The sequence below is a fragment of the Zophobas morio genome, unplaced genomic scaffold, assembly GCF_036711695.1.
Source record: "Zophobas morio isolate AGI-343-1 ecotype UQ-CSIRO unplaced genomic scaffold, CSIRO_AGI_Zmor_V1 ptg000263l, whole genome shotgun sequence".
NCBI classification, from domain to species: Eukaryota; Metazoa; Arthropoda; class Insecta; order Coleoptera; family Tenebrionidae; genus Zophobas; species Zophobas morio.
Window position 1 is genome coordinate 29,133 of NW_026972367.1, and position 67,129 is coordinate 96,261.

The 67,129-nt window shown below is 34.7% G+C and overlaps 1 long non-coding RNA gene across 1 annotated transcript; it reads left to right on the top strand.

Annotated features, from left to right (window-relative positions):
• The first annotated feature begins 39,925 nt into the window (after window positions 1–39,925).
• Window positions 39,926–40,749, top strand: LOC135119435 (uncharacterized). Its single transcript, XR_010278219.1, has 3 exons — window positions 39,926–39,990; window positions 40,496–40,655; window positions 40,705–40,749. It is a non-coding gene; the product is annotated as an uncharacterized LOC135119435 (long non-coding RNA).
• The last annotated feature ends 26,380 nt before the right edge of the window (window positions 40,750–67,129 follow it).

The following is a 67,129-nucleotide window of genomic DNA, read 5'->3' on the forward strand; positions in this document are numbered from 1 at the left end:
AATGCATAAAATTGACCTAAACGTCTCCTTTTCCTATTCTGAGTCGATTCTGCATGCTTTAAGTGTGTTTGGTGGCTCAGAACCATCAAAAAACTTTGAAATATAGTTCAAATTCAATAAAAATCGACAAAAATACAGTTTCTAGCTAAAATTTGATGGTTTCTTTGCACTTTCCGACCCTGTTGGGTATCTGATTGGCTTAAAAGTACAAGAAAACACTTCAAAAGTGACGTTTCTGAAGAATTTTAACAATTTTCTTGTATCTACGAACGCCAGAATGCATAAAATTGACCTAAACGTCTCCTTTTCCTATTCTGAGTCGATTCTGCATGCTTTAAGTGTGTTTGGTGGCTCAGAACCATCAAAAAACGTTGAAATATAGTTCAAATTCAATAAAAATCGACAAAAATACAGTTTCTAGCTAAAATTTGATGGTTTCTTTGCAGTTTCCGAGCCCGTAGGGTATCTGATTGGCTTAAAAGTACAAGAAAACACTTCAAAAGTGACGTTTCTGAAGAATTTTAACAGTTTTCTTGTATCTACGAACGCCAGAATGCATAAAATTGACCTAAACGTCTCCTTTTCCTATTCTGAGTCGATTCTGCATGCTTTAAGTGTGTTTGGTGGCTCAGAACCATCAAAAAACGTTGAAATATAGTTCAAATTCAATAAAAATCGACAAAAATACAGTTTCTAGCTAAAATTTGATGGTTTCGTTGCACTTTCCGAGCCCGTAGGTTATCTGATTGGCTTAAAAGTACAAGAAAACACTTCAAAAGTGACGTTTCTGAAGAATTTTAACAGTTTTCTTGTATCTACGAACGCCAGAATGCATAAAATTGACCTAAACGTCTCCTTTTCCTATTCTGAGTCGATTCTGCATGCTTTAAGTGTGTTTGGTGGCTCAGAACAATCAAAAAACGTTGAAATATAGTTCAAATTCAATAAAAATCGACAAAAATACAGTTTCTAGCTAAAATTTGATGGTTTCGTTGCACTTTCCGAGCCCGTAGGGTATCTGATTGGCTTAAAAGTACAAGAAAACACTTCAAAAGTGACGTTTCTGAAGAATTTTAACAGTTTTCTTGTATCTACGAACGCCAGAATGCATAAAATTGACCTAAACGTCTCCTTTTCCTATTCTGAGTCGATTCTGCATGCTTTAAGTGTGTTTGGTGGCTCAGAACCATCAAAAAACGTTGAAATATAGTTCAAATTCAATAAAAATCGACAAAAATACAGTTTCTAGCTAAAATTTGATGGTTTCGTTGCACTTTCCGAGCCCGTAGGGTATCTGATTGGCTTAAAAGTACAAGAAAACACTTCAAAAGTGACGTTTCTGAAGAATTTTAACAGTTTTCTTGTATCTACGAACGCCAGAATGCATAAAATTGACCTAAACGTCTCCTTTTCCTATTCTGAGTCGATTCTGCATGCTTTAAGTGTGTTTGGTGGCTCAGAACCATCAAAAAACGTTGAAATATAGTTCAAATTCAATAAAAATCGACAAAAATACAGTTTCTAGCTAAAATTTGATGGTTTCGTTGCACTTTCCGAGCCCGTAGGGTATCTGATTGGCCTAAATGTACAAGAAAACACTTCAAAAGTGACGTTTCTGAAGAATTTTAACAGTTTTCTTGTATCTACGAACGCCAGAATGCATAAAATTGACCTAAACGTCTCCTTTTCCTATTCTGAGTCGATTCTGCATGCTTTAAGTGTGTTTGGTGGCTCAGAACCATCAAAAAACGTTGAAATATAGTTCAAATTCAATAAAAATCGACAAAAATACAGTTTCTAGCTAAAATTTGATGGTTTCGTTGCACTTTCCGAGCCCGTAGGGTATCTGATTGGCTTAAAAGTACAAGAAAACACTTCAAAAGTGACGTTTCTGAAGAATTTTAACAGTTTTCTTGTATCTACGAACGCCAGAATGCATAAAATTGACCTAAACGTCTCCTTATCCTATTCTGAGTCGATTCTGCATGCTTTAAGTGTGTTTGGTGGCTCAGAACCATCAAAAAACGTTGAAATATAGTTCAAATTCAATAAAAATCGACAAAAATACAGTTTCTAGCTAAAATTTGATGGTTTCGTTGCACTTTCCGAGCCCGTAGGGTATCTGATTGGCTTAAAAGTACAAGAAAACACTTCAAAAGTGACGTTTCTCAAGAATTTTAACAGTTTTCTTGTATCTACGAACGCCAGAATGCATAAAATTGACCTAAACGTCTCCTTTTCCTATTCTGAGTCGATTCTGCATGCTTTAAGTGTGTTTGGTGGCTCAGAACCATCAAAAAACGTTGAAATATAGTTCAAATTCAATAAAAATCGACAAAAATACAGTTTCTAGCTAAAATTTGATGGTTTCGTTGCACTTTCCGAGCCCGTAGGGTATCTGATTGGCTTAAAAGTACAAGAAAACACTTCAAAAGAGACGTTTCTGAAGAATTTTAACAGTTTTCTTGTATCTACGAACGCCAGAATGCATAAAATTGACCTAAACGTCTCCTTTTCCTATTCTGAGTCGATTCTGCATGCTTTAAGTGTGTTTGGTGGCTCAGAACCATCAAAAAACGTTGAAATATAGTTCAAATTCAATAAAAATCGACAAAAATACAGTTTCTAGCTAAAATTTGATGGTTTCGTTGCACTTTCCGAGCCCGTAGTGTATCTGATTGGCTTAAAAGTACAAGAAAACACTTCAAAAGTGACGTTTCTGAAGAATTTTAACAGTTTTCTTGTATCTACGAACGCCAGAATGCATAAAATTGACCTAAACGTCTCCTTTTCCTATTCTGAGTCGATTCTGCATGCTTTAAGTGTGTTTGGTGGCTCAGAACCATCAAAAAACGTTGAAATATAGTTCAAATTCAATAAAAATCGACAAAAATACAGTTTCTAGCTAAAATTTGATGGTTTCGTTGCACTTTCCGAGCCCGTAGGGTATTTGATTGGCTTAAAAGTACAAGAAAACACTTCAAAAGTGACGTTTCTGAAGAATTTTAACAGTTTTCTTGTATCTACGAACGCCAGAATGCATAAAATTGACCTAAACGTCTCCTTTTCCTATTCTGAGTCGATTCTGCATGCTTTAAGTGTGTTTGGTGGCTCAGAACCATCAAAAAACGTTGAAATATAGTTCAAATTCAATAAAAATCGACAAAAATACAGTTTCTAGCTAAAATTTGATGGTTTCGTTGCACTTTCCGAGCCCGTTGGGTATCTGATTGGCTTAAAAGTACAAGAAAACACTTCAAAAGTGACGTTTCTGAAGAATTTTAACAGTTTTCTTGTATCTACGAACGCCAGAATGCATAAAATTGACCTAAACGTCTCCTTTTCCTATTCTGAGTCGATTCTGCATGCTTTAAGTGTGTTTGGTGGCTCAGAACCATCAAAAAACTTTGAAATATAGTTCAAATTCAATAAAAATCGACAAAAATACAGTTTCTAGCTAAAATTTGATGGTTTCGTTGCACTTTCCGAGCCCGTAGGGTATCTGATTTGCTTAAAAGTACAAGAAAACACTTCAAAAGTGACGTTTCTGAAGAATTTTAACAGTTTTCTTGTATCTACGAACGCCAGAATGCATAAAATTGACCTAAACGTCTCCTTTTCCTATTCTGAGTCGATTCTGCATGCTTTAAGTGTGTTTGGTGGCTCAGAACCATCAAAAAACTTTGAAATATTGTTCAAATTCAATAAAAATCGACAAAAATACAGTTTCTAGCTAAAATTTGATGGTTTCGTTGCACTTTCCGAGCCCGTAGGGTATCTGATTGGCTTAAAAGTACAAGAAAACACTTCAAAAGTGACGTTTCTGAAGAATTTTAACAGTTTTCTTGTATCTACGAACGCCAGAATGCATAAAATTGACCTAAACGTCTCCTTTTCCTATTCTGAGTCGATTCTGCATGCTTTAAGTGTGTTTGGTGGCTCAGAACCATCAAAAAACGTTGAAATATAGTTCAAATTCAATAAAAATCGACAAAAATACAGTTTCTAGCTAAAATTTGATGGTTTCGTTGCACTTTCCGAGCCCGTAGGGTATCTGATTGGCTTAAAAGTACAAGAAAACACTTCAAAAGTGACGTTTCTGAAGAATTTTAACAGTTTTCTTGTATCTACGAACGCCAGAATGCATAAAATTGACCTAAACGTCTCCTTTTCCTATTCTGAGTCGATTCTGCATGCTTTAAGTGTGTTTGGTGGCTCAGAACCATCAAAAAACGTTGAAATATAGTTCAAATTCAATAAAAATCGACAAAAATACAGTTTCTAGCTAAAATTTGATGGTTTCGTTGCACTTTCCGAGCCCGTTGGGTATCTGATTGGCTTAAAAGTACTAGAAAACACTTCAAAAGTGACGTTTCTGAAGAATTTTAACAGTTTTCTTGTATCTACGAACGCCAGAATGCATAAAATTGACCTAAACGTCTCCTTTTCCTATTCTGAGTCGATTCTGCATGCTTTAAGTGTGTTTGGTGGCTCAGAACCATCAAAAAACGTTGAAATATAGTTCAAATTCAATAAAAATCGACAAAAATACAGTTTCTAGCTAAAATTTGATGGTTTCGTTGCACTTTCCGAGCCCGTAGGGTATCTGATTGGCTTAAAAGTACAAGAAAACACTTCAAAAGTGACGTTTCTGAAGAATTTTAACAATTTTCTTGTATCTACGAACGCCAGAATGCATAAAATTGACCTGAACGTCTCCTTTTCCTATTCTGAGTCGATTCTGCATGCTTTAAGTGTGTTTGGTGGCTCAGAACCATCAAAAAACGTTGAAATATAGTTCAAATTCAATAAAAATCGACAAAAATACAGTTTCTAGCTAAAATTTGATGGTTTCGTTGCACTTTCCGAGCCCATAGGGTATCTGATTGGCTTAAAAGTACAAGAAAACACTTCAAAAGTGACGTTTCTGAAGAATTTTAACAGTTTTCTTGTATCTACGAACGCCAGAATGCATAAAATTGACCTAAACGTCTCCTTTTCCTATTCTGAGTCGATTCTGCATGCTTTAAGTGTGTTTGGTGGCTCAGAACCATCAAAAAACGTTGAAATATAGTTCAAATTCAATAAAAATCGACAAAAATACAGTTTCTAGCTAAAATTTGATGGTTTCGTTGCACTTTCCGAGCCCGCAGGGTATCTGATTGGCTTAAAAGTACAAGAAAACACTTCAAAAGTGACGTTTCTGAAGAATTTTAACAGTTTTCTTGTATCTACGAACGCCAGAATGCATAAAATTGACCTAAACGTCTCCTTTTCCTATTCTGAGTCGATTCTGCATGCTTTAAGTGTGTTTGGTGGCTCAGAACCATCAAAAAACGTTGAAATATAGTACAAATTCAATAAAAATCGACAAAAATACAGTTTCTAGCTAAAATTTGATGGTTTCGTTGCACTTTCCGAGCCCGTAGGGTATCTGATTGGCTTAAAAGTACAAGAAAACACTTCAAAAGTGACGTTTCTGAAGAATTTTAACAGTTTTCTTGTATCTACGAACGCCAGAATGCATAAAATTGACCTAAACGTCTCCTTTTCCTATTCTGAGTCGATTCTGCATGCTTTAAGTGTGTTTGGTGGCTCAGAACCATCAAAAAACGTTGAAATATTGTTCAAATTCAATAAAAATCGACAAAAATACAGTTTCTAGCTAAAATTTGATGGTTTCGTTGCACTTTCCGAGCCCGTAGGGTATCTGATTGGCTTAAAAGTACAAGAAAACACTTCAAAAGTGACGTTTCTGAAGAATTTTAACAGTTTTCTTGTATCTACGAACGCCAGAATGCATAAAATTGACCTAAACGTCTCCTTTTCCTATTCTGAGTCGATTCTGCATGCTTTAAGTGTGTTTGGTGGCTCAGAACCTTCAAAAAACGTTGAAATATAGTTCAAATTCAATAAAAATCGACAAAAATACAGTTTCTAGCTAAAATTTGATGGTTTCGTTGCACTTTCCGAGCCCGTAGGGTATCTGATTGGCTTAAAAGTACAAGAAAACACTTCAAAAGTGACGTTTCTGAAGAATTTTAACAGTTTTCTTGTATCTACGAACGCCAGAATGCATAAAATTGACCTAAACGTCTCCTTTTCCTATTCTGAGTCGATTCTGCATGCTTTAAGTGTGTTTGGTGGCTCAGAACCATCAAAAAACGTTGAAATATAGTTCAAATTCAATAAAAATCGACAAAAATACAGTTTCTAGCTAAAATTTGATGGTTTCGTTGCACTTTCCGAGCCCGTAGGGTATCTGATTGGCTTAAAAGTACAAGAAAACACTTCAAAAGTGACGTTTCTGAAGAATTTTAACAGTTTTCTTGTATCTACGAACGCCAGAATGCATAAAATTGACCTAAACGTCTCCTTTTCCTATTCTGAGTCGATTCTGCATGCTTTAAGTGTGTTTGGTGGCTCAGAACCATCAAAAAACGTTGAAATATAGTTCAAATTCAATAAAAATCGACAAAAATACAGTTTCTAGCTAAAATTTGATGGTTTCGTTGCACTTTCCGAGCCCGTAGGGTATCTGATTGGCTTAAAAGTACAAGAAAACACTTCAAAAGTGACGTTTCTGAAGAATTTTAACAGTTTTCTTGTATCTACGAACGCCAGAATGCATAAAATTGACCTAAACGTCTCCTTTTCCTATTCTGAGTCGATTCTGCATGCTTTAAGTGTGTTTGGTGGCTCAGAACCATCAAAAAACGTTGAAATATAGTTCAAATTCAATAAAAATCGACAAAAATACAGTTTCTAGCTAAAATTTGATGGTTTCGTTGCACTTTCCGAGCCCGTAGGGTATCTGATTGGCTTAAAAGTACAAGAAAACACTTCAAAAGTGACGTTTCTGAAGAATTTTAACAGTTTTCTTGTATCTACGAACGCCAGAATGCATAAAATTGACCTAAACGTCTCCTTTTCCTATTCTGAGTCGATTCTGCATGCTTTAAGTGTGTTTGGTGGCTCAGAACCATCAAAAAACGTTGAAATATAGTTCAAATTCAATAAAAATCGACAAAAATACAGTTTCTAGCTAAAATTTGATGGTTTCGTTGCACTTTCCGAGCCCGTAGGGTATCTGATTGGCTTAAAAGTACAAGAAAACACTTCAAAAGTGACGTTTCTGAAGAATTTTAACAGTTTTCTTGTATCTGCGAACGCCAGAATGCATAAAATTGACCTAAACGTCTCCTTTTCCTATTCTGAGTCGATTCTGCATGCTTTAAGTGTGTTTGGTGGCTCAGAACCATCAAAAAACGTTGAAATATAGTTCAAATTCAATAAAAATCGACAAAAATACAGTTTCTAGCTAAAATTTGATGGTTTCGTTGCACTTTAAGAGCCCGTAGGGTATCTGATTGGCTTAAAAGTACAAGAAAACACTTCAAAAGTGACGTTTCTGAAGAATTTTAACAGTTTTCTTGTATCTACGAACGCCAGAATGCATAAAATTGACCTAAACGTCTCCTTTTCCTATTCTGAGTCGATTCTGCATGCTTTAAGTGTGTTTGGTGGCTCAGAACCATCAAAAAACGTTGAAATATAGTTCAAATTCAATAAAAATCGACAAAAATACAGTTTCTAGCTAAAATTTGATGGTTTCGTTGCACTTTCCGAGCCCGTAGGGTATCTGATTGGCTTAAAAGTACAAGAAAACACTTCAAAAGTGACGTTTCTGAAGAATTTTAACAATTTTCTTGTATCTACGAACGCCAGAATGCATAAAATTGACCTAAACGTCTCCTTTTCCTATTCTGAGTCGATTCTGCATGCTTTAAGTGTGTTTGGTGGCTCAGAACCATCAAAAAACGTTGAAATATAGTTCAAATTCAATAAAAATCGACAAAAATACAGTTTCTAGCTAAAATTTGATGGTTTCGTTGCACTTTCCGAGCCCGTAGGGTATCTGATTGGCTTAAAAGTACAAGAAAACACTTCAAAAGTGACGTTTCTGAAGAATTTTAACAGTTTTCTTGTATCTACGAACGCCAGAATGCATAAAATTGACCTAAACGTCTCCTTTTCCTATTCTGAGTCGATTCTGCATGCTTTGAGTGTGTTTGGTGGCTCATAACCATCAAAAAACGTTGAAATATAGTTCAAATTCAATAAAAATCGACAAAAATACAGTTTCTAGCTAAAATTTGATGGTTTCGTTGCACTTTCCGAGCCCGTAGGGTATCTGATTGGCTTAAAAGTACAAGAAAACACTTCAAAAGTGACGTTTCTGAAGAATTTTAACAGTTTTCTTGTATCTACGAACGCCAGAATGCATAAAATTGACCTAAACGTCTCCTTTTCCTATTCTGAGTCGATTCGGCATGCTTTAAGTGTGTTTGGTGGCTCAGAACCATCAAAAAACGTTGAAATATAGTTCAAATTCAATAAAAATCGACAAAAATACAGTTTCTAGCTAAAATTTGATGGTTTCGTTGCACTTTCCGAGCCCGTTGGGTATCTGATTGGCTTAAAAGTACAAGAAAACACTTCAAAAGTGACGTTTCGGAAGAATTTTAACAGTTTTCTTGTATCTACGAACGCCAGAATGCATAAAATTGACCTAAACGTCTCCTTTTCCTATTCTGAGTCGATTCTGCATGCTTTAAGTGTGTTTGGTGGCTCAGAACCATCAAAAAACGTTGAAATATAGTTCAAATTCTATAAAAATCGACAAAAATACAGTTTCTAGCTAAAATTTGATGGTTTCGTTGCACTTTCCGAGCCCGTAGGGTATCTGATTGGCTTAAAAGTACAAGAAAACACTTCAAAAGTGACGTTTCTGAAGAATTTTAACAGTTTTCTTGTATCTACGAACGCCAGAATGCATAAAATTGACCTAAACGTCTCCTTTTCCTATTCTGAGTCGATTCTGCATGCTTTAAGTGTGTTTGGTGGCTCAGAACCATCAAAAAACGTTGAAATATAGTTCAAATTCAATAAAAATCGACAAAAATACAGTTTCTAGCTAAAATTTGATGGTTTCGTTGCACTTTCCGAGCCCGTAGGGTTTCTGATTGGCTTAAAAGTACAAGAAAACACTTCAAAAGTGACGTTTCTGAAGAATTTTAACAGTTTTCTTGTATCTACGAACGCCAGAATGCATAAAATTGACCTAAACGTCTCCTTTTCCTATTCTGAGTCGATTCTGCATGCTTTAAGTGTGTTTGGTGGCTCAGAACCATCAAAAAACGTTGAAATATAGTTCAAATTCAATAAAAATCGACAAAAATACAGTTTCTAGCTAAAATTTGATGGTTTCGTTGCACTTTCCGAGCCCGTAGGGTATCTGATTGGCTTAAAAGTACAAGAAAACACTTCAAAAGTGACGCTTCTGAAGAATTTTAACAGTTTTCTTGTATCTACGAACGCCAGAATGCATAAAATTGACCTAAACGTCTCCTTTTCCTATTCTGAGTCGATTCTGCATGCTTTAGGTGTGTTTGGTGGCTCAGAACCATCAAAAAACGTTGAAATATAGTTCAAATTCAATAAAAATCGACAAAAATACAGTTTCTAGCTAAAATTTGATGGTTTCGTTGCACTTTCCGAGCCCGTTGGGTATCTGATTGGCTTAAAAGTACAAGAAAACACTTCAAAAGTGACGTTTCTGAAGAATTTTAACAGTTTTCTTGTATCTACGAACGCCAGAATGCATAAAATTGACCTAAACGTCTCCTTTTCCTATTCTGAGTCGATTCTGCATGCTTTAAGTATGTTTGGTGGCTCAGAACCATCAAAAAACGTTGAAATATAGTTCAAATTCAATAAAAATCGACAAAAATACAGTTTCTAGCTAAAATTTGATGGTTTCGTTGCACTTTCCGAGCCCGTAGGGTATCTGATTGGCTTAAAAGTACAAGAAAACACTTCAAAAGTGACGTTTCTGAAGAATTTTAACAGTTTTCTTGTGTCTACGAACGCCAGAATGCATAAAATTGACCTAAACGTCTCCTTTTCCTATTCTGAGTCGATTCTGCATGCTTTAAGTGTGTTTGGTGGCTCAGAACCATCAAAAAACGTTGAAATATAGTTCAAATTCAATAAAAATCGACAAAAATACAGTTTCTAGCTAAAATTTGATGGTTTCGTTGCACTTTCCGAGCCCGTAGGGTATCTGATTGGCTTAAAAGTACAAGAAAACACTTCAAAAGTGACGTTTCTGAAGAATTTTAACAGTTTTCTTGTGTCTACGAACGCCAGAATGCATAAAATTGACCTAAACGTCTCCTTTTCCTATTCTGAGTCGATTCTGCATGCTTTAAGTGTGTTTGGTGGCTCAGAACCATCAAAAAACGTTGAAATATAGTTCAAATTCAATAAAAATCGACAAAAATACAGTTTCTAGCTAAAATTTGATGGTTTCGTTGCACTTTCCGAGCCCGTAGGGTATCTGATTGGCTTAAAAGTACAAGAAAACACTTCAAAAGTGACGTTTCTGAAGAATTTTAACAGTTTTCTTGTATCTACGAACGCCAGAATGCATAAAATTGACCTAAACGTCTCCTTTTCCTATTCTGAGTCGATTCTGCATGCTTTAAGTGTGTTTGGTGGCTCAGAACCATCAAAAAACGTTGAAATATAGTTCAAATTCAATAAAAATCGACAAAAATACAGTTTCTAGCTAAAATTTGATGGTTTCGTTGCACTTTCCGAGCCCGTAGGGTATCTGATTGGCTTAAAAGTACAAGAAAACACTTCAAAAGTGACGCTTCTGAAGAATTTTAACAGTTTTCTTGTATCTACGAACGCCAGAATGCATAAAATTGACCTAAACGTCTCCTTTTCCTATTCTGAGTCGATTCTGCATGCTTTAGGTGTGTTTGGTGGCTCAGAACCATCAAAAAACGTTGAAATATAGTTCAAATTCAATAAAAATCGACAAAAATACAGTTTCTAGCTAAAATTTGATGGTTTCGTTGCACTTTCCGAGCCCGTTGGGTATCTGATTGGCTTAAAAGTACAAGAAAACACTTCAAAAGTGACGTTTCTGAAGAATTTTAACAGTTTTCTTGTATCTACGAACGCCAGAATGCATAAAATTGACCTAAACGTCTCCTTTTCCTATTCTGAGTCGATTCTGCATGCTTTAAGTATGTTTGGTGGCTCAGAACCATCAAAAAACGTTGAAATATAGTTCAAATTCAATAAAAATCGACAAAAATACAGTTTCTAGCTAAAATTTGATGGTTTCGTTGCACTTTCCGAGCCCGTAGGGTATCTGATTGGCTTAAAAGTACAAGAAAACACTTCAAAAGTGACGTTTCTGAAGAATTTTAACAGTTTTCTTGTGTCTACGAACGCCAGAATGCATAAAATTGACCTAAACGTCTCCTTTTCCTATTCTGAGTCGATTCTGCATGCTTTAAGTGTGTTTGGTGGCTCAGAACCATCAAAAAACGTTGAAATATAGTTCAAATTCAATAAAAATCGACAAAAATACAGTTTCTAGCTAAAATTTGATGGTTTCGTTGCACTTTCCGAGCCCGTAGGGTATCTGATTGGCTTAAAAGTACAAGAAAACACTTCAAAAGTGACGTTTCTGAAGAATTTTAACAGTTTTCTTGTGTCTACGAACGCCAGAATGCATAAAATTGACCTAAACGTCTCCTTTTCCTATTCTGAGTCGATTCTGCATGCTTTAAGTGTGTTTGGTGGCTCAGAACCATCAAAAAACGTTGAAATATAGTTCAAATTCAATAAAAATCGACAAAAATACAGTTTCTAGCTAAAATTTGATGGTTTCGTTGCACTTTCCGAGCCCGTAGGGTATCTGATTGGCTTAAAAGTACAAGAAAACACTTCAAAAGTGACGTTTCTGAAGAATTTTAACAGTTTTCTTGTATCTACGAACGCCAGAATGCATAAAATTGACCTAAACGTCTCCTTTTCCTATTCTGAGTCGATTCTGCATGCTTTAAGTGTGTTTGGTGGCTCAGAACCATCAAAAAACGTTGAAATATAGTTCAAATTCAATAAAAATCGACAAAAATACAGTTTCTAGCTAAAATTTGATGGTTTCGTTGCACTTTCCGAGCCCGTAGGGTATCTGATTGGCTTAAAAGTACAAGAAAACACTTCAAAAGTGACGTTTCTGAAGAATTTTAACAGTTTTCTTGTATCTACGAACGCCAGAATGCATAAAATTGACCTAAACGTCTCCTTTTCCTATTCTGAGTCGATTCTGCATGCTTTAAGTATGTTTGGTGGCTCAGAACCATCAAAAAACGTTGAAATATAGTTCAAATTAAATAAAAATCGACAAAAGTACAGTTTCTAGCTAAAATTTGATGGTTTCGTTGCACTTTCCGAGCCCGTCGGGTATCTGATTGGCTTAAAAGTACAAGAAAACACTTCAAAAGTGACGTTTCTGAAGAATTTTAACAGTTTTCTTGTATCTACGAACGCCAGAATGCATAAAATTGACCTAAACGTCTCCTTTTCCTATTCTGAGTCGATTCTGCATGCTTTAAGTATGTTTGGTGGCTCAGAACCATCAAAAAACGTTGAAATATAGTTCAAATTCAATAAAAATCGACAAAAATACAGTTTCTAGCTAAAATTTGATGGTTTCGTTGCACTTTCCGAGCCCGTAGGGTATCTGATTGGCTTAAAAGTACAAGAAAACACTTCAAAAGTGACGTTTCTGAAGAATTTTAACAGTTTTCTTGTGTCTACGAACGCCAGAATGCATAAAATTGACCTAAACGTCTCCTTTTCCTATTCTGAGTCGATTCTGCATGCTTTAAGTGTGTTTGGTGGCTCAGAACCATCAAAAAACGTTGAAATATAGTTCAAATTCAATAAAAATCGACAAAAATACAGTTTCTAGCTAAAATTTGATGGTTTCGTTGCACTTTCCGAGCCCGTAGGGTATCTGATTGGCTTAAAAGTACAAGAAAACACTTCAAAAGTGACGTTTCTGAAGAATTTTAACAGTTTTCTTGTGTCTACGAACGCCAGAATGCATAAAATTGACCTAAACGTCTCCTTTTCCTATTCTGAGTCGATTCTGCATGCTTTAAGTGTGTTTGGTGGCTCAGAACCATCAAAAAACGTTGAAATATAGTTCAAATTCAATAAAAATCGACAAAAATACAGTTTCTAGCTAAAATTTGATGGTTTCGTTGCACTTTCCGAGCCCGTAGGGTATCTGATTGGCTTAAAAGTACAAGAAAACACTTCAAAAGTGACGTTTCTGAAGAATTTTAACAGTTTTCTTGTATCTACGAACCAGAATGCATAAAATTGACCTAAACGTCTCCTTTTCCTATTCTGAGTCGATTCTGCATGCTTTAAGTGTGTTTGGTGGCTCAGAACCATCAAAAAACGTTGAAATATAGTTCAAATTCAATAAAAATCGACAAAAATACAGTTTCTAGCTAAAATTTGATGGTTTCGTTGCACTTTCCGAGCCCGTAGGGTATCTGATTGGCTTAAAAGTACAAGAAAACACTTCAAAAGTGACGTTTCTGAAGAATTTTAACAGTTTTCTTGTATCTACGAACGCCAGAATGCATAAAATTGACCTAAACGTCTCCTTTTCCTATTCTGAGTCGATTCTGCATGCTTTAAGTGTGTTTGGTGGCTCAGAACCATCAAAAAACGTTGAAATATAGTTCAAATTCAATAAAAATCGACAAAAATACAGTTTCTAGCTAAAATTTGATGGTTTCGTTGCACTTTCCGAGCCCGTAGGGTATCTGATTGGCTTAAAAGTACAAGAAAACACTTCAAAAGTGACGTTTCTGAAGAATTTTAACAGTTTTCTTGTATCTACGAACGCCAGAATGCATAAAATTGACCTAAACGTCTCCTTTTCCTATTCTGAGTCGATTCTGCATGCTTTAAGTGTGTTTGGTGGCTCAGAACCATCAAAAAACGTTGAAATATAGTTCAAATTCAATAAAAATCGACAAAAATACAGTTTCTAGCTAAAATTTGATGGTTTCGTTGCACTTTCCGAGCCCGTAGGGTGTCTGATTGGCTTAAAAGTACAAGAAAACACTTCAAAAGTGACGTTTCTGAAGAATTTTAACAGTTTTCTTGTATCTACGAACGCCAGAATGCATAAAATTGACCTAAACGTCTCCTTTTCCTATTCTGAGTCGATTCTGCATGCTTTAAGTGTGTTTGGTGGCTCAGAACCATCAAAAAACGTTGAAATATAGTTCAAATTCAATAAAAATCGACAAAAATACAGTTTCTAGCTAAAATTTGATGGTTTCGTTACACTTTCCGAGCCCGTAGGGTATCTGATTGGCTTAAAAGTACAAGAAAACACTTCAAAAGTGACGTTTCTGAAGAATTTTAACAGTTTTCTTGTATCTACGAACGCCAGAATGCATAAAATTGACCTAAACGTCTCCTTTTCCTATTCTGAGTCGATTCTGCATGCTTTAAGTGTGTTTGGTGGCTCAGAACCATCAAAAAACGTTGAAATATAGTTCAAATTCAATAAAAATCGACAAAAATACAGTTTCTAGCTAAAATTTGATGGTTTCGTTGCACTTTCCGAGCCCGTAGGGTATCTGATTGGCTTAAAAGTACAAGAAAACACTTCAAAAGTGACGTTTCTGAAGAATTTTAACAGTTTTCTTGTATCTACGAACGCCAGAATGCATAAAATTGACCTAAACGTCTCCTTTTCCTATTCTGAGTCGATTCTGCATGCTTTAAGTGTGTTTGGTGGCTCAGAACCATCAAAAAACGTTGAAATATAGTTCAAATTCAATAAAAATCGACAAAAATACAGTTTCTAGCTAAAATTTGATGGTTTCGTTGCACTTTCCGAGCCCGTTGGGTATCTGATTGGCTTAAAAGTACAAGAAAACACTTCAAAAGTGACGTTTCTGAAGAATTTTAACAGTTTTCTTGTATCTACGAACGCCAGAATGCATAAAATTGACCTAAACGTCTCCTTTTCCTATTTTGAGTCGATTCTGCATGCTTTAAGTGTGTTTGGTGGCTCAGAACCATCAAAAAACGTTGAAATATAGTTCAAATTCAATAAAAATCGACAAAAATACAGTTTCTAGCTAAAATTTGATGGTTTCGTTGCACTTTCCGAGCCCGTTGGGTATCTGATTGGCTTAAAAGTACAAGAAAACACTTCAAAAGTGACGTTTCTGAAGAATTTTAACAGTTTTCTTGTATCTACGAACGCCAGAATGCATAAAATTGACCTAAACGTCTCCTTTTCCTATTTTGAGTCGATTCTGCATGCTTTAAGTGTGTTTGGTGGCTCAGAACCATCAAAAAACGTTGAAATATAGTTCAAATTCAATAAAAATCGACAAAAATACAGTTTCTAGCTAAAATTTGATGGTTTCGTTGCACTTTCCGAGCCCGTAGGGTATCTGATTGGCTTAAAAGTACAAGAAAACACTTCAAAAGTGACGTTTCTGAAGAATTTTAACAGTTTTCTTGTATCTACGAACGCCAGAATGCATAAAATTGACCTAAACGTCTCCTTTTCCTATTCTGAGTCGATTCTGCATGCTTTAAGTGTGTTTGGTGGCTCAGAACCATCAAAAAACGTTGAAATATAGTTCAAATTCAATAAAAATCGACAAAAATACAGTTTCTAGCTAAAATTTGATGGTTTCGTTGCACTTTCCGAGCCCGTAGGGTATCTGATTGGCTTAAAAGTACAAGAAAACACTTCAAAAGTGACGTTTCTGAAGAATTTTAACAGTTTTCTTGTATCTACGAACGCCAGAATGCATAAAATTGACCTAAACGTCTCCTTTTCCTATTCTGAGTCGATTCTGCATGCTTTAAGTGTGTTTGGTGGCTCAGAACCATCAAAAAACGTTGAAATATAGTTCAAATTCAATAAAAATCGACAAAAATACAGTTTCTAGCTAAAATTTGATGGTTTCGTTGCACTTTCCGAGCCCGTAGGGTATCTGATTGGCTTAAAAGTACAAGAAAACACTTCAAAAGTGACGTTTCTGAAGAATTTTAACAGTTTTCTTGTATCTACGAACGCCAGAATGCATAAAATTGACCTAAACGTCTCCTTTTCCTATTCTGAGTCGATTCTGCATGCTTTAAGTGTGTTTGGTGGCTCAGAACCATCAAAAAACGTTGAAATATAGTTCAAATTCAATAAAAATCGACAAAAATACAGTTTCTAGCTAAAATTTGATGGTTTCGTTGCACTTTCCGAGCCCGTAGGGTGTCTGATTGGCTTAAAAGTACAAGAAAACACTTCAAAAGTGACGTTTCTGAAGAATTTTAACAGTTTTCTTGTATCTACGAACGCCAGAATGCATAAAATTGACCTAAACGTCTCCTTTTCCTATTCTGAGTCGATTCTGCATGCTTTAAGTGTGTTTGGTGGCTCAGAACCATCAAAAAACGTTGAAATATAGTTCAAATTCAATAAAAATCGTCAAAAATACAGTTTCTAGCTAAAATTTGATGGTTTCGTTGCACTTTCCGAGCCCGTAGGGTATCTGATTGGCTTAAAAGTACAAGAAAACACTTCAAAAGTGACGTTTCTGAAGAATTTTAACAGTTTTCTTGTATCTACGAACGCCAGAATGCATAAAATTGACCTAAACGTCTCCTTTTCCTATTTTGAGTCGATTCTGCATGCTTTAAGTGTGTTTGGTGGCTCAGAACCATCAAAAAACGTTGAAATATAGTTCAAATTCATTAAAAATCGACAAAAATACAGTTTCTAGCTAAAATTTGATGGTTTCGTTGCACTTTCCGAGCCCGTAGGGTATCTGATTGGCTTAAAAGTACAAGAAAACACTTCAAAAGTGACGTTTCTGAAGAATTTTAACAGTTTTCTTGTATCTACGAACGCCAGAATGCATAAAATTGACCTAAACGTCTCCTTTTCCTATTCTGAGTCGATTCTGCATGCTTTAAGTGTGTTTGGTGGCTCAGAACCATCAAAAAACGTTGAAATATAGTTCAAATTCAATAAAAATCGACAAAAATACAGTTTCTAGCTAAAATTTGATGGTTTCGTTGCACTTTCCGAGCCCGTAGGGTATCTGATTGGCTTAAAAGTACAAGAAAACACTTCAAAAGTGACGTTTCTGAAGAATTTTAACAGTTTTCTTGTATCTACGAACGCCAGAATGCATAAAATTGACCTAAACGTCTCCTTTTCCTATTCTGAGTCGATTCTGCATGCTTTAAGTGTGTTTGGTGGCTCAGAACCATCAAAAAACGTTGAAATATAGTTCAAATTCAATAAAAATCGACAAAAATACAGTTTCTAGCTAAAATTTGATGGTTTCGTTGCACTTTCCGAGCCCGTAGGGTATCTGATTGGCTTAAAAGTACAAGAAAACACTTCAAAAGTGACGTTTCTGAAGAATTTTAACAGTTTTCTTGTATCTACGAACGCCAGAATGCATAAAATTGACCTAAACGTCTCCTTTTCCTATTCTGAGTCGATTCTGCATGCTTTAAGTGTGTTTGGTGGCTCAGAACCATCAAAAAACGTTGAAATATAGTTCAAATTCAATAAAAATCGACAAAAATACAGTTTCTAGCTAAAATTTGATGGTTTCGTTGCACTTTCCGAGCCCGTAGGGTATCTGATTGGCTTAAAAGTACAAGAAAACACTTCAAAAGTGACGTTTCTGAAGAATTTTAACAGTTTTCTTGTATCTACGAACGCCAGAATGCATAAAATTGACCTAAACGTCTCCTTTTCCTATTCTGAGTCGATTCTGCATGCTTTAAGTGTGTTTGGTGGCTCAGAACCATCAAAAAACGTTGAAATATAGTTCAAATTCAATAAAAATCGACAAAAATACAGTTTCTAGCTAAAATTTGATGGTTTCGTTGCACTTTCCGAGCCCGTAGGGTATCTGATTGGCTTAAAAGTACAAGAAAACACTTCAAAAGTGACGTTTCTGAAGAATTTTAACAGTTTTCTTGTATCTACGAACGCCAGAATGCATAAAATTGACCTAAACGTCTCCTTTTCCTATTCTGAGTCGATTCTGCATGCTTTAAGTGTGTTTGGTGGCTCAGAACCATCAAAAAACGTTGAAATATAGTTCAAATTCAATAAAAATCGACAAAAATACAGTTTCTAGCTAAAATTTGATGGTTTCGTTGCACTTTCCGAGCCCGTAGGGTATCTGATTGGCTTAAAAGTACAAGAAAACACTTCAAAAGTGACGTTTCTGAAGAATTTTAACAGTTTTCTTGTATCTACGAACGCCAGAATGCATAAAATTGACCTAAACGTCTCCTTTTCCTATTCTGAGTCGATTCTGCATGCTTTAAGTGTGTTTGGTGGCTCAGAACCATCAAAAAACGTTGAAATATAGTTCAAATTCAATAAAAATCGACAAAAATACAGTTTCTAGCTAAAATTTGATGGTTTCGTTGCACTTTCCGAGCCCGTAGGGTATCTGATTGGCTTAAAAGTACAAGAAAACACTTCAAAAGTGACGTTTCTGAAGAATTTTAACAGTTTTCTTGTATCTACGAACGCCAGAATGCATAAAATTGACCTAAACGTCTCCTTTTCCTATTCTGAGTCGATTCTGCATGCTTTAAGTGTGTTTGGTGGCTCAGAACCATCAAAAAACGTTGAAATATAGTTCAAATTCAATAAAAATCGACAAAAATACAGTTTCTAGCTAAAATTTGATGGTTTCGTTACACTTTCCGAGCCCGTACGGTGTCTGATTGGCTTAAAAGTACAAGAAAACACTTCAAAAGTGACGTTTCTGAAGAATTTTAACAGTTTTCTTGTATCTACGAACGCCAGAATGCATAAAATTGACCTAAACGTCTCCTTTTCCTATTCTGAGTCGATTCTGCATGCTTTAAGTGTGTTTGGTGGCTCAGAACCATCAAAAAACGTTGAAATATAGTTCAAATTCAATAAAAATCGACAAAAATACAGTTTCTAGCTAAAATTTGATGGTTTCGTTGCACTTTCCGAGCCCGTAGGGTATCTGATTGGCTTAAAAATACAAGAAAACACTTCAAAAGTGACGTTTCTGAAGAATTTTAACAGTTTTCTTGTATCTACGAACGCCAGAATGCATAAAATTGACCTAAACGTCTCCTTTTCCTATTCTGAGTCGATTCTGCATGCTTTAAGTGTGTTTGGTGGCTCAGAACCATCAAAAAACGTTGAAATATAGTTCAAATTCAATAAAAATCGACAAAAATACAGTTTCTAGCTAAAATTTGATGGTTTCGTTGCACTTTCCGAGCCCCTAGGGTATCTGATTGGCTTAAAAGTACAAGAAAACACTTCAAAAGTGACGTTTCTGAAGAATTTTAACAGTTTTCTTGTATCTACGAACGCCAGAATGCATAAAATTGACCTAAACGTCTCCTTTTCCTATTCTGAGTCGATTCTGCATGCTTTAAGTGTGTTTGGTGGCTCAGAACCATCAAAAAACGTTGAAATATAGTTCAAATTCAATAAAAATCGACAAAAATACAGCTTCTAGCTAAAATTTGATGGTTTCGTTGCACTTTCCGAGCCCGTAGGGTATCTGATTGGCTTAAAAGTACAAGAAAACACTTCAAAAATGACGTTTCTGAAGAATTTTAACAGTTTTCTTGTATCTACGAACGCCAGAATGCATAAAATTGACCTAAACGTCTCCTTTTCCTATTCTGAGTCGATTCTGCATGCTTTAAGTGTGTTTGGTGGCTCAGAACCATCAAAAAACGTTGAAATATAGTTCAAATTCAATAAAAATCGACAAAAATACAGTTTCTAGCTAAAATTTGATGGTTTCGTTGCACTTTCCGAGCCCGTAGGGTATCTGATTGGCTTAAAAGTACAAGAAAACACTTCAAAAGTGACGTTTCTGAAGAATTTTAACAGTTTTCTTGTATCTACGAACGCCAGAATGCATAAAATTGACCTAGACGTCTCCTTTTCCTATTCTGAGTCGATTCTGCATGCTTTAAGTGTGTTTGGTGGCTCAGAACCATCAAAAAACGTTGAAATATAGTTCAAATTCAATAAAAATCGACAAAAATACAGTTTCTAGCTAAAATTTGATGGTTTCGTTGCACTTTCCGAGCCCGTTGGGTATCTGATTGGCTTAAAAGTACAAGAAAACACTTCAAAAGTGACGTTTCTGAAGAATTTTAACAGTTTTCTTGTATCTACGAACGCCAGAATGCATAAAATTGACCTAAACGTCTCCTTTTCCTATTTTGAGTCGATTCTGCATGCTTTAAGTGTGTTTGGTGGCTCAGAACCATCAAAAAACGTTGAAATATAGTTCAAATTCAATAAAAATCGACAAAAATACAGTTTCTAGCTAAAATTTGATGGTTTCGTTGCACTTTCCGAGCCCGTAGGGTATCTGATTGGCTTAAAAGTACAAGAAAACACTTCAAAAGTGACGTTTCTGAAGAATTTTAACAGTTTTCTTGTATCTACGAACGCCAGAATGCATAAAATTGACCTAAACGTCTCCTTTTCCTATTCTGAGTCGATTCTGCATGCTTTAAGTGTGTTTGGTGGCTCAGAACCATCAAAAAACGTTGAAATATAGTTCAAATTCAATAAAAATCGACAAAAATACAGTTTCTAGCTAAAATTTGATGGTTTCGTTGCACTTTCCGAGCCCGTAGGGTATCTGATTGGCTTAAAAGTACAAGAAAACACTTCAAAAGTGACGTTTCTGAAGAATTTTAACAGTTTTCTTGTATCTACGAACGCCAGAATGCATAAAATTGACCTAAACGTCTCCTTTTCCTATTCTGAGTCGATTCTGCATGCTTTAAGTGTGTTTGGTGGCTCAGAACCATCAAAAAACGTTGAAATATAGTTCAAATTCAATAAAAATCGACAAAAATACAGTTTCTAGCTAAAATTTGATGGTTTCGTTGCACTTTCCGAGCCCGTAGGGTATCTGATTGGCTTAAAAGTACAAGAAAACACTTCAAAAGTGACGTTTCTGAAGAATTTTAACAGTTTTCTTGTATCTACGAACGCCAGAATGCATAAAATTGACCTAAACGTCTCCTTTTCCTATTCTGAGTCGATTCTGCATGCTTTAAGTGTGTTTGGTGGCTCAGAACCATCAAAAAACGTTGAAATATAGTTCAAATTCAATAAAAATCGACAAAAATACAGTTTCTAGCTAAAATTTGATGGTTTCGTTGCACTTTCCGAGCCCGTAGGGTATCTGATTGGCTTAAAAGTACAAGAAAACACTTCAAAAGTGACGTTTCTGAAGAATTTTAACAGTTTTCTTGTATCTACGAACGCCAGAATGCATAAAATTGACCTAAACGTCTCCTTTTCCTATTCTGAGTCGATTCTGCATGCTTTAAGTGTGTTTGGTGGCTCAGAACCATCAAAAAACGTTGAAATATAGTTCAAATTCAATAAAAATCGACAAAAATACAGTTTCTAGCTAAAATTTGATGGTTTCGTTGCACTTTCCGAGCCCGTAGGGTATCTGATTGGCTTAAAAATACAAGAAAACACTTCAAAAGTGACGTTTCTGAAGAATTTTAACAGTTTTCTTGTATCTACGAACGCCAGAATGCATAAAATTGACCTAAACGTCTCCTTTTCCTATTCTGAGTCGATTCTGCATGCTTTAAGTGTGTTTGGTGGCTCAGAACCATCAAAAAACGTTGAAATATAGTTCAAATTCAATAAAAATCGACAAAAATACAGTTTCTAGCTAAAATTTGATGGTTTCGTTGCACTTTCCGAGCCCGTAGGGTATCTGATTGGCTTAAAAATACAAGAAAACACTTCAAAAGTGACGTTTCTGAAGAATTTTAACAGTTTTCTTGTATCTACGAACGCCAGAATGCATAAAATTGACCTAAACGTCTCCTTTTCCTATTCTGAGTCGATTCTGCATGCTTTAAGTGTGTTTGGTGGCTCAGAACCGTCAAAAAACGTTGAAATATAGTTCAAATTCAATAAAAATCGACAAAAATACAGTTTCTAGCTAAAATTTGATGGTTTCGTTGCACTTTCCGAGCCCGTAGGGTATCTGATTGGCTTAAAAGTACAAGAAAACACTTCAAAAGTGACGTTTCTGAAGAATTTTAACAGTTTTCTTGTATCTACGAACGCCAGAATGCATAAAATTGACCTAAACGTCTCCTTTTCCTATTCTGAGTCGATTCTGCATGCTTTAAGTGTGTTTGGTGGCTCAGAACCATCAAAAAACGTTGAAATATAGTTCAAATTCAATAAAAATCGACAAAAATACAGTTTCTAGCTAAAATTTGATGGTTTCGTTGCACTTTCCGAGCCCGTTGGGTATCTGATTGGCTTAAAAGTACAAGAAAACACTTCAAAAGTGACGTTTCTGAAGAATTTTAACAGTTTTCTTGTATCTACGAACGCCAGAATGCATAAAATTGACCTAAACGTCTCCTTTTCCTATTTTGAGTCGATTCTGCATGCTTTAAGTGTGTTTGGTGGCTCAGAACCATCAAAAAACGTTGAAATATAGTTCAAATTCAATAAAAATCGACAAAAATACAGTTTCTAGCTAAAATTTGATGGTTTCGTTGCACTTTCCGAGCCCGTAGGGTATCTGATTGGCTTAAAAGTACAAGAAAACACTTCAAAAGTGACGTTTCTGAAGAATTTTAACAGTTTTCTTGTATCTACGAACGCCAGAATGCATAAAATTGACCTAAACGTCTCCTTTTCCTATTCTGAGTCGATTCTGCATGCTTTAAGTGTGTTTGGTGGCTCAGAACCATCAAAAAACGTTGAAATATAGTTCAAATTCAATAAAAATCGACAAAAATACAGTTTCTAGCTAAAATTTGATGGTTTCGTTGCACTTTCCGAGCCCGTAGGGTATCTGATTGGCTTAAAAGTACAAGAAAACACTTCAAAAGTGACGTTTCTGAAGAATTTTAACAGTTTTCTTGTATCTACGAACGCCAGAATGCATAAAATTGACCTAAACGTCTCCTTTTCCTATTCTGAGTCGATTCTGCATGCTTTAAGTGTGTTTGGTGGCTCAGAACCATCAAAAAACGTTGAAATATAGTTCAAATTCAATAAAAATCGACAAAAATACAGTTTCTAGCTAAAATTTGATGGTTTCGTTGCACTTTCCGAGCCCGTAGGGTATCTGATTGGCTTAAAAGTACAAGAAAACACTTCAAAAGTGACGTTTCTGAAGAATTTTAACAGTTTTCTTGTATCTACGAACGCCAGAATGCATAAAATTGACCTAAACGTCTCCTTTTCCTATTCTGAGTCGATTCTGCATGCTTTAAGTGTGTTTGGTGGCTCAGAACCATCAAAAAACGTTGAAATATAGTTCAAATTCAATAAAAATCGACAAAAATACAGTTTCTAGCTAAAATTTGATGGTTTCGTTGCACTTTCCGAGCCCGTAGGGTATCTGATTGGCTTAAAAGTACAAGAAAACACTTCAAAAGTGACGTTTCTGAAGAATTTTAACAGTTGTCTTGTATCTACGAACGCCAGAATGCATAAAATTGACCTAAACGTCTCCTTTTCCTATTCTGAGTCGATTCTGCATGCTTTAAGTGTGTTTGGTGGCTCAGAACCATCAAAAAACGTTGAAATATAGTTCAAATTCAATAAAAATCGACAAAAATACAGCTTCTAGCTAAAATTTGATGGTTTCGTTGCACTTTCCGAGCCCGTAGGGTATCTGATTGGCTTAAAAGTACAAGAAAACACTTCAAAAATGACGTTTCTGAAGAATTTTAACAGTTTTCTTGTATCTACGAACGCCAGAATGCATAAAATTGACCTAAACGTCTCGTTTTCCTATTCTGAGTCGATTCTGCATGCTTTAAGTGTGTTTGGTGGCTCAGAACCATCAAAAAACGTTGAAATATAGTTCAAATTCAATAAAAATCGACAAAAATACAGTTTCTAGCTAAAATTTGATGGTTTCGTTGCACTTTCCGAGCCCGTAGGGTATCTGATTGGCTTAAAAGTACAAGAAAACACTTCAAAAGTGACGTTTCTGAAGAATTTTAACAGTTTTCTTGTATCTACGAACGCCAGAATGCATAAAATTGACCTAAACGTCTCCTTTTCCTATTCTGAGTCGATTCTGCATGCTTTAAGTGTGTTTGGTGGCTCAGAACCATCAAAAAACGTTGAAATATAGTTCAAATTCAATAAAAATCGACAAAAATACAGTTTCTAGCTAAAATTTGATGGTTTCGTTGCACTTTCCGAGCCCGTAGGGTATCTGATTGGCTTAAAAGTACAAGAAAACACTTCAAAAGTGACGTTTCTGAAGAATTTTAACTGTTTTCTTGTATCTACGAACGCCAGAATGCATAAAGTTGACCTAAACGTCTCCTTTTCCTATTCTGCGTCGATTCTGCATGCTTTAAGTGTGTTTGGTGGCTCAGAACCATCAAAAAACGTTGAAATATAGTTCAAATTCAATAAAAATCGACAAAAATACAGTTTCTAGCTAAAATTTGATGGTTTCGTTGCACTTTCCGAGCCCGTAGGGTATCTGATTGGCTTAAAAGTACAAGAAAACACTTCAAAAGTGACGTTTCTGAAGAATTTTAACAGTTTTCTTGTATCTACGAACGCCAGAATGCATAAAATTGACCTAAACGTCTCCTTTTCCTATTCTGAGTCGATTCTGCATGCTTTAAGTGTGTTTGGTGGCTCAGAACCATCAAAAAACGTTGAAATATAGTTCAAATTCAATAAAAATCGACAAAAATACAGTTTCTAGCTAAAATTTGATGGTTTCGTTGCACTTTCCGAGCCCGTAGGGTATCTGATTGGCTTAAAAGTACAAGAAAACACTTCAAAAGTGACGTTTCTGAAGAATTTTAACAGTTTTCTTGTATCTACGAACGCCAGAATGCATAAAATTGACCTAAACGTCTCCTTTTCCTATTCTGAGTCGATTCTGCATGCTTTAAGTGTGTTTGGTGGCTCAGAACCATCAAAAAACGTTGAATTATAGTTCAAATTCAATAAAAATCGACAAAAATACAGTTTCTAGCTGAAATTTGATGGTTTCGTTGCACTTTCCGAGCACGTAGGGTATCTGATTGGCTTAAAAGTACAAGAAAACACTTCAAAAGTGACGTTTCTGAAGAATTTTAACAGTTTTCTTGTATCTACGAACGCCAGAATGCATAAAATTGACCTAAACGTCTCCTTTTCCTATTCTGAGTCGATTCTGCATGCTTTAAGTGTGTTTGGTGGCTCAGAACCATCAAAAAACGTTGAATTATAGTTCAAATTCAATAAAAATCGACAAAAATACAGTTTCTAGCTGAAATTTGATGGTTTCGTTGCACTTTCCGAGCACGTAGGGTATCTGATTGGCTTAAAAGTACAAGAAAACACTTCAAAAGTGACGTTTCTGAAGAATTTTAACAGTTTTCTTGTATCTACGAACGCCAGAATGCATAAAATTGACCTAAACGTCTCCTTTTCCTATTCTGAGTCGATTCTGCATGCTTTAAGTGTGTTTGGTGGCTCAGAACCATCAAAAAACGTTGAAATATAGTTCAAATTCAATAAAAATCGACAAAAATACAGTTTCTAGCTAAAATTTGATGGTTTCGTTGCACTTTCCGAGCCCGTAGGGTATCTGATTGGCTTAAAAGTACAAGAAAACACTTCAAAAGTGACGTTTCTGAAGAATTTTAACAGTTTTCTTGTATCTACGAACGCCAGAATGCATAAAATTGACCTAAACGTCTCCTTTTCCTATTCTGAGTCGATTCTGCATGCTTTAAGTGTGTTTGGTGGCTCAGAACCATCAAAAAACGTTGAAATATAGTTCAAATTCAATAAAAATCGACAAAAATACAGTTTCTAGCTAAAATTTGATGGTTTCGTTGCACTTTCCGAGCCCGTTGGGTATCTGATTGGCTTAAAAGTACAAGAAAACACTTCAAAAGTGACGTTTCTGAAGAATTTTAACAGTTTTCTTGTATCTACGAACGCCAGAATGCATAAAATTGACCTAAACGTCTCCTTTTCCTATTCTGAGTCGATTCTGCATGCTTTAAGTGTGTTTGGTGGCTCAGAACCATCAAAAAACGTTGAAATATAGTTCAAATTCAATAAAAATCGACAAAAATACAGTTTCTAGCTAAAATTTGATGGTTTCGTTGCACTTTCCGAGCCCGTAGGTTATCTGATTGGCTTAAAAGTACAAGAAAACACTTCAAAAGTGACGTTTCTGAAGAATTTTAACAGTTTTCTTGTATCTACGAACGCCAGAATGCATAAAATTGACCTAAACGTCTCCTTTTCCTATTCTGAGTCGATTCTGCATGCTTTAAGTGTGTTTGGTGGCTCAGAACCATCAAAAAACGTTGAAATATAGTTCAAATTCAATAAAAATCGACAAAAATACAGTTTCTAGCTAAAATTTGATGGTTTCGTTGCACTTTCCGAGCCCGTTGGGTATCTGATTGGCTTAAAAGTACAAGAAAACACTTCAAAAGTGACGTTTCTGAAGAATTTTAACAGTTTTCTTGTATCTACGAACGCCAGAATGCATAAAATTGACCTAAACGTCTCCTTTTCCTATTCTGAGTCGATTCTGCATGCTTTAAGTGTGTTTGGTGGCTCAGAACCATCAAAAAACGTTGAAATATAGTTCAAATTCAATAAAAATCGACAAAAATACAGTTTCTAGCTAAAATTTGATGGTTTCGTTGCACTTTCCGAGCCCGTAGGGTATCTGATTGGCTTAAAAGTACAAGAAAACACTTCAAAAGTGACGTTTCTGAAGAATTTTAACAGTTTTCTTGTATCTACGAACGCCAGAATGCATAAAATTGACCTAAACGTCTCCTTTTCCTATTCTGAGTCGATTCTGCATGCTTTAAGTGTGTTTGGTGGCTCAGAACCATCAAAAAACGTTGAAATATAGTTCAAATTCAATAAAAATCGACAAAAATACAGTTTCTAGCTAAAATTTGATGGTTTCGTTGCACTTTCCGAGCCCGTAGGGTATCTGATTGGCTTAAAAGTACAAGAAAACACTTCAAAAGTGACGTTTCTGAAGAATTTTAACAGTTTTCTTGTATCTACGAACGCCAGAATGCATAAAATTGACCTAAACGTCTCCTTTTCCTATTCTGAGTCGATTCTGCATGCTTTAAGTGTGTTTGGTGGCTCAGAACCATCAAAAAACGTTGAAATATAGTTCAAATTCAATAAAAATCGACAAAAATACAGTTTCTAGCTAAAATTTGATGGTTTCGTTGCACTTTCCGAGCCCGTAGGGTATCTGATTGGCTTAAAAGTACAAGAAAACACTTCAAAAGTGACGTTTCTGAAGAATTTTAACAGTTTTCTTGTATCTACGAACGCCAGAATGCATAAAATTGACCTAAACGTCTCCTTTTCCTATTCTGAGTCGATTCTGCATGCTTTAAGTGTGTTTGGTGGCTCAGAACCATCAAAAAACGTTGAAATATAGTTCAAATTCAATAAAAATCGACAAAAATACAGTTTCTAGCTAAAATTTGATGGTTTCGTTGCACTTTCCGAGCCCGTAGGGTATCTGATTGGCTTAAAAGTACAAGAAAACACTTCAAAAGTGACGTTTCTGAAGAATTTTAACAGTTTTCTTGTATCTACGAACGCCAGAATGCATAAAATTGACCTAAACGTCTCCTTTTCCTATTCTGAGTCGATTCTGCATGCTTTAAGTGTGTTTGGTGGCTCAGAACCATCAAAAAACGTTGAAATATAGTTCAAATTCAATAAAAATCGACAAAAATACAGTTTCTAGCTAAAATTTGATGGTTTCGTTGCACTTTCCGAGCCCGTAGGTTATCTGATTGGCTTAAAAGTACAAGAAAACACTTCAAAAGTGACGTTTCTGAAGAATTTTAACAGTTTTCTTGTATCTACGAACGCCAGAATGCATAAAATTGACCTAAACGTCTCCTTTTCCTATTCTGAGTCGATTCTGCATGCTTTAAGTGTGTTTGGTGGCTCAGAACCATCAAAAAACGTTGAAATATAGTTCAAATTCAATAAAAATCGACAAAAATACAGTTTCTAGCTAAAATTTGATGGTTTCGTTGCACTTTCCGAGCCCGTTGGGTATCTGATTGGCTTAAAAGTACAAGAAAACACTTCAAAAGTGACGTTTCTGAAGAATTTTAACAGTTTTCTTGTATCTACGAACGCCAGAATGCATAAAATTGACCTAAACGTCTCCTTTTCCTATTCTGAGTCGATTCTGCATGCTTTAAGTGTGTTTGGTGGCTCAGAACCATAAAAAAACGTTGAAATATAGTTCAAATTCAATAAAAATCGACAAAAATACAGTTTCTAGCTAAAATTTGATGGTTTCGTTGCACTTTCCGAGCCCGTAGGGTATCTGATTGGCTTAAAAGTACCCAGTAAACACATCTGTGATATTAACGTGACAGGTACATACTCACAAAGGACCAATAAGTACATCGCATGATTATGTCTTAACGATATAGCTGGCAGATAACCGTTGTAACATCACGATAGAGTACTCTGGTTATGTAACCAATACGTAATACTGACTACATTTACTAGATATCTCATGATTATGTTGCACCGATATAGCTCACATATAAGCCTTTTAACATCACACTGTAGTACTCCGATTATGTAACAAACACGTAATGTTAACTGCATTTATTAGATTTCTCATTACTATATTCCAGCGATATAGTTGGCAGAAAAACCTTATAACGTCACAATAGATTGCCCCAGTTATGTAACCAATAAGTAACGTTAACTGCAGTTTCTAGATATCTCATTAATGTTGTGTCAGCTGTCAACAACCTTTTTTGTGTTGCTTTTTGTACTAATTTTAAATTTACAATTAAAATGAAAATAATAATAATTGTCACTAAAATTAACTTAGTAATACTGTTACTTTAGTAAGAGTATTACTACTTTTCCGGACTTTACCGATTCTATGCAAAATGCATATTTGGCATATTTTGCTATTTGTTCTATTCTCCACATATTTCGAAAAAAACGCCCAGATTCCACTAAAATGTGCATACTTTCGTGTTTTTACACTGACCGGCAAAAAAAAACGGCCACCCTGCATAGCGTTGACTACGACCATTCTCGATCAAAGCGACAATTTGAAACACGTCTCCCGTTTCCGTATGTCGGTCTGTCTGTCTGTGTATCTGTTTATCTGTCTGTCTGGAGTCTGTATCGATTTTTTATTAGACAAGTGTTCTTCGAAACTACTGGATTTGCCATATTTTATATGTATATTAGAAATATCATGTAGATGATTAAACGATAACTAAATCTTGGCAAATCATCTCCACCACCAATGGGATGACGTCATCTCCAAAATTTATAATACAAAATTTTTTAAATTTTATAAAATTAGATACTCCTGCACTTGGGGTTTGTAAATCCGTGTAGAATTTTCACCCTAGACATCTAGAATTTTTGGAAAAAATTTTAGCTTATCCGGGTTCTCATAAAAAAATAAAATTTGCATAATCAAATTTTATAATTTTTTGAAAAAGCTGGGTTTGTTTTATTGTATTTCAGAGGCGAAAGAAGTTCTGTCGAAATAACCTTCGACCAATTTGCTTCATTCAAAATACATTCCGAGAAGTAACTAGGTATGTACCTACCTAAATTTCTAAGATTTTGGGTTGAAAAATTCCAAGATTACTAAGAAATACTCACAATAACGTACTTTCGTACCTACAATAAAATATTCTTGGAAATTTAATTTTACTTTTCTATCTACTCACAGAATATGCCCAATGCGTACGAATTTTTATGGAAACAGGAATTTAAAAATAAGAGTAAGAGTTATGGTCGGAATTATATATTTGAACAAGCATTTTTTTGTTGTGTGTATTGCGAGTAAAGATCTCAACAGTCTCTGACAATGATTATATTAATTTATTTTAAAACACACATTTGGCTTTTTTCATTTCTTATGACAGTAAATTAGGTTAAACCGCATATCAAAAATTCTCTTTCAAGGGACTTTATGCTAAAAAAAAAAGTAGGAGGTGCTATTTAAAAAATTATCGATGACGTCATACACCTGTCAAATGTCGCTCAAAACTTTTGAAACTAATATTACAAAATGGCAGTTTTTATATACCAGTAGACGTATTTTTGCGTTTTTACTTCTCGAACGTAAGCTAAGAAATATTGTTTGTTTTCTTTCATAGTAGATAAATATTTTAGTTCCTTACTCTGCTTCCCCCGCTGACAATAGCAGTAATAAAATTAGTTATTGTAAACGAAGTAAACGGTTTTAACCCTTAGAGATGAGTGGCAGCTGTCATACGAGGTAGCATGGGTGTTTTACAAGTTGTATATCTTTTAAAATAGAAATTTTCTTGAGGTGTGGTGGAGCCTTAAGAGTTAACGGAATGGACCTATCTACTGAACAGTCGTAAAAGATACACCCTAATATAGCATGCACTGTCATCATGTGTCAAGTTACCGCGTAATTCAAAAGTCTGACAATGAACGAGACAGGCAGCGGTCTCGGATATAACATGGCAGATGGCGCAGGTGTGCTGGAGTTGTTTGTTTACGTTCATCATGTCAAAGAATTGCAAGACAAACCGATACGACTCTCGAGGATGCCGAGCGCCACCGAGCGTTTTAAATTGCACGATGTTGATTCGCTGTTTTAAAAATTGTGGTAAAGATGTTGGCTGTACCCAAGAAGTTATGCGCAAACCTCTGTCTCTTACTAACATGCAGTAATCCTCGGTCTGTTCGTGTTTACGACTATTCAGTAGATAGGTCCATTGTTTTCGCGTGAAAACGTTTATTAACTGCCAAATTTATAATCAAATGATGAAAAACACTGTTTACAACAACAGCCTTCTTTATTGTTTTAATTAAGATGATATCGTACTTGGCCTGTTTCTGTTATTTTGTTAAATTAAATTTAATTCTGCGTTTTTATGTCTTCTTTTTTTGCTAATTTGTACAACATGTGTCAATACTGAATGGTTCTTTAATAAAATAACGATCACTAGTTGAATTAATAATTTTTAAGGGGATGTTTGCTAAAAGAAAACTGTCGGATTTTTAATTTGCCGTGTTATTGTCTTCACAAGAAGCTTGCGTGTAGAAAAATAAAGACGAGAAGTAGTGGTAAGCTGGTTGAAACTCAGGAAAACTGGGGTGTAATTTATGACACCCATAATCTCTGGTAACAGTTCGGCACCCGCTTGTCGTGGATTATTGTTCGATTTTCGTTCGTCAACAGTTCAATTTTCGTATACGAATTTATAAAAATGACCACAAGAAATTAATAAGAAATAAAAATCTGAATGTGTACAAAAATGTACTTCGGAAAATTAAGACAACAAATAGTAAGTACAAGCAATTATAATCTAATTGGGAAACTGATTGATTTACAACATAAAACGCACTCAGCCAAAAAATTATAAATGCAGTTATTTTTCGGACACAAAATAATCACTTTCGCAACACTTAAAAAGATTTGTGGCAGGTAATACACTTTGATCTTTGACAAAAAGCCGAGAAGCAATAAGATTGGTGATCATATAAAGTAACAATAATAAAATTTCTATTAGTAACATTGACTTACACTTTATGTAACTGTATAAAAACAGCGGCGGATCTAAAAAACAATAATATTTATATGTACAGAAATTCGAGAATAAAAGCATAATAATAGTAAAACTAATCAAATGATGATTAAACTGCATTTTTTGTCTGTAGTTTTAGTAGGTTTTTGACATAATAATTCTGATAAAAGTTTTTTCCACTTTTTCGTGGCTTTGAAAGTGGAATCTTCGACTTTCGTCCCATTTCAAAATTTACTCTTTATATATTTCAGTGGTCACAACGAGTTCACTAACGTGTAGTTAGTGAACTCGTGTAACTTCAGTGTATGAAGTAAATTTATGCAAAGATTAAATTTGTCACCGAAAAGATGTCGGAAGTAATAAATTATCCCATCGGTCCAAGAACGTTCGGTGGGTGTTATAGCCCGATCCGAAAGAGACCGCAGTAAGAGACAGCAAATAGAACGGATAAAATCAAGCTTCAAACATGATCAGTTTTAAACCAAAATTATGAAGTTTTATAGATCGAGATTTTTTTTTTTTTTGAAATATTATAGTAAACACTTCAAAGAATGTCCATGACTTACTTTAATGTGAATTTTATAACTATGGTCGGCACAGTCAGACCTAATATTAGTGTGATTTTGAGCATATTTGCGATTTTATTAGAGCAAAACAAGTCATTTTTTCTCCAATTTTATAAATTCCGGACACTAATAGCATATCAAAGATATTGTAAAAAAAAAAATTGGGTTCAGATTCCAACTAGTTGTCTAATATTTGTGAAACAAAATCTACTGTAAATTCACTGAAAACTAAACCGGTAACATCATCAAAAAATTGATGACGTCACCACAAAATTTTGCCGAATAAATCCTATCTAGAATATACAAAATATGATGAGTTTGTACTTGTAATTTATCATTCCATTTATATTTTTGGAATTTGCATATACCGGGTGGCTCAAAAGAAAATGAATGCGTAAATTTATTTTATTGGTTTACTCAGGAACTACAAAACCGAATGCTTTGAAATCTGCTGTGAAAAAAAAAACATAATAGGCATGCAGTCGTCACGTTTCCGACAGCGAGGGAAGTACTGTCTAAACTCTTTAGACCAATTTTTTATAATTCAACAATTTACATAATAGAGTATCAAAAATAAAACACCGATAGCTTTCGAATAATTTTGAATGTGTTGTGCTAATTTTTTTTTTATTCCACCAATATTTTCTATTTTGACAAAATGACGAAAGAATCGAAACCTGGAGAGCAAACCGAGTAAAATTTGAAGCCTCTTTTGTCAGGGTAGGTATTTTACCCTGCATAATCTCCGCCTTCCCAATTTCACGGTCAACTTCTGCCGGAAGGTCCGACCCACTGTGCGACAGAGATCACAGTAGGTACAGCTGAAAACTTGAGGCAATTTTTTCATCTGCAGCGCTTACTTAACTGACGTTGTATATGAATTGTGTAACACTTATTAAAAAACCTATTAATGCAATCTGTTAAGAAAGGTTCGTTGTAGATACCTCTTTTTTTAATGTTTTTCACACTACAAAGTGTACGTTGTAACAGCAATGTAAATGTCGTCATTTTTGCATGTTTTTACTTTTTTTTTACACAGAAAACAGAACTGAAAATCAAATTTTAATATAAGAGGGACAAAATATGTCTAATAAGGATTGTTAAGAAAAAAAATTATCGTCCTAAGTCAATTTCTCTCGTTTTTACAGGACATTTCAAATGGGATAAAAACTGTCCCAAACCAGGCCGAGTGATACCGCCTTAAAGTGATTTTGCGAAAATTTTCAGGGTGGCCGGTTTTTTTGCCGGTCAGTGTACAATAATCAACGGGCGGAATTGTGTTTCATACGCTAGATCCAGTGCTGTCGTGACGATAGTTTGATTACAAATATATTTTTCTTTTGGATTATACCAACATAATATAACATTTCAAGATCACAAATCTGTGGTCCTGTGTTTGAAAAATTAAAAAGGGCATCGAGTATTGTTTTTTGAAGTAATATAGTAATATAGAAGTAGTTTTTTAACAAGCTGTAAACACTCCTAGCCACGCACTGGCTACGACCTTGTGGACCAGATCAAAGCGTCCCCGCTACTCGCCGTAAAACACACCTTGCTTCAACTGGGGAATTGCATTCTTAAGATAAATTTCAGCCTACTGATAATAATAAGGATTACTTTCGGTAGTCTGTACCTATTTACATTTATTGCGGTCATTTCCGTTGCATGTTAATAACTTGGTTTTACCCGCTTCAAGATGGGTCAAGACTAATATTTTTACGATCTGGTTTATCCAAAGGCGTAAAAGTATGAGTTGGTATGTAGGTTGTACTTTAGCGAAAAGAATATGATATAAGTAAATGATTCATTCTTTCGTATGTAAGCGTCTCATAAAAAGCGTGAATGTCCAAAAAAACGAGAGAGAGAAAACTTCCGTGGTTTTGTCATCGATTAAAGATAATCCGAACATAATTTATACTGACAAAAACATTTTCTCCAAAGCATACAGCGAGATAATTTCCAAAACTAATTAATATTTTATATATTTTTTGCAGTAGATTTATTAAAAAATACATTCTTTGTTTTTTTCACTTTTAAATACATTCTTAATGAAAGTAATACTTTTTTTCACGTAATCGTAATGAGTTGAAAACAGTGCATCATTTGTAAAAATATGTATGCATATTTCAGCCTTTTTGGGTATATTATATGTATATATGCGCACATTTCAGAAAAATTTTGTGCATATGTCCAGACTGTGTCACTCGCATTTTTTTAATAAATATTCCTAAATATTTAATCTGAAATTAAATTTTTCAAACCTTGCTCGCATTTTTCTAGCTATATATAACACGGGAAACGAACACTCCTTCATAAACCAAATCATTCTGCGATACTAGTTTATTTTATACCTTTAGTTCGTGTTTTTCTTTTTATCCTGTTCATTTTAGATAATGCAGGACATCTGAAATCGAAAATTGATGCTTCTGACATGGTAACACAAAAAAAAACTTTCACAAACATACATAGATTATATTTATTATTTTTGTCTAGGTTGCAAGAAGTACATATAAACAAAAGATTAAAAATCTTAAAAAAAGAAATTTCTTAATTGTTTTAAATCATTGTTTTAAATCTTGCACGTTACACGAATTCAATAGTGAATTAGTTGGTCATAAAGATTTTTGATACCATTCGTCATATAATTACTAATTGTAATATTAAATCATTTTGTTGTTGTACGTACATAATGAACTCCGCTTTTTATAACTGAACATTAAGAGATTAACTTATTAATGCATATGGTCTATACTGAGAGTTAGAAAATGCCCCCATCTTAACACGAAAAACTACAATTTAATAATAGAATGTATAAGTAGGTGATAACTTAATGAGGCATTATTGTCCAACCTATATCTCTGCCTAAGCTGTCACTCCAAATTTAATCACATATAATATATTGAAAACAAATAAGACAAAATCTTTACCTATTACAAATATGGTTTATGATCATTTTTTTCCTGTTCTAATAATTTCTTATACACATAACTAATTCTGAAAACTCAATGATTCTAAAAGTAAAAGTGTTATTGTAAGTACAGACCATCTGGGGTTGAGGGTATGATGGTTTGCTGCGGACGAAATAGAAAAACAAAGTCATAAAAATTCCTTCTCAATTGTGGTCGTTGAAAGATGAACCGCGACCGGCGACAAGTTTGTGAAGACTTAATTCGTTGGATTTTATAAAGACGTTGTTGGAATCGACCCTGGGATATCACCTCTATCACTCATCCCCTACTACATAAAACGAAACAAAGAAAAATATTCATTTTATTATTTAAGTATTAAATTTATTTCATCTAATGAAATAATAAGCCTCTTCCATATTTACCGCACCAGATGTTTGGGGCGAGCAGTCCGGATTGTCCCATGAATTGTTTTCGGTATTTATGGTTATTGCACTTCCATTTCCCGGTGAAGCTTTGTAAAATTTCGAAATCGTTCACTTGGTTTTCAACGTTCAACCTCCGAAAGTTCTGCAAGCTCTCTCGTGTTTTCGTTACTCACTGTATTTGTAGTGCAGTTTTGTGAAAATTTCTGTACTTCAGTGTCGTCGCTATTTACACACGGTAAGTTGATATTTAATAACTTCATAATTTTAATTTTTGTTGTTATTTTTAATTTCAAGGCCAAAAATTGACAGTTCAAGAAATGTCTAAAACAAATTTAAAACCATTTAGTACTTTATCAAACACACAGAAATACCGTAGATTACAACATTATAAAAATTTTATGAAAGAGAATAATGTGTTACAAACAATTCATAAAAAAGACAACGATAATATTACTTTTGAAAACGCGGAGAGTGTTATAGATTCAGTGTTGATCAGTAACAGCATCAATAACTCTAACAATAAAGAGTCTACTATTGGCAATTGTAACATTCTTGATAGCAATATTACTGCCACCCATATCAATGCAAATAATCACGATAATATGACTTTTAAAAATGTGGAAAGTGCTGCAGATTCAGTGTTAAATAGTCGCAGCACCTATGACATTAATAATACTCGTAACAACGTAGTAAACGTTTCCTTTATAGAAAAACTTCGTAATTGGAAATTAAAGTTCAATATATCTCAGTCAGCCTTAAATAGTTTGTTGAGCATATTAAAATCAATTAATGGTTTAGAACATTTACCTACAGACGCAAGATCATTCATGAAAACTCCAAGAAGCGTACGATACCAAAACTTAATAAAAAAAGTAGATTCGGGTAAATTTGCTATATTTGGCTTTGCGAAGGGTCTTAGTAATTCATTGTCCGTATATTACGATAAACCTCCAACAAGTATCAAAGTAAACTTAAATATTGATGGTCTCCCTCTTGCAAAAAGTTCGGGTAGTCAGTTTTGGCCTATATTAGGAGCAATTGTTTGCGATTTTTACACTAAACCATTTATAATAGGTATTTTTCATGGTTTTAGTAAACCTAAAACTAGTCATGAACTCCTTCAGGATTTTGTAAATGAAGCATCGTATGTACTGCAAAACGGAATTTTTTTTCAAGGAAAAAATATACACGTTTCGATAAATGCTGTCATTTGCGACGCACCCGCAAAAGCTTTTGTTACAGAAACTGTACCTCATATGTCGTATTATGGTTGTTCTAAGTGCGTACAAAAAGGAGTAAGAATAAATTATCGCATGACATTTCCCGAATTAAATGCACCATTACGTACTGACGACGATTTTCAAATGAAAACATTTCAAGAACACCATAAAAATACATCTCTTTTGGAAAATTTAAATTTAGGAATGGTTTCTCAAATACCTATAGATTATATGCATTTAATTTGTTTAGGAGTTACAAAAAGGCTTATTCGTTTCTGGATTTCCACGCCACCTATTCATAAAAAGAAATTAAAATTTAATTCAGTAACAGTTAACAAAATTGACAATTATTTTAATTCCATTAAATCCAAAATAATCTGTGAATTTTCTAGAAAACCACGAAGTATTCGAGAATTTGAACGTTGGAAAGCAACCGAGTTCAGGCAATTTCTTTTATATACAGGTCCAATTGTTTTAAAAGAGACTTTACCAACAACCTATTATGAACACTTTTTGCTTTTAAGTGTAGCCACGAGAATTTTATTGGATGCAAAGAAGTGCTTCACACATAACAATTACGCAAATTCTTTGCTTAGATGTTTTGTGAAGAATTTTTCGATTTTATATGGTAAAGAATATTTAGTTTATAATGTACACAACCTAATTCACCTAGCGGATGATGTAAAAAAGTTTGGCCCTTTAGATAATTTCAGCGCATTCAAATTTGAAAATTACATGCAATTTATTAAAAACAAAATAAAAATTGGCCGAAACCCATTAAGACAAATATACAACCGAATTTTAGAACAAGAGGGTGTACCAACAAGCTTTAAGAGAACCGACTATCCTATTATTCACTATGAAAAAGGCGACAAAACCGTTATAGCAAAAATTGCTACAAAAAATTTTGTTTTGTCAAACAACGATATTAATTGTTACATTGAAACAGTTGCTGGTTCGATTTGTAAAATAAATGAATTTTATTTATCAAATGATGAAATTTTTATTAAAGGAAAAAAAAAATATGGCCACCAGTTCACTTTTCAGATATCCCTCCGAATCTAGCCAATTTGGTTTTTATTTAATAAATGAAAAGAATTTTGAAGAAAATACAACAATTATTTCTTTAAGTGAAGTTAAAACTAAGTGTTTAAAACTTCCTTTAATGGTTGAATCACTGTTTGCAATAGTTTCCCTCGTTCATAAATAATATGAAATAGTGATCTTGTACTATACATTAGTTTAGGTATAGGGTGTTTCAGCCAAAATTTACGGCTCTATCTGACGTTCTTATTTACATTGGCAAGCTGCTAAAATTTGGTACACGCTTACATAATTATAGTTGGGAAGTAAAAATACTACGGCGGTTGTTATTTCATTTTTTAGGAGTTCTAACTTTAGATCAAATTTTTATGTGAACAATCATATGACACTTTGTTTTCGTTCTTGTTGCTGTTATTGAGATTTCACATTAGTTTTATTATGACAATATGTTGCTATTGCATTATTTGTTTCTTTAAAACCACAATTTTGTTTATAAATAATGTTATCGGTTTAGAAAAAAAATATGGAAGTATTATCTTCGACTGGATATGCGGTAGTTAGGTTTGAAGATGGATCTGTCTCTGAAGTTCCTGTCATCTGGTTATCCAAGGACCGCAAGACTTGCTGGTGGCCTTCAACGAAAAATAGTACCCATTATATATACAACAATAAACAACCAAATAAAGAAACTTGGAAAAGAAGTCCCGTCGTCAAAATTGAAGGATACTTCGGTAAGTTTGTTAAAAAATATCTAATATTTGTATCATTTGCATCATTTGTGTTTACAGATACTTACGAGAAGGCAAGACACGAAGCAAGTGTGATTATTTACACTACAGACGAAAGCGATGGAGACATTATAAATACAAAACAAGCAACCAAAGCTCAAGTACATAATGTCAATGCAGAAATATCTGATGCAGAAACCGATTCTGAAACAGAAGGCAAGTTATAACCAAAATGGCGTATTTAGAGTTTTTTGTGATAAATTTAAATTTTATTTAAATGCTGCTGTTGGTATAACAATCATTGTTCAGGTTCCTATTGAAGTTTTAAAAATAAGCTTTGCTATAATTACAAGAAAATTGAATGCCGCTTTTTAAATATTATTATTATTATTATTAATAATATTATTATTAGTAGAAAATATTTCACAGAGCAAGCCCCAATTATAGAATATTTAAAAACACAATTGAACAACAAGTTATGGTTTATTATCTTAGATTCTATTATCTAAGTAGTTATGGTGGTAAATTGCAAAAAGAATTTTAAAAAGTCACATACTATTCTTTTTTTGTATCCACATTTACATTTTCGTATTAACAGATTCTTGCACTATAAACGTTTTCAAGATTTCCTTCATAATTTTATTTGATAGCGAACTCTACTTTTTCACATGCAAAATCTTTAGCGGTACAAAATTTTTGATACTGAATTATTATAAAAAAATCTTGTATTACTATTCGTAGATAATTACAAATTAAGTATTCATATTTCATGCAAATATACACTATGTCCCCGGATTGAGTTCACAAGAGGAAAAAAAATTGTATTTTCTATTTTACAAAAAAATGACATAGGAATAACATTTTTTGCTTAATTCAAAACGAATAAATCTGCAATTAAAACTTCAATATTCCTGGTCTGTACTCTTAAAATTAATTTTTTCATACTTCAAGTTCTTCGTTACTTTTGTTTTTTTCGATTTTAAGGACACAACCTGATAATATTAAAATTTTAATTGCAGATTTATTCGTTTTGAAATAAGCAAAAAATGTTATTCATATGTAATTTTTTTGTAAAACAGAAAATACAGTTTTTTTTCCTCTTGTGAACTCAATCCAGGGACATACTGTATATGAATGACTACCTAGATAACAAAAGCAATTTTTTCAGAGGAACTGGAAATACCACCACCAATCAATGAAGATACACCCGTCGACTTTGAAGAATTTACAGTAATTGTTCCTCCAACTGGGGCTCCTTGTGAGAAATGTTGCATAGGTATGTTGCTGTAATTTTTGAGGAACTAATGCTTATGAAAATAATTTTAATTTTAGCATTGGAACAAATACAAAAGAACATGTGTGAGATAAAAGAAATGCTGAAAGAAATTGGTGATAAAGTATTCAACATGGAAAGGTCATCGAATCTGAGAAATGAGGAAAAAACAGAAATAGATGATATGCTACCAATAAAAAACAAAACAGACTTTGATGAATTAGAAGATTATCTTTGTCTGCCAGAAAAAGCAGATTTCTTTGTAAGTTACATAATCCATAAATTCATATAAATATGCAATATAATAAAATATTGGTCATTCTATAGGGATAGATTCCTGTAAGACTAGGAGACTTTGGCAACCCTCTACATATGGTACACACATAGTGGACTGCACAACAGTCTCATGGTGTACATGAATCAACCTATATGTTATACATACACGGTCTCTTTTAAATAGATTTGGAAAAACTCCATTAAATTTCACGCACAATTAAAGCATTTGGAAGGTCTTGTTTTTTAAATTGCTGGTCTAGAGAACATGTGTAAATGTTAATAATGCTGATTTATTCAATTCTCATGGTGACATACCAATTTTTTTGCTTGGTATTGATGTGGATTTTGGGATTTAACCCTCCCCCCCCCACATTAGAATTAATACAAAATGTTCGGTAGATAAGGTGATGATGTTGTAATTTTTTTTTTCCGAATTTATTTCAAAGTGACCTGGTGAATGCACATAAAATATACACTTTTTCTTGTTTCAGAAAAGACTGTTGTCCCAGATAGGTGGTAATGGGTACAAGGATAATGTGGGACGTGTTTTAAAAAAAATATTTTCTAACGAATTTGCAACTAATTGTTCATGGCTGGGTTAGCGGGGAAATTTCAGACTAGCAGAGACGAAGGCGATAAATATCGTGAAAGGTATATTTTATTGCAATAAATATAATTGTTCTAATTTTTATTTTTGAAGAAATTATACTGAAGGCCCATTTTGTAAGAGAAAAAGAAGTGGAGCAATGCTGCTCAGAGTGAATACGTCATTCAAAGTTTAAAGAGGGAAAAAGCTACGAATTGAAGTTTCAGTGGTTTTTTAATAAAATATATGTGTTGTATTAGAATTAAATTATATATTATATTTTTTTCCAAATTTAAATAAAATTATGGTTTATCTGAATTAAGTTTCATTAACTTCATCAATGTTCCCATCCCATACCCTTAAGTGATACATTTAAATAGCATTATTAATAGCTGGGTTTTTTGTCATGCCTATTCACGTCGCATGCATCATGTTAATAAAATATACTGGCAGTTACATGTTTACGACGTAGTGATGTATACGCAACGTGTATGTCAATTTAATACGTTATACTGACATTTAAACGAAACGTAAATGATACATTAAAATGTAGAGAATCTGGCGATGTACTAATCTAACGCTACAACGATGTACTGAGAGAACGTCTTTAGTCTGAAATAATGTTGATGTCCCCAGTACGTCACAGACGGTATATAGTCAACATGTACCAAAAATGTTAGCATGTTGATTACATTACACAGCACAGGGAGCGCACATGGGCGCAGTGTGGGATGTAACATGGTACAAGTTCGTAACTACATTAACATGACATAGAAGTCGCTATAATGTAACTGTGTTTACTGGGTACAAGAAAACACTTCAAAAGTGACGTTTCTGAAGAATTTTAACAGTTTTCTTGTATCTACGAACGCCAGAATGCATAAAATTGACCTAAACGTCTCCTTTTCCTATTCTGAGTCGATTCTGCATGCTTTAAGTGTGTTTGGTGGCTCAGAACCATCAAAAAACGTTGAAATATAGTTCAAATTCAATAAAAATCGTCAAAAATACAGTTTCTAGCTAAAATTTGATGGTTTCGTTGCACTTTCCGAGCCCGTAGGGTATCTGATTGGCTTAAAAGTACAAGAAAACACTTCAAAAGTGACGTTTCTGAAGAATTTTAACAGTTTTCTTGTATCTACGAACGCCAGAATGCATAAAATTGACCTAAACGTCTCCTTTTCCTATTCTGAGTCGATTCTGCATGCTTTAAGTGTGTTTGGTGGCTCAGAACCATCAAAAAACGTTGAAATATAGTTCAAATTCAATAAAAATCGACAAAAATACAGTTTCTAGCTAAAATTTGATGGTTTCGTTGCACTTTCCGAGCCCGTAGGGTATCTGATTGGCTTAAAAGTACAAGAAAACACTTCAAAAGTGACGTTTCTGAAGAATTTTAACAGTTTTCTTGTATCTACGAACGCCAGAATGCATAAAATTGACCTAAACGTCTCCTTTTCCTATTCTGAGTCGATTCTGCATGCTTTAAGTGTGTTTGGTGGCTCAGAACCATCAAAAAACGTTGAAATATAGTTCAAATTCAATAAAAATCGACAAAAATACAGTTTCTAGCTAAAATTTGATGGTTTCGTTGCACTTTCCGAGCCCGTAGGGTATCTGATTGGCTTAAAAGTACAAGAAAACACTTCAAAAGTGACGTTTCTGAAGAATTTTAACAGTTTTCTTGTATCTACGAACGCCAGAATGCATAAAATTGACCTAAACGTCTCCTTTTCCTATTCTGAGTCGATTCTGCATGCTTTAAGTGTGTTTGGTGGCTCAGAACCATCAAAAAACGTTGAAATATAGTTCAAATTCAATAAAAATCGACAAAAATACAGTTTCTAGCTAAAATTTGATGGTTTCGTTGCACTTTCCGAGCCCGTAGGGTATCTGATTGGCTTAAAAGTACAAGAAAACACTTCAAAAGTGACGTTTCTGAAGAATTTTAACAGTTTTCTTGTATCTACGAACGCCAGAATGCATAAAATTGACCTAAACGTCTCCTTTTCCTATTCTGAGTCGATTCTGCATGCTTTAAGTGTGTTTGGTGGCTCAGAACCATCAAAAAACGTTGAAATATAGTTCAAATTCAATAAAAATCGACAAAAATACAGTTTCTAGCTAAAATTTGATGGTTTCGTTGCACTTTCCGAGCCCGTAGGGTATCTGATTGGCTTAAAAATACAAGAAAACACTTCAAAAGTGACGTTTCTGAAGAATTTTAACAGTTTTCTTGTATCTACGAACGCCAGAATGCATAAAATTGACCTAAACGTCTCCTTTTCCTATTCTGAGTCGATTCTGCATGCTTTAAGTGTGTTTGGTGGCTCAGAACCATCAAAAAACGTTGAAATATAGTTCAAATTCAATAAAAATCGTCAAAAATACAGTTTCTAGCTAAAATTTGATGGTTTCGTTGCACTTTCCGAGCCCGTAGGGTCTCTGATTGGCTTAAAAGTACAAGAAAACACTTCAAAAGTGACGTTTCTGAAGAATTTTAACAGTTTTCTTGTATCTACGAACGCCAGAATGCATAAAATTGACCTAAACGTCTCCTTTTCCTATTCTGAGTCGATTCTGCATGCTTTAAGTGTGTTTGGTGGCTCAGAACCATCAAAAAACGTTGAAATATAGTTCAAATTCAATAAAAATCGACAAAAATACAGTTTCTAGCTAAAATTTGATGGTTTCGTTGCACTTTCCGAGCCCGTAGGGTATCTGATTGGCTTAAAAGTACAAGAAAACACTTCAAAAGTGACGTTTCTGAAGAATTTTAACAGTTTTCTTGTATCTACGAACGCCAGAATGCATAAAATTGACCTAAACGTCTCCTTTTCCTATTCTGAGTCGATTCTGCATGCTTTAAGTGTGTTTGGTGGCTCAGAACCATCAAAAAACGTTGAAATATAGTTCAAATTCAATAAAAATCGACAAAAATACAGTTTCTAGCTAAAATTTGATGGTTTCGTTGCACTTTCCGAGCCCGTAGGGTATCTGATTGGCTTAAAAGTACAAGAAAACACTTCAAAAGTGACGTTTCTGAAGAATTTTAACAGTTTTCTTGTATCTACGAACGCCAGAATGCATAAAATTGACCTAAACGTCTCCTTTTCCTATTCTGAGTCGATTCTGCATGCTTTAAGTGTGTTTGGTGGCTCAGAACCATCAAAAAACGTTGAAATATAGTTCAAATTCAATAAAAATCGACAAAAATACAGTTTCTAGCTAAAATTTGATGGTTTCGTTGCACTTTCCGAGCCCGTAGGGTATCTGATTGGCTTAAAAATACAAGAAAACACTTCAAAAGTGACGTTTCTGAAGAATTTTAACAGTTTTCTTGTATCTACGAACGCCAGAATGCATAAAATTGACCTAAACGTCTCCTTTTCCTATTCTGAGTCGATTCTGCATGCTTTAAGTGTGTTTGGTGGCTCAGAACCATCAAAAAACGTTGAAATATAGTTCAAATTCAATAAAAATCGACAAAAATACAGTTTCTAGCTAAAATTTGATGGTTTCGTTGCACTTTCCGAGCCCGTAGGGTATCTGATTGGCTTAAAAATACAAGAAAACACTTCAAAAGTGACGTTTCTGAAGAATTTTAACAGTTTTCTTGTATCTACGAACGCCAGAATGCATAAAATTGACCTAAACGTCTCCTTTTCCTATTCTGAGTCGATTCTGCATGCTTTAAGTGTGTTTGGTGGCTCAGAACCATCAAAAAACGTTGAAATATAGTTCAAATTCAATAAAAATCGACAAAAATACAGTTTCTAGCTAAAATTTGATGGTTTCGTTGCACTTTCCGAGCCCGTAGGGTATCTGATTGGCTTAAAAGTACAAGAAAACACTTCAAAAGTGACGTTTCTGAAGAATTTTAACAGTTTTCTTGTATCTACGAACGCCAGAATGCATAAAATTGACCTAAACGTCTCCTTTTCCTATTCTGAGTCGATTCTGCATGCTTTAAGTGTGTTTGGTGGCTCAGAACCATCAAAAAACGTTGAAATATAGTTCAAATTCAATAAAAATCGACAAAAATACAGTTTCTAGCTAAAATTTGATGGGTTCGTTGCACTTTCCGAGCCCGTTGGGTATCTGATTGGCTTAAAAGTACAAGAAAACACTTCAAAAGTGACGTTTCTGAAGAATTTTAACAGTTTTCTTGTATCTACGAACGCCAGAATGCATAAAATTGACCTAAACGTCTCCTTTTCCTATTCTGAGTCGATTCTGCATGCTTTAAGTGTGTTTGGTGGCTCAGAACCATCAAAAAACGTTGAAATATAGTTCAAATTCAATAAAAATCGACAAAAATACAGTTTCTAGCTAAAATTTGATGGTTTCGTTGCACTTTCCGAGCCCGTAGGGTATCTGATTGGCTTAAAAGTACAAGAAAACACTTCAAAAGTGACGTTTCTGAAGAATTTTAACAGTTTTCTTGTATCTACGAACGCCAGAATGCATAAAATTGACCTAAACGTCTCCTTTTCCTATTCTGAGTCGATTCTGCATGCTTTAAGTGTGTTTGGTGGCTCAGAACCATCAAAAAACGTTGAAATATAGTTCAAATTCAATAAAAATCGACAAAAATACAGTTTCTAGCTAAAATTTGATGGTTTCGTTGCACTTTCCGAGCCCGTAGGGTATCTGATTGGCTTAAAAGTACAAGAAAACACTTCAAAAGTGACGTTTCTGAAGAATTTTAACAGTTTTCTTGTATCTACGAACGCCAGAATGCATAAAATTGACCTAAACGTCTCCTTTTCCTATTCTGAGTCGATTCTGCATGCTTTAAGTGTGTTTGGTGGCTCAGAACCATCAAAAAACGTTGAAATATAGTTCAAATTCAATAAAAATCGACAAAAATACAGTTTCTAGCTAAAATTTGATGGTTTCGTTGCACTTTCCGAGCCCGTAGGGTATCTGATTGGCTTAAAAGTACAAGAAAACACTTCAAAAGTGACGTTTCTGAAGAATTTTAACAGTTTTCTTGTATCTACGAACGCCAGAATGCATAAAATTGACCTAAACGTCTCCTTTTCCTATTCTGAGTCGATTCTGCATGCTTTAAGTGTGTTTGGTGGCTCAGAACCATCAAAAAACGTTGAAATATAGTTCAAATTCAATAAAAATCGACAAAAATACAGTTTCTAGCTAAAATTTGATGGTTTCGTTGCACTTTCCGAGCCCGTAGGGTATCTGATTGGCTTAAAAGTACAAGAAAACACTTCAAAAGTGACGTTTCTGAAGAATTTTAACAGTTTTCTTGTATCTACGAACGCCAGAATGCATAAAATTGACCTAAACGTCTCCTTTTCCTATTCTGAGTCGATTCTGCATGCTTTAAGTGTGTTTGGTGGCTCAGAACCATCAAAAAACGTTGAAATATAGTTCAAATTCAATAAAAATCGACAAAAATACAGTTTCTAGCTAAAATTTGATGGTTTCGTTGCACTTTCCGAGCCCGTAGGGTATCTGATTGGCTTAAAAGTACAAGAAAACACTTCAAAAGTGACGTTTCTGAAGAATTTTAACAGTTTTCTTGTATCTACGAACGCCAGAATGCATAAAATTGACCTAAACGTCTCCTTTTCCTATTCTGAGTCGATTCTGCATGCTTTAAGTGTGTTTGGTGGCTCAGAACCATCAAAAAACGTTGAAATATAGTTCAAATTCAATAAAAATTGACAAAAATACAGTTTCTAGCTAAAATTTGATGGTTTCGTTGCACTTTCCGAGCCCGTAGGGTATCTGATTGGCTTAAAAGTACAAGAAAACACTTCAAAAGTGACGTTTCTGAAGAATTTTAACAGTTTTCTTGTATCTACGAACGCCAGAATGCATAAAATTGACCTAAACGTCTCCTTTTCCTATTCTGAGTCGATTCTGCATGCTTTAAGTGTGTTTGGTGGCTCAGAACCATCAAAAAACGTTGAAATATAGTTCAAATTCAATAAAAATCGACAAAAATACAGTTTCTAGCTAAAATTTGATGGTTTCGTTGCACTTTCCGAGCCCGTTGGGTATCTGATTGGCTTAAAAGTACAAGAAAACACTTCAAAAGTGACGTTTCTGAAGAATTTTAACAGTTTTCTTGTATCTACGAACGCCAGAATGCATAAAATTGACCTAAACGTCTCCTTTTCCTATTCTGAGTCGATTCTGCATGCTTTAAGTGTGTTTGGTGGCTCAGAACCATCAAAAAACGTTGAAATATAGTTCAAATTCAATAAAAATCGACAAAAATACAGTTTCTAGCTAAAATTTGATGGTTTCGTTGCACTTTCCGAGCCCGTAGGGTATCTGATTGGCTTAAAAGTACAAGAAAACACTTCAAAAGTGACGTTTCTGAAGAATTTTAACAGTTTTCTTGTATCTACGAACGCCAGAATGCATAAAATTGACCTAAACGTCTCCTTTTCCTATTCTGAGTCGATTCTGCATGCTTTAAGTGTGTTTGGTGGCTCAGAACCATCAAAAAACGTTGAAATATAGTTCAAATTCAATAAAAATCGACAAAAATACAGTTTCTAGCTAAAATTTGATGGTTTCGTTGCACTTTCCGAGCCCGTAGGGTATCTGATTGGCTTAAAAGTACAAGAAAACACTTCAAAAGTGACGTTTCTGAAGAATTTTAACAGTTTTCTTGTATCTACGAACGCCAGAATGCATAAAATTGACCTAAACGTCTCCTTTTCCTATTCTGAGTCGATTCTGCATGCTTTAAGTGTGTTTGGTGGCTCAGAACCATCAAAAAACGTTGAAATATAGTTCAAATTCAATAAAAATCGACAAAAATACAGTTTCTAGCTAAAATTTGATGGTTTCGTTGCACTTTCCGAGCCCGTAGGGTATCTGATTGGCTTAAAAGTACAAGAAAACACTTCAAAAGTGACGTTTCTGAAGAATTTTAACAGTTTTCTTGTATCTACGAACGCCAGAATGCATAAAATTGACCTAAACGTCTCCTTTTCCTATTCTGAGTCGATTCTGCATGCTTTAAGTGTGTTTGGTGGCTCAGAACCATCAAAAAACGTTGAAATATAGTTCAAATTCAATAAAAATCGACAAAAATACAGTTTCTAGCTAAAATTTGATGGTTTCGTTGCACTTTCCGAGCCCGTTGGGTATCTGATTGGCTTAAAATTACAAGAAAACACTTCAAAAGTGACGTTTCTGAAGAATTTTAACAGTTTTCTTGTATCTACGAACGCCAGAATGCATAAAATTGACCTAAACGTCTCCTTTTCCTATTCTGAGTCGATTCTGCATGCTTTAAGTGTGTTTGGTGGCTCAGAACCATCAAAAAACGTTGAAATATAGTTCAAATTCAATAAAAATCGACAAAAATACAGTTTCTAGCTAAAATTTGATGGTTTCGTTGCACTTTCCGAGCCCGTAGGGTATCTGATTGGCTTAAAAGTACAAGAAAACACTTCAAAAGTGACGTTTCTGAAGAATTTTAACAGTTTTCTTGTATCTACGAAAGCCAGAATGCATAAAATTGACCTAAACGTCTCCTTTTCCTATTCTGAGTCGATTCTGCATGCTTTAAGTGTGTTTGGTGGCTCAGAACCATCAAAAAACGTTGAAATATAGTTCAAATTCAATAAAAATCGACAAAAATACAGTTTCTAGCTAAAATTTGATGGTTTCGTTGCACTTTCCGAGCCCGTAGGGTATCTGATTGGCTTAAAAGTACAAGAAAACACTTCAAAAGTGACGTTTCTGAAGAATTTTAACAGTTTTCTTGTATCTACGAACGCCAGAATGCATAAAATTGACCTAAACGTCTCCTTTTCCTATTCTGAGTCGATTCTGCATGCTTTAAGTGTGTTTGGTGGCTCAGAACCATCAAAAAACGTTGAAATATAGTTCAAATTCAATAAAAATCGACAAAAATACAGTTTCTAGCTAAAATTTGATGGTTTCGTTGCACTTTCCGAGCCCGTTGGGTATCTGATTGGCTTAAAAGTACAAGAAAACACTTCAAAAGTGACGTTTCTGAAGAATTTTAAAAGTTTTCTTGTATCTACGAACGCCAGAATGCATAAAATTGACCTAAACGTCTCCTTTTCCTATTCTGAGTCGATTCTGCATGCTTTAAGTGTGTTTGGTGGCTCAGAACCATCAAAAAACGTTGAAATATAGTTCAAATTCAATAAAAATCGACAAATATACAGTTTCTTGCTAAAATTTGATGGTTTCGTTGCACTTTCCGAGCCCGTAGGGTATCTGATTGGCTTAAAAGTACAAGAAAACACTTCAAAAGTGACGTTTCTGAAGAATTTTAACAGTTTTCTTGTATCTACGAACGCCAGAATGCATAAAATTGACCTAAACGTCTCCTTTTCCTATTCTGAGTCGATTCTGCATGCTTTAAGTGTGTTTGGTGGCTCAGAACCATCAAAAAACGTTGAAATATAGTTCAAATTCAATAAAAATCGACAAAAATACAGTTTCTAGCTAAAATTTGATGGTTTCGTTGCACTTTCCGAACCCGTAGGGTATCTGATTGGCTTAAAAGTACAAGAAAACACTTCAAAAGTGACGTTTCTGAAGAATTTTAACAGTTTTCTTGTATCTACGAACGCCAGAATGCATAAAATTGACCTAAACGTCTCCTTTTCCTATTCTGAGTCGATTCTGCATGCTTTAAGTGTGTTTGGTGGCTCAGAACCATCAAAAAACGTTGAAATATAGTTCAAATTCAATAAAAATCGACAAAAATACAGTTTCTAGCTAAAATTTGATGGTTTCGTTGCACTTTCCGAGCCCGTAGATATAGTTCAAATTCAATAAAAATCGACAAAAATACAGTTTCTAGCTAAAATTTGATGGTTTCGTTGCACTTTCCGAGCCCGTAGGGTATCTGAGTGGCTTAAAAGTTAAAGAAAACACTTCAAAAGTGACGTTTCTGAAGAATTTTAACAGTTTTCTTGTATCTACGAACGCCAGAATGCATAAAATTGACCTAAACGTCTCCTTTTCCTATTCTGAGTCGATTCTGCATGCTTTAAGTGTGTTTGGTGGCTCAGAACCATCAAAAAACGTTGAAATATAGTTCAAATTCAATAAAAATCGACAAAAATACAGTTTCTAGCTAAAATTTGATGGTTTCGTTGCACTTTCCGAGCCCGTAGGGTATCTGAGTGGCTTAAAAGTACAAGAAAACACTTCAAAAGTGACATTTCTGAAGAATTTTAACAGTTTTCTTGTATCTACGAACGCCAGAATGCATAAAATTGACCTAAACGTCTCCTTTTCCTATTCTGAGTCGATTCTGCATGCTTTAAGTGTGTTTGGTGGCTCAGAACCATCAAAAAACGTTGAAATATAGTTCAAATTCAATAAAAATCGACAAAAATACAGTTTCTAGCTAAAATTTGATGGTTTCGTTGCACTTTCCGAGCCCGTAGGGTATCTGATTGGCTTAAAAGTACAAGAAAACACTTCAAAAGTGACGTTTCTGAAGAATTTTAACAGTTTTCTTGTATCTACGAACGCCAGAATGCATAAAATTGACCTAAACGTCTCCTTTTCCTATTCTGAGTCGATTCTGCATGCTTTAAGTGTGTTTGGTGGCTCAGAACCATCAAAAAACGTTGAAATATAGTTCAAATTGAATAAAAATCGACAAAAATACAGTTTCTAGCTAAAATTTGATGGTTTCGTTGCACTTTCCGAGCCCGTAGGGTATCTGAGTGGCTTAAAAGTACAAGAAAACACTTCAAAAGTGACGTTTCTGAAGAATTTTAACAGTTTTCTTGTATCTACGAACGCCAGAATGCATAAAATTGACCTAAACGTCTCCTTTTCCTATTCTGAGTCGATTCTGCATGCTTTAAGTGTGTTTGGTGGCTCAGAACCATCAAAAAACGTTGAAATATAGTTCAAATTCAATAAAAATCGACGAAAATACAGTTTCTAGCTAAAATTTGATGGTTTCGTTGCACTTTCCGAGCCCGTAGGGTATCTGAGTGGCTTAAAAGTACAAGAAAACACTTCAAAAGTGACGTTTCTGAAGAATTTTAACAGTTTTCTTGTATCTACGAACGCCAGAATGCATAAAATTGACCTAAACGTCTCCTTTTCCTATTCTGAGTCGATTCTGCATGCTTTAAGTGTGTTTGGTGGCTCAGAACCATCAAAAAACGTTGAAATATAGTTCAAATTCAATAAAAATCGACAAAAATACAGTTTCTAGCTAAAATTTGATGGTTTCGTTGCACTTTCCGAGCCCGTAGGGTATCTGAGTGGCTTAAAAGTACAAGAAAACACTTCAAAAGTGACGTTTCTGAAGAATTTTAACAGTTTTCTTGTATCTACGAACGCCAGAATGCATAAAATTGACCTAAACGTCTCCTTTTCCTATTCTGAGTCGATTCTGCATGCTTTAAGTGTGTTTGGTGGCTCAGAACCATCAAAAAACGTTGAAATATAGTTCAAATTCAATAAAAATCGACAAAAATACAGTTTCTAGCTAAAATATGATGGTTTCGTTGCACTTTCCGAGCCCGTAGGGTATCTGAGTGGCTTAAAAGTACAAGAAAACACTTCAAAAGTGACGTTTCTGAAGAATTTTAACAGTTTTCTTGTATCTACGAACGCCAGAATGCATAAAATTGACCTAAACGTCTCCTTTTCCTATTCTGAGTCGATTCTGCATGCTTTAAGTGTGTTTGGTGGCTCAGAACCATCAAAAAACGTTGAAATATAGTTCAAATTCAATAAAAATCGACAAAAATACAGTTTCTAGCTAAAATTTGATGGTTTCGTTGCACTTTCCGAGCCCGTAGGGTATCTGAGTGGCTTAAAAGTACAAGAAAACACTTCAAAAGTGACGTTTCTGAAGAATTTTAACAGTTTTCTTGTGTCTACGAACGCCAGAATGCATAAAATTGACCTAAACGTCTCCTTTTCCTATTCTGAGTCGATTCTGCATGCTTTAAGTGTGTTTGGTGGCTCAGAACCATCAAAAAACTTTGAAATATAGTTCAAATTCAATAAAAATCGACAAAAATACAGTTTCTAGCTAAAATTTGATGGTTTCGTTGCACTTTCCGAGCCCGTAGGGTATCTGATTGGCTTAAAAGTACAAGAAAACACTTCAAAAGTGACGTTTCTGAAGAATTTTAACAGTTTTCTTGTATCTACGAACGCCAGAATGCATAAAATTGACCTAAACGTCTCCTTTTCCTATTCTGAGTCGGTTCTGCATGCTTTAAGTGTGTTTGGTGGCTCAGAACCATCAAAAAACGTTGAAATATAGTTCAAATTCAATAAAAATCGACAAAAATACAGTTTCTAGCTAAAATTTGATGGTTTCGTTGCACTTTCCGAGCCCGTAGGGTATCTGAGTGGCTTAAAAGTACAAGAAAACACTTCAAAAGTGACGTTTCTGAAGAATTTTAACAGTTTTCTTGTATCTACGAACGCCAGAATGCATAAAATTGACCTAAACGTCTCCTTTTCCTATTCTGAGTCGATTCTGCATGCTTTAAGTGTGTTTGGTGGCTCAGAACCATCAAAAAACGTTGAAATATAGTTCAAATTCAATAAAAATCGACAAAAATACAGTTTCTAGCTAAAATTTGATGGTTTCGTTGCACTTTGCGAGCCCGTAGGGTATCTGATTGGCTTAAAGGTACAAGAAAACACTTCAAAAGTGACGTTTCTGAAGAATTTTAACAGTTTTCTTGTATCTACGAACGCCAGAATGCATAAAATTGACCTAAACGTCTCCTTTTCCTATTCTGAGTCGATTCTGCATGCTTTAAGTGTGTTTGGTGGCTCAGAACCATCAAAAAACGTTGAAATATAGTTCAAATTCAATAAAAATCGATAAAAATACAGTTTCTAGCTAAAATTTGATGGTTTCGTTGCACTTTCCGAGCCCGTAGGGTATCTGATTGGCTTAAAAGTACAAGAAAACACTTCAAAAGTGACGTTTCTGAAGAATTTTAACAGTTTTCTTGTATCTACGAACGCCAGAATGCATAAAATTGACCTAAACGTCTCCTTTTCCTATTCTGAGTCGATTTTGCATGCTTTAAGTGTGTTTGGTGGCTCAGAACCATCAAAAAACGTTGAAATATAGTTCAAATTCAATAAAAATCGACAAAAATACAGTTTCTAGCTAAAATTTGATGGTTTCGTTGCACTTTCCGAGCCCGTAGGGTATCTGATTGGCTTAAAAGTACAAGAAAACACTTCAAAAGTGACGTTTCTGAAGAATTTTAACAGTTTTCTTGTATCTACGAACGCCAGAATGCATAAAATTGACCTAAACGTCTCCTTTTCCTATTCTGAGTCGATTCTGCATGCTTTAAGTGTGTTTGGTGGCTCAGAACCATCAAAAAACGTTGAAATATAGTTCAAATTCAATAAAAATCGACAAAAATACTGTTTCTAGCTAAAATTTGATGGTTTCGTTGCACTTTCCGAGCCCGTACGGTATCTGATTGGCTTAAAAGTACAAGAAAACACTTCAAAAGTGACGTTTCTGAAGAATTTTAACAGTTTTCTTGTATCTACGAACGCCAGAATGCATAAAATTGACCTAAACGTCTCCTTTTCCTATTCTGAGTCGATTCTGCATGCTTTAAGTGTGTTTGGTGGCTCAGAACCATCAAAAAACGTTGAAATATAGTTCAAATTCAATAAAAATCGACAAAAATACAGTTTCTAGCTAAAATTTGATGGTTTCGTTGCACTTTCCGAGCCCGTAGGGTATCTGATTGGCTTAAAAGTACAAGAAAACACTTCAAAAGTGACGTTTCTGAAGAATTTTAACAGTTTTCTTGTATCTACGAACGCCAGAATGCATAAAATTGACCTAAACGTCTCCTTTTCCTATTCTGAGTCGATTCTGCATGCTTTAAGTGTGTTTGGTGGCTCAGAACCATCAAAAAACGTTGAAATATAGTTCAAATTCAATAAAAATCGACAAAAATACAGTTTCTAGCTAAAATTTGATGGTTTCGTTGCACTTTCCGAGCCCGTAGGGTATCTGATTGGCTTAAAAGTACAAGAAAACACTTCAAAAGTGACGTTTCTGAAGAATTTTAACAGTTTTCTTGTATCTACGAACGCCAGAATGCATAAAATTGACCTAAACGTCTCCTTTTCCTATTCTGAGTCGATTCTGCATGCTTTAAGTGTGTTTGGTGGCTCAGAACCATCAAAAAACGTTGAAATATAGTTCAAATTCAATAAAAATCGACAAAAATACAGTTTCTAGCTAAAATTTGATGGTTTCGTTGCACTTTCCGAGCCCGTAGGGTATCTGATTGGCTTAAAAGTACAAGAAAACACTTCAAAAGTGACGTTTCTGAAGAATTTTAACAGTTTTCTTGTATCTACGAACGCCAGAATGCATAAAATTGACCTAAACGTCTCCTTTTCCTATTCTGAGTCGATTCTGCATGCTTTAAGTGTGTTTGGTGGCTCAGAACCATCAAAAAACGTTGAAATATAGTTCAAATTCAATAAAAATCGACAAAAATACAGTTTCTAGCTAAAATTTGATGGTTTCGTTGCACTTTACGAGCCCGTAGGGTATCTGATTGGCTTAAAAGTACAAGAAAACACTTCAAAAGTGACGTTTCTGAAGAATTTTAACAGTTTTCTTGTATCTACGAACGCCAGAATGCATAAAATTGACCTAAACGTCTCCTTTTCCTATTCTGAGTCGATTCTGCATGCTTTAAGTGTGTTTGGTGGCTCAGAACCATCAAAAAACGTTGAAATATAGTTCAAATTCAATAAAAATCGACAAAAATACAGTTTCTAGCTAAAATTTGATGGTTTCGTTGCACTTTCCGAGCCCGTAGGGTATCTGATTGGCTTAAAAGTACAAGAAAACACTTCAAAAGTGACGTTTCTGAAGAATTTTAACAGTTTTCTTGTATCTACGAACGCCAGAATGCATAAAATTGACCTAAACGTCTCCTTTTCCTATTCTGAGTCGATTCTGCATGCTTTAAGTGTGTTTGGTGGCTCAGAACCATCAAAAAACGTTGAAATATAGTTCAAATTCAATAAAAGTCGACAAAAATACAGTTTCTAGCTAAAATTTGATGGTTTCGTTGCACTTTCCGAGCCCGCAGGGTATCTGATTGGCTTAAAAGTACAAGAAAACACTTCAAAAGTGACGTTTCTGAAGAATTTTAACAGTTTTCTTGTATCTACGAACGCCAGAATGCATAAAATTGACCTAAACGTCTCCTTTTCCTATTCTGAGTCGATTCTGCATGCTTTAAGTGTGTTTGGTGGCTCAGAACCATCAAAAAACGTTGAAATATAGTTCAAATTCAATAAAAATCGACAAAAATACAGTTTCTAGCTAAAATTTGATGGTTTCGTTGCACTTTCCGAGCCCGTGGGGTTTCTGATTGGCTTAAAAGTACAAGAAAACACTTCAAAAGTGACGTTTCTGAAGAATTTTAACAGTTTTCTTGTATCTACGAACGCCAGAATGCATAAAATTGACCTAAACGTCTCCTTTTCCTATTCTGAGTCGATTCTGCATGCTTTAAGTGTGTTTGGTGGCTCAGAACCATCAAAAAACGTTGAAATATAGTTCAAATTCAATAAAAATCGACAAAAATACAGTTTCTAGCTAAAATTTGATGGTTTCGTTGCACTTTCCGAGCCCGTAGGGTATCTGATTGGCTTAAAAGTACAAGAAAACATTTCAAAAGTAACGTTTCTGAAGAATTTTAACAGTTTTCTTGTATCTACGAACGCCAGAATGCATAAAATTGACCTAAACGTCTCCTTTTCCTATTCTGAGTCGATTCTGCATGCTTTAAGTGTGTTTGGTGGCTCAGAACCATCAAAAAACGTTGAAATATAGTTCAAATTCAATAAAAATCGACAAAAATACAGTTTCTAGCTAAAATTTGATGGTTTCGTTGCACTTTCCGAGCCCGTAGGGTATCTGATTGGCTTAAAAGTACAAGAAAACACTTCAAAAGTGACGTTTCTGAAGAATTTTAGCAGTTTTCTTGTATCTACGAACGCCAGAATGCATAAAATTGACCTAAACGTCTCCTTTTCCTATTCTGAGTCGATTCTGCATGCTTTAAGTGTGTTTGGTGGCTCAGAACCATCAAAAAACGTTGAAATATAGTTCAAATTCAATAAAAATCGACAAAAATACAGTTTCTAGCTAAAATTTGATGGTTTCGTTGCACTTTCCGAGCCCGTAGGGTATCTGATTGGCTTAAAAGTACAAGAAAACACTTCAAAAGTGACGTTTCTGAAGAATTTTAACAGTTTCCTTGTATCTACGAACGCCAGAATGCATAAAATTGACCTAAACGTCTCCTTTTCCTATTCTGAGTCGATTCTGCATGCTTTAAGTGTGTTTGGTGGCTCAGAACCATCAAAAAACGTTGAAATATAGTTCAAATTCAATAAAAATCGACAAAAATACAGTTTCTAGCTAAAATTTGATGGTTTCGTTGCACTTTCCGAGCCCGTAGGGTATCTGATTGGCTTAAAAGTACAAGAAAACACTTCAAAAGTGACGTTTCTGAAGAATTTTAACAGTTTTCTTGTATCTACGAACGCCAGAATGCATAAAATTGACCTAAACGTCTCCTTTTCGTATTCTGAGTCGATTCTGCATGCTTTAAGTGTGTTTGGTGGCTCAGAACCATCAAAAAACGTTGAAATATAGTTCAAATTCAATAAAAATCGACAAAAATACAGTTTCTAGCTAAAATTTGATGGTTTCGTTGCACTTTACGAGCCCGTAGGGTATCTGATTGGCTTAAAAGTACAAGAAAACACTTCAAAAGTGACGTTTCTGAAGAATTTTAACAGTTTTCTTGTATCTACGAACGCCAGAATGCATAAAATTGACCTAAACGTCTCCTTTTCCTATTCTGAGTCGATTCTGCATGCTTTAAGTGTGTTTGGTAGCTCAGAACCATCAAAAAACGTTGAAATATAGTTCAAATTCAATAAAAATCGACAAAAATACAGTTTCTAGCTAAAATTTGATGGTTTCGTTGCACTTTCCGAGCCCGTAGGGTATCTGATTGGCTTAAAAGTACAAGAAAACACTTCAAAAGTGACGTTTCTGAAGAATTTTAACAGTTTTCTTGTATCTACGAACGCCAGAATGCATAAAATTGACCTAAACGTCTCCTTTTCCTATTCTGAGTCGATTCTGCATGCTTTAAGTGTGTTTGGTGGCTCAGAACCATCAAAAAACGTTGAAATATAGTTCAAATTCAATAAAAATCGACAAAAATACAGTTTCTAGCTAAAATTTGATGGTTTCGTTGCACTTTCCGAGCCCGTAGGGTATGTGATTGGCTTAAAAGTACAAGAAAACACTTCAAAAGTGACGTTTCTGAAGAATTTTAGCAGTTTTCTTGTATCTACGAACGCCAGAATGCATAAAATTGACCTAAACGTCTCCTTTTCCTATTCTGAGTCGATTCTGCATGCTTTAAGTGTGTTTGGTGGCTCAGAACCATCAAAAAACGTTGAAATATAGTTCAAATTCAATAAAAATCGACAAAAATACAGTTTCTAGCTAAAATTTGATGGTTTCGTTGCACTTTCCGAGCCCGTAGGGTATCTGATTGGCTTAAAAGTACAAGAAAACACTTCAAAAGTGACGTTTCTGAAGAATTTTAACAGTTTTCTTGTATCTACGAACGCCAGAATGCATAAAATTGACCTAAACGTCTCCTTTTCCTATTCTGAGTCGATTCTGCATGCTTTAAGTGTGTTTGGTGGCTCAGAACCATCAAAAAACGTTGAAATATAGTTCAAATTCAATAAAAATCGACAAAAATACAGTTTCTAGCTAAAATTTGATGGTTTCGTTGCACTTTCCGAGCCCGTAGGGTATCTGATTGGCTTAAAAGTACAAGAAAACACTTCAAAAGTGACGTTTCTGAAGAATTTTACCAGTTTTCATGTATCTACGAACGCCAGAATGCATAAAATTGACCTAAACGTCTCCTTTTCCTATTCTGAGTCGATTCTGCATGCTTTAAGTGTGTTTGGTGGCTCAGAACCATCAAAAAACGTTGAAATATAGTTCAAATTCAATAAAAATCGACAAAAATACAGTTTCTAGCTAAAATTTGATGGTTTCGTTGCACTTTCCGAGCCCGTAGTGTATCTGATTGGCTTAAAAGTACAAGAAAACACTTCAAAAGTGACGTTTCTGAAGAATTTTAACAGTTTTCTTGTATCTACGAACGCCAGAATGCATAAAATTGACCTAAACGTCTCCTTTTCCTATTCTGAGTCGATTCTGCATGCTTTAAGTGTGTTTGGTGGCTCAGAACCATCAAAAAACGTTGAAACATAGTTCAAATTCAATAAAAATCGACAAAAATACAGTTTCTAGCTAAAATTTGATGGTTTCGTTGCACTTTCCGAGCCCGTAGGGTATCTGATTGGCTTAAAAGTACAAGAAAACACTTCAAAAGTGACGTTTCTGAAGAATTTTAACAGTTTTCTTGTATCTACGAACGCCAGAATGCATAAAATTGACCTAAACGTCTCCTTTTCCAATTCTGAGTCGATTCTGCATGCTTTAAGTGTGTTTGGTGGCTCAGAACCATCAAAAAACGTTGAAATATCGTTCAAATTCAATAAAAATCGACAAAAATACAGTTTCTAGCTAAAATTTGATGGTTTCGTTGCACTTTCCGAGCCCGTAGGGTATCTGATTGGCTTAAAAGTACAAGAAAACATTTCAAAAGTAACGTTTCTGAAGAATTTTAACAGTTTTCTTGTATCTACGAACGCCAGAATGCATAAAATTGACCTAAACGTCTCCTTTTCCTATTCTGAGTCGATTCTGCATGCTTTAAGTGTGTTTGGTGGCTCAGAACCATCAAAAAACGTTGAAATATAGTTCAAATTCAATAAAAATCGACAAAAATACAGTTTCTAGCTAAAATTTGATGGTTTCGTTGCACTTTCCGAGCCCGTAGGGTATCTGATTGGCTTAAAAGTACAAGAAAACACTTCAAAAGTGACGTTTCTGAAGAATTTTAGCAGTTTTCTTGTATCTACGAACGCCAGAATGCATAAAATTGACCTAAACGTCTCCTTTTCCTATTCTGAGTCGATTCTGCATGCTTTAAGTGTGTTTGGTGGCTCAGAACCATCAAAAAACGTTGAAATATAGTTCAAATTCAATAAAAATCGACAAAAAACAGTTTCTAGCTAAAATTTGATGGTTTCGTTGCACTTTCCGAGCCCGTAGGGTATCTGATTGGCTTAAAAGTACAAGAAAACACTTCAAAAGTGACGTTTCTGAAGAATTTTAACAGTTTTCTTGTATCTACGAACGCCAGAATGCATAAAATTGACCTAAACGTCTCCTTTTCCTATTCTGAGTCGATTCTGCATGCTTTAAGTGTGTTTGGTGGCTCAGAACCATCAAAAAACGTTGAAATATAGTTCAAATTCAATAAAAATCGACAAAAATACAGTTTCTAGCTAAAATTTGATGGTTTCGTTGCACTTTCCGAGCCCGTAGGGTATCTGATTGGCTTAAAATTACAAGAAAACATTTCAAAAGTGACGTTTCTGAAGAATTTTAACAGTTTTCTTGTATCTACGAACGCCAGAATGCATAAAATTGACCTAAACGTCTCCTTTTCCTATTCTGAGTCGATTCTGCATGCTTTAAGTGTGTTTGGTGGCTCAGAACCATCAAAAAACTTTGAAATATAGTTCAAATTCAATAAAAATCGACAAAAATACAGTTTCTAGCTAAAATTTGATGGTTTCGTTGCACTTTCCGAGCCCGTAGGGTATCTGATTGGCTTAAAAGTACAAGAAAACACTTCAAAAGTGACGTTTCTGAAGAATTTTAACAGTTTTCTTGTATCTACGAACGCCAGAATGCATAAAATTGACCTAAACGTCTCCTTTTCCTATTCTGAGTCGATTCTGCATGCTTTAAGTGTGTTTGGTGGCTCAGAACCATCAAAAAACGTTGAAATATAGTTCAAATTCAATGAAAATCGACAAAAATACAGTTTCTAGCTAAAATTTGATGGTTTCGTTGCACTTTCCGAGCCCGTAGGGTATCTGATTGGCTTAAAAGTACAAGAAAACACTTCAAAAGTGACGTTTCTGAAGAATTTTAACAGTTTTCTTGTATCTACGAACGCCAGAATGCATAAAATTGACCTAAACGTCTCCTTTTCCTATTCTGAGTCGATTCTGCATGCTTTAAGTGTGTTTGGTGGCTCAGAACCATCAAAAAACGTTGAAATATAGTTCAAATTCAATAAAAATCGACAAAAATACAGTTTCTAGCTAAAATTTGATGGTTTCGTTGCACTTTCCGAGCCCGTAGGGTATCTGATTGGCTTAAAAGTACAAGAAAACACTTCAAAAGTGACGTTTCTGAAGAATTTTAACAGTTTTCTTGTATCTACGAACGCCAGAATGCATAAAATTGACCTAAGCGTCTCCTTTTCCTATTCTGAGTCGATTCTGCATGCTTTAAGTGTGTTTGGTGGCTCAGAACCATCAAAAAACGTTGAAATATAGTTGAAATTCAATAAAAATCGACAAAAATACAGTTTCTAGCTAAAATTTGATGGTTTCGTTGCACTTTCCGAGCCCGTAGGGTATCTGATTGGCTTAAAAGTACAAGAAAACACTTCAAAAGTGACGTTTCTGAGAATTTTAACAGTTTACTTGTATCTACGAATGCCAGAATGCATAAAATTGACCTAAACGTCTCCTTTTCCTATTCTGAGTCGATTCTGCATGCTTTAAGTGTGTTTGGTGGCTCAGAACCATCAAAAAACGTTGAAATATAGTTCAAATTCAATAAAAATCGACAAAAATACAGTTTCTAGCTAAAATTTGATGGTTTCGTTGCACTTTCCGAGCCCGTCGGGTATCTGATTGGCTTAAAAGTACAAGAAAACACTTCAAAAGTGACGTTTCTGAAGAATTTTAACAGTTTTCTTGTATCTACGAACGCCAGAATGCATAAAATTGACCTAAACGTCTCCTTTTCCTATTCTGAGTCGATTCTGCATGCTTTAAGTGTGTTTGGTGGCTCAGAACCATCAAAAAACGTTGAAATATAGTTCAAATTCAATAAAAATCGACAAAAATACAGTTTCTAGCTAAAATTTGATGGTTTCGTTGCACTTTCCGAGCCCGTAGGGTATCTGATTGGCTTAAAAGTACAAGAAAACACTTCAAAAGTGACGTTTCTGAAGAATTTTAACAGTTTTCTTGTATCTACGAACGCCAGAATGCATAAAATTGACCTAAACGTCTCCTTTTCCTATTCTGAGTCGATTCTGCATGCTTTAAGTGTGTTTGGTGGCTCAGAACCATCAAAAAACGTTGAAATATAGTTCAAATTCAATAAAAATCGACAAAATTACAGTTTCTAGCTAAAATTTGATGGTTTCGTTGCACTTTCCGAGCCCGTAGGGTATCTGATTGGCTTAAAAGTACAAGAAAACACTTCAAAAGTGACGTTTCTGAAGAATTTTAACAGTTTTCTTGTATCTACGAACGCCAGAATGCATAAAATTGACCTAAACGTCTCCTTTTCCTATTCTGAGTCGATTCTGCATGCTTTAAGTGTGTTTGGTGGCTCAGAACCATCAAAAAACGTTGAAATATAGTTCAAATTCAATAAAAATCGACAAAAATACAGTTTCTAGCTAAAATTTGATGGTTTCGTTGCACTTTCCGAGCCCGTAGGGTATCTGATTGGCTTAAAAGTACAAGAAAACACTTCAAAAGCGACGTTTCTGAAGAATTTTAACAGTTTTCTTGTATCTACGAACGCCAGAATGCATAAAATTGACCTAAACGTCTCCTTTTCCTATTCTGAGTCGATTCTGCATGCTTTAAGTGTGTTTGGTGGCTCAGAACCATCAAAAAACGTTGAAATATAGTTCAAATTCAATAAAAATCGACAAAAATACAGTTTCTAGCTAAAATTTGATGGTTTCGTTGCACTTTCCGAGCCCGTAGGGTATCTGATTGGCTTAAAAGTACAAGAAAACACTTCAAAAGTGACGTTTCTGAAGAATTTTAACAGTTTTCTTGTATCTACGAACGCCAGAATGCATAAAATTGACCTAAACGTCTCCTTTTCCTATTCTGAGTCCATTCTGCATGCTTTAAGTGTGTTTGGTGGCTCAGAACCATCAAAAAACGTTGAAATATAGTTCAAATTCAATAAAAATCGACAAAAATACAGTTTCTAGCTAAAATTTGATGGTTTCGTTGCACTTTCCGAGCCCGTAGGGTATCTGATTGGCTTAAAAGTACAAGAAAACACTTCAAAAGTGACGTTTCTGAAGAATTTTAACAGTTTTCTTGTATCTACGAACGCCAGAATGCATAAAATTGACCTAAACGTCTCCTTTTCCTATTCTGAGTCGATTCTGCATGCTTTAAGTGTGTTTGGTGGCTCAGAACCATCAAAAAACGTTGAAATATAGTTCAAATTCAATAAAAATCGACAAAAATACAGTTTCTAGCTAAAATTTGATGGTTTCGTTGCACTTTCCGAGCCCGTAGGGTATCTGATTGGCTTAAAAGTACAAGAAAACACTTCAAAAGTGACGTTTCTGAAGAATTTTAACAGTTTTCTTGTATCTACGAACGCCAGAATGCATAAAATTGACCTAAACGTCTCCTTTTCCTATTCTGAGTCGATTCTGCATGCTTTAAGTGTGTTTGGTGGCTCAGAACCATCAAAAAACGTTGAAATATAGTTCAAATTCAATAAAAATCGACAAAAATACAGTTTCTAGCTAAAATTTGATGGTTTCGTTGCACTTTCCGAGCCCGTTGGGTATCTGATTGGCTTAAAAGTTCAAGAAAACACTTCAAAAGTGACGTTTCTGAAGAATTTTAACAGTTTTCTTGTATCTACGAACGCCAGAATGCATAAAATTGACCTAAACGTCTCCTTTTCCTATTCTGAGTCGATTCTGCATGCTTTAAGTGTGTTTGGTGGCTCAGAACCATCAAAAAACGTTGAAATATAGTTCAAATTCAATAAAAATCGACAAAAATACAGTTTCTAGCTAAAATTTGATGGTTTCGTTGCACTTTCCGAGCCCGTAGGGTATCTGATTGGCTTAAAAGTACAAGAAAACACTTCAAAAGTGACGTTTCTGAAGAATTTTAACAGTTTTCTTGTATCTACGAACGCCAGAATGCATAAAATTGACCTAAACGTCTCCTTTTCCTATTCTGAGTCGTTTCTGCATGCTTTCAGTGTGTTTGGTGGCTCAGAACCATCAAAAAACGTTGAAATATAGTTCAAATTCAATAAAAATCGACAAAAATACAGTTTCTAGCTAAAATTTGATGGTTTCGTTGCACTTTCCGAGCCCGTAGGGTATCTGATTGGCTTAAAAGTACAAGAAAACACTTCAAAAATGACGTTTCTGAAGAATTTTAACAGTTTTCTTGTATCTACGAACGCCAGAATGCATAAAATTGACCTAAACGTCTCCTTTTCCTATTCTGAGTCGATTCTGCATGCTTTAAGTGTGTTTGGTGGCTCAGAACCATCAAAAAACGTTGAAATATAGTTCAAATTCAATAAAAATCGACAAAAATACAGTTTCTAGCTAAAATTTGATGGTTTCGTTGCACTTTCCGAGCCCGTAGGGTATCTGATTGGCTTAAAAGTACAAGAAAACACTTCAAAAGTGACGTTTCTGAAGAATTTTAACAGTTTTCTTGTATCTACGAACGCCAGAATGCATAAAATTGACCTAAACGTCTCCTTTTCCTATTCTGAGTCGATTCTGCATGCTTTAAGTGTGTTTGGTGGCTCAGAACCATCAAAAAACGTTGAAATATAGTTCAAATTCAATAAAAATCGACAAAAATACAGTTTCTAGCTAAAATTTGATGGTTTCGTTGCACTTTCCGAGCCCGTAGGGTATCTGATTGGCTTAAAAGTACAAGAAAACACTTCAAAAGTGACGTTTCTGAAGAATTTTAACAGTTTTCTTGTATCTACGAACGCCAGAATGCATAAAATTGACCTAAACGTCTCCTTTTCCTATTCTGAGTCGATTCTGCATGCTTTAAGTGTGTTTGGTGGCTCAGAACCATCAAAAAACGTTGAAATATAGTTCAAATTCAATAAAAATCGACAAAAATACAGTTTCTAGCTAAAATTTGATGGTTTCGTTGCACTTTCCGAGCCCGTAGGGTATCTGATTGGCTTAAAAGTACAAGAAAACACTTCAAAAGTGACGTTTCTGAAGAATTTTAACAGTTTTCTTGTATCTACGAACGCCAGAATGCATAAAATTGACCTAAACGTCTCCTTTTCCTATTCTGAGTCGATTCTGCATGCTTTAAGTGTGTTTGGTGGCTCAGAACCATCAAAAAACGTTGAAATATAGTTCAAATTCAATAAAAATCGACAAAAATACAGTTTCTAGCTAAAATTTGATGGTTTCGTTGCACTTTCCGAGCCCGTAGGGTATCTGATTGGCTTAAAAGTACAAGAAAACACTTCAAAAGTGACGTTTCTGAAGAATTTTAACAGTTTTCTTGTATCTACGTACGCCAGAATGCATAAAATTGACCTAAACGTCTCCTTTTCCTATTCTGAGTCGATTCTGCATGCTTTAAGTGTGTTTGGTGGCTCAGAACCATCAAAAAACGTTGAAATATAGTTCAAATTCAATAAAAATCGACAAAAATACAGTTTCTAGCTAAAATTTGATGGTTTCGTTGCACTTTCCGAGCCCGTAGGGTATCTGATTGGCTTAAAAGTACAAGAAAACACTTCAAAAGTGACGTTTCTGAAGAATTTTAACAGTTTTCTTGTATCTACGAACGCCAGAATGCATAAAATTGACCTAAACGTCTCCTTTTCCTATTCTGAGTCGATTCTGCATGCTTTAAGTGTGTTTGGTGGCTCAGAACCATCAAAAAACGTTGAAATATAGTTCAAATTCAATAAAAATCGACAAAAATACAGTTTCTAGCTAAAATTTGATGGTTTCGTTGCACTTTCCGAGCCCGTAGGGTATCTGATTGGCTTAAAAGTACAAGAAAACACTTCAAAAGTGACGTTTCTGAAGAATTTTAACAGTTTTCTTGTATCCACGAACGCCAGAATGCATAAAATTGACCTAAACGTCTCCTTTTCCTATTCTGAGTCGATTCTGCATGCTTTAAGTGTGTTTGGTGGCTCAGAACCATCAAAAAACGTTGAAATATAGTTCAAATTCAATAAAAATCGACAAAAATACAGTTTCTAGCTAAAATTTGATGGTTTCGTTGCACTTTCCGAGCCCGTAGGGTATCTGATTGGCTTAAAAGTACAAGAAAACACTTCAAAAGTGACGTTTCTGAAGAATTTTAACAGTTTTCTTGTATCTACGAACGCCAGAATGCATAAAATTGACCTAAACGTCTCCTTTTCCTATTCTGAGTCGATTCTGCATGCTTTAAGTGTGTTTGGTGGCTCAGAACCATCAAAAAACGTTGAAATATAGTTCAAATTCAATAAAAATCGACAAAAATACAGTTTCTAGCTAAAATTTGATGGTTTCGTTGCACTTTCCGAGCCCGTAGGGTATCTGATTGGCTTAAAAGTACAAGAAAACACTTCAAAAGTGACGTTTCTGAAGAATTTTAACAGTTTTCTTGTATCTACGAACGCCAGAATGCATAAAATTGACCTAAACGTCTCCTTTTCCTATTCTGAGTCGATTCTGCATGCTTTAAGTGTGTTTGGTGGCTCAGAACCATCAAAAAACGTTGAAATATAGTTCAAATTCAATAAAAATCGACAAAAATACAGTTTCTAGCTACAATTTGATGGTTTCGTTTGCACTTTCCGAGCCGTAGGGTATCTGATTGGCTTAAAAGTACAAGAAAACACTTCAAAAGTGACGTTTCTGAAGAATTTTAACAGTTTTCTTGTATCTACGAACGCCAGAATGCATAAAATTGACCTAAACGTCTCCTTTTCCTATTCTGAGTCGATTCTGCATGCTTTAAGTGTGTTTGGTGGCTCAGAACCATCAAAAAACGTTGAAATATAGTTCAAATTCAATAAAAATCGACAAAAATACAGTTTCTAGCTAAAATTTGATGGTTTCGTTGCACTTTCCGAGCCCGTAGGGTATCTGATTGGCTTAAAAGTACAAGAAAACACTTCAAAAGTGACGTTTCTGAAGAATTTTAACAGTTTTCTTGTATCTACGGACGCCAGAATGCATAAAATTGACCTAAACGTCTCCTTTTCCTATTCTGAGTCGATTCTGCATGCTTTAAGTGTGTTTGGTGGCTCAGAACCATCAAAAACGTTGAAATATAGTTCAAATTCAATAAAAATCGACAAAAATACAGTTTCTAGCTAAAATTTGATGGTTTCGTTGCACTTTCCGAGCCCGTAGGGTATCTGATTGGCTTAAAAGTACAAGAAAACACTTCAAAAGTGACGTTTCTGAAGAATTTTAACAGTTTTCTTGTATCTACGAACGCCAGAATGCATAAAATTGACCTAAACGTCTCCTTTTCCTATTCTGAGTCGATTCTGCATGCTTTAAGTGTGTTTGGTGGCTCAGAACCATCAAAAAACGTTGAAATATAGTTCAAATTCAATAAAAATCGACAAAAATACAGTTTCTAGCTAAAATTTGATGGTTTCGTTGCACTTTCCGAGCCCGTCGGGTATCTGATTGACTTAAAAGTTCAAGAAAACACTTCAAAAGTGACGTTTCTGAAGAATTTTAACAGTTTTCTTGTATCTACGAACGCCAGAATGCATAAAATTGACCTAAACGTCTCCTTTTCCTATTCTGAGTCGATTCTGCATGCTTTAAGTGTGTTTGGTGGCTCAGAACCATCAAAAAACGTTGAAATATAGTTCAAATTCAATAAAAATCGACAAAAATACAGTTTCTAGCTAAAATTTGATGGTTTCGTTGCACTTTCCGAGCCCGTTGGGTATCTGATTGGCTTAAAAGTACAAGAAAACACTTCAAAAGTGACGTTTCTGAAGAATTTTAACAGTTTTCTTGTATCTACGAACGCCAGAATGCATAAAATTGACCTAAACGTCTCCTTTTCCTATTCTGAGTCGATTCTGCATGCTTTAAGTGTGTTTGGTGGCTCAGAACCATCAAAAAACGTTGAAATATAGTTCAAATTCAATAAAAATCGACAAAAATACAGTTTCTAGCTAAAATTTGATGGTTTCGTTGCACTTTCCGAGCCCGTTGGGTATCTGATTGGCTTAAAAGTACAAGAAAACACTTCAAAAGTGACGTTTCTGAAGAATTTTAACAGTTTTCTTGTATCTACGAACGCCAGAATGCATAAAATTGACCTAAACGTCTCCTTTTCCTATTCTGAGTCGATTCTGCATGCTTTAAGTGTGTTTGGTGGCTCAGAACCATCAAAAAACGTTGAAATATAGTTCAAATTCAATAAAAATCGACAAAAATACAGTTTCTAGCTAAAATTTGATGGTTTCGTTGCACTTTACGAGCCCGTAGGGTAT